This window comes from Stegodyphus dumicola, chromosome 4 (assembly GCF_044657685.1).
Source record: "Stegodyphus dumicola isolate Sdum_Otavi_A_Nest chromosome 4, ASM4465768v1".
Taxonomy (NCBI): domain Eukaryota; kingdom Metazoa; phylum Arthropoda; class Arachnida; order Araneae; family Eresidae; genus Stegodyphus; species Stegodyphus dumicola.
The window spans coordinates 193,546,499-193,616,410 of record NC_140771.1 but is presented as its reverse complement, the minus strand read 5'-3'; the positions used below and the strand labels follow the sequence as shown (position 1 = coordinate 193,616,410).

Genomic DNA, 69,912 nt, shown 5'->3' with positions numbered 1-69,912 from the left:
AGGAAGCTCTTCATCCCATGGTAATTTACGTAACCATAGCTTTTGTAGTAAAAGTTTTATTCTAACAGTGAATGGTGTGATGAGTCCAAGAGGATCATATATTTTTCCAGCTGTTTGGAGGATGAAGCGTTTGGTACTTTTCTTTCTCCTCGAAATTTTCGTCAAACAAGAAGTCTCTATACTCAAACTATCTTCCTGAATGTTCCATTGAATTCCTAATACCTTCAGTATCCTTTCATTTGAGCTTAGGGAATGAATATCTAAATTTTCTTCTTCCCATTTTTTAGCTAAATGATAATCATTCATCACCCATTTGCGTAGATTCATCCCAGCTCCACGCATAATTTCCTTTGCTTCACTTGAAGTTTTTAAGGCTTCTGATACATCATCTGCTCCTGTAACAAGATCATCAACATACATGCATGTATCAAGAATTTGAAAGGTATCGGGATAGAAATTTCTGTACTTCTGGATATGCAGCTTTATAGTTGCAGCTAACAAAAAAGGACTGGAATTAACACCAAAGAGCACACGCTTAAATCTATACACTTCTAGCTGATCGTCGGTATTCTGCAAAGGTGTATCAATATTCTTAACAAATAAAAATCTAACTGCATTTCGATCTTCCTCAGCTAACACGATCTGTAAAAATGCTTTTTCGATATCTCCTAAGATTGCAACTCTATTAAGTCTAAAATATATCAGCAAGTGAAATATATTTTGATTCAGATTAATACCTGGCCACAAACAATCATTCAGGGACAGACTGCCTATTTCATGTGAGCTCGCATCAAATACAATACGCATTTTTGTTGTAATGCTTTCTTCTCTATAAACTGCCTGATGCGGCATATAAAAAACTGGCTTGTTTACTGGTTTCGTAGAATCTAATACTCTTTCTATTATCCCTTGATTTAGGTACTCTTCTAAAGTTTCTCTATATTTCAGTTGTAATGTATTATCATGCTGCATTTTTCTCATCAGGATTTTATTCTTTTTTCTGCGACACCAAAATTGTCGCCTAAAAGTTCCCAACGTTTCTTCCAAGGCAGACTAACAATATAACGACCATCTTTGAAACTAACAGTTTTGTTGAATATCTCTAATGCTTTATCTTCATCGTAAGAATTGGAATCATCTCTGATACCAATTGATTCCAAATCAAAAAACTTCTTCAACTGTGCTTCGACATTGTCATAAATTAACCCACAATGCATTAATTGTTTCTCATGTGGTAAATCTTCAATGCTACGGCTTACCAAATACCCAAATGCTGAGTTTTGTAACACTAAATTTGTATTTGGTACATAAATTTGCCCGGATCTTATCAAATCGAAAAATATTTCAGATCCTAAAAGTAACTGAATTTTACCCGGTTTGTGAAAGTCTGGATCAGCTAACGTAACTCCTTGTGGAATCTCAATATTACAGACTTCAATTTGTCTAGAAGGCATCAAATGAGTAATTTTCGGAATTACGAAAAAATCTAGTTTACGACTGTATGTGTTTCCTCTATTTAAAATAACCGCACTTACTTTTGACTTCACCGTTGTTGAAATCCCAGATAAACATCCTACTGATACGTTTACATTTTCTCTTTGTAAATGAAGCTTCTCGGCTAATTCCGATGAACAAAGATGAATCATACTTCCACTGTCAAGCAAAGTTCTGGCTGGAAATATTTCTCTTTCATTTCCCTTAATATAAACAATCGCTGTCGATAGTAGGACTCTATTAACTGCATTACAATTTTTATTTACATTAGCTGTCATAAAACACTCGCTATCCTTATTTATAAATGGCTTTGCGAGAGCGTTCAGTTTCGCTACTTCCGCAGACGAACTGGCGTCTGACTTTTGATCCGACAGAGAGGCGATTTCGCAACTCTCTCTATTTTGGGAAATCGAAACTTTTTCTCGCTCATAACACAGTAACGAATTGTGCTTTTTTCTGCATAGCCTGCAAGAGTAATTTGAAGGGCAATTTCTCACTCCATGATTTCCAAAACAGCAGAAACATAAGTTGTGCTTTTTAACATACTCGACTCTATCCTTTAAGCTGAATTTTTGAAATTTAGGGCACTTAAATAATTTATGTTCCACATTACACAGTTTACAAATTAAAGCACGTTTTTCAGTCACACATGAAACCATTGAAGAAACCTTTGATTGACTTACTAAAGCTTTTGATTTAGACATTACTGGAATTCTAGAAGCGTTTAATGTCCTCGCGTGATCCTTTAGAAATTCTAATAACTCTGTAATGTTCAGTATTTTTTCTTTCTTTAAATTCCTTTCCCACCATAACTTAGTATTCTGATCAAGTTTCTGGCTAAGAATAAAGGCAAATATAGCGGATGAAACCCCATCTAACTTTTGCTCTAAACATTCTAACGATCTTACAACTTCACTTGTAACATCAATTAAATTTAGAATCGCAGAAGCTGACTCGTTTTGAATAACGGGAATACTCATAAATCTTTTAAGATGAGCATACACTTGTTCTCTAGGATTCGAGTATCTTTCTTCAAGAAGAGACCACGCTAACTTATAATTATTATCCGTTATAGCTATCGTTTGGATAATTCTAAAAGCATCTCCTTTCAGTGCTGATTTCAAATATTGCAATTTTACAGCATCTGATAAATTTGGGTTTTGATCAATACTCGCTTTAAAAATGTCCTTAAAGGAAAGCCAAGAATGCATTTCTCCTGAAAATATCGGTAACGAAATCTTAGGTAAACGCACAATAGTATTTTCAGAAATTACTGCATTTTCTACTTTATTTTCTTTAACAACGTTCGACAGTCTATTATTTATTTCAAATTCTATATCAATAATGCTACTATTGATTTCATCTTGCTCACTGAAGATTTTTTCGATATTTTCTTCACTACTTAAATTGATAATAGAATCAAAAATATTATCGAATTCATTTTGCAGATTGTTAAATTTAGTTTTTAACAATTCTAAATCACTAACACTTAAATCTGGCTCACAAAGTTTCTTTTGCAACTTCGATAAGATAGTTTTTTGAGTTCTCTTTTTAGTGAGAACATCTTTCAGTTTCGTAGCCATTTTCGCTACACTTATCAATAACAAATTATCACACAAATTTAATTCAGAATTTACTAAATGCAACAGTTAATTATGAATAGAGTTTCAAGGGTTTTTTACTTACCCCTTTCTTTCAGCAACTGGCTATAATCCACAAACACAAATTCCATTGAAACAAAATGGCAAACTCACTGTTTTACACTAGATTATTTATTTAGCTGATATCTCTCCGGCTCGACGGACACTCAAATGGTCCGGCGATTTTTAAGTGGACTGTAACTCTCAATTAAACTAATTTGCAAACTACTTTGTAACATATCTTTATCTTTATTATACTAATTTTTGAGAGACGCTCAGGCTCCTACAATCACTCTCTGCTTCGCCATTGAAGCCAACTCCAAAGTAATTAACATTCTTTTTGTAAACAGTAACGATGGCAGCGCCATCTGGCTTCAGAGGGACTTAACACCGACTCTGCTCGGTCGTTCTCGGAACTCTCCATGCTACAACTCGCGATGCCCTCGACGGCACACAGATCAAAGCTCCCAACTCTTCGGTTCAGTCGTTCTCGGAGCTCAACATTATCGTGGTTAGCGCTCTCTCGACGATGCACTAACCGTGATACACTACGAGACTCTTTCGGTGCACTCGAATACCCACTCGGCACTCGCTGCCTGGCTGTCAACTCGATCGACTCCGCAGGGATTGACTCGCTAGACGAGACACCAACTGGATACTGACTAACTCTCCGCGTACCAGCAGGGTTTACATAGCTTTTGGCTTGTGTTCGAGAACATTCTGGGCTAAACCGGTAAGAATTCGTTCCAGAAAGTTCTCCAACTGTCTATCGTATATCGCCAATTATGTCGCCAAATATCTCCAAATGAGCAATTTCTCGCCAAATGTGGCAACTTTGCCTTCCTTTGCTATTTTATGGCAATTCTAAAACTGCTTTGCGGGGAAGCTATCTCACCGCGCCTGGACATTTCGTAACAATATTTTCAAACACTACTAGTTCATTGTTTTTTTTTTTCAAATAGTGCTGTCAAGTATGTTGTTTGTTAGGTTATTATTTCATTTTAGATATGAATATGGGAAGTTTTTTTTGGTTATTAGATTTAGTTACATTTTTGAATGAAATATTTTTGGTCTTTTTTATTAACTACGTTACATGGTCTTTCATTTGCATATCTTTGAGATATAAAAGTTAATGGTTATATGTTTTACTGTGAAACGCGAACAAATTTATACTTCAGTTCAGGTAAGATACTGATTATGTTACCTTAAGAACCGCTTCCTAATTTTTATGGCAGTTTCGCGGACATCTGGGCGTCTTAAAGACGACACGTTGCAACGTTTTTGCAACATTACTCGCGCCCAGTTTGCACTACTTATCAGTTTGAAAAATCAACGGCTCACATTTGTTTTCGGACACTTGTATTTTTTAAATTTATTTGCATAAATCTTGAAATATTGAAATATAGTCTTTAATCATTTCTAATATAGTATTTTTCTCTATTTTAAACATTTTACAAATAAATATAATTAAATCTGCTGCTTGTTACAAAGTAAATATCATTAAAATACTCCTGGCAACAATAACACCTATTCAAAATGTGTTAGTAGGTAACTCACACAGTGATTTGGACACTCGAAATTTTTGTTGCGATGTCTGATAGATGAGACTTATCAATTTTTTTAAATGGAAATACATCACAAGAATTATCGTCTGCATATGTAAATTACTACTTGTTTAGCAAAATATATTAGTAGTTCTATATCTGGAACATGGCAGAACGCTAAAATCTAACGATAAGTTCTAATAGAACAAGGATGTCAAACTCGCGACCCGCGGGCCGCATGCGGCGCACAACAAATATTTTTGCGGCCCGGCCAATATATCGGCAAATAATAATATATAATAATAAAATAACATATCACGAAGGAAACAATGAAATGTTTACTGCTAAGTAATTAACGATAATTTATTCAGTGTTGTTAGATTACTCACAGCGAGCTGACACACACACTACTTAAATTACAAATGCGTGTGAGCAGCTTCAGCTTTTGGGGGACACGTGCACTCAGAACTTGTACGCATCCCCCGATAGCCGAATGTGGCCGAACTTATGGTCTCAGTTTTCCAGTCATAGTTTTGTACGATATATTGGTGCATTCAGGTGTAGGCATGTGCATGTACATATTGGTGCATGCAGGTGTATGCATGTGCATGCTTTATTATTAATTATTACTTAATTCATATTGTTACGGATTTCATACTTATTTATTTATTTAGTTTTTTTTTATTTAGAATTGTAATTAGATTTGCTTCATGTTGCCTTAGCAACGCAGACGATTTTTGAAAAGACAGCTGCGTTGGAATGTTAAAAATAGAACAGCGCGTGCATTTAATACCTAATAAATAAATATCTCGTAATTGCTGTTGCCATCCACAAAAATCCAGATATTTATAGATGTTTCCAGTATATTCGAAAAATTAATTATAAAGCTTATAAAAGCCGAGAACAAACAACTCATCTCAGTAGTAGCTATAGTTCTAGCGAACTGTTTGTTTACTTAATGCTGTGATTGATTTGTAGCGATTTCGCTGTGAGATAGAATTAGTTTCTCTGTTTTGAATTGATTTTTGCTAAACGTTTGACATTTTGTGATATTGTTAGAATATTTTTGAAGAAATATTTCAGCATTTTGATTTATCTCTTGTGGAAAGAATAAATTTTTGTTAACTTTTTAACGTTAACCGTGTTTATTCCAGCCCTTTGTATTCAGTATGTCTATATCAAAACCAAGTGGTAGTAAAATTAAACGAAAAATCTCTGACGAACATAGAATATTCCAAGTAAAATGGGAATTAGAATATTTTTGCTGTTAAATAAAAGATAAAATAATCTGCTTGATATGTGATAATACTATTAATGTACCAAAGTTATATAATATTAAACGTCATTACGAACAACACAAATCGAAATATAACAATTACGAAGCATTAATGAGAGAAGAAAAGTTGAAAGAGCTCAAGTTAGGAGTGAAAAAGCAATAGTCCATGTTTAGTAAAGTATTGCAAAAAAGTGAAGCGGCGGTACATGCAAGCTACGTCTTGTCCGAGTTGATAGCTAAACATTCGAAGCCTTTTACTGACGGTGATTTCATCAAGGAATGCCTAATGAAAGATGGAGAAATTGTTTGTCCTGGAAATATGAAGGCTTTTCAATCAATTTCATTGTCTCGAAATACAGTTGCGGAAAGAGTTACTGATTTAGCCGCGAATTTAAGTGATCATATCAAAGCAAAATCATCTAGTTTCGAAAGTTTCTCCATTGCCTGTGACGAGAGCACGGACATTAGTGGCAAAGCTCAATTAGCACTGTTTCTTCGTTCTTGTGACAAGAATTTTAACATTTTTGAGGAATTACTGGAACTAATACCGATGCCTGGTACTACCACAGGAGAAGATATATTTACTTGTGTTTTTGGACTTCTGCAGAAATGCAATCTGCCTTTGGCAAAATTAAATTCTGTAGCTACAGATGGCGCTCCATCAATGACCGGGAAAAACAAGGGCTTCGTAGCATTACTAAGAAAAACACTTAGTGAAATTCACGGTTCAAACATTCATCATATGCATTGTATTATACATCAAGAAGTTCTATGCACGAAAGTAATAAATATGGAGAATGTTTTGTCATATATAAAAAAAGTCATAAATTTTATAAGATATCGAGGTTTAAATCAGCTTTCTTGAGTGAGTTAGATAGTGAATATTCGGGTTTGTTTTACTATACCGAGGTACGTTGGTTATCTTGCTCCAAGATTCTCAAACAATTCTGGGATTTGAAAGAAGAAATATGTCAGTTTTTAAAAACGAAAAATCAAGACGTAAGTTTGTTTTAGGATCCAATATGGATACAAGATTTATCTTTCTTGGTTGATATAACCAAACACTTAACCGATTTAAATTTATCGTTACAAGGAAAAGATCATATCATTACGAACATGTTTGACATAATTAAAGCATTCAAATGTCGGCTAGTTCTTTGGGAAAAACAACTTTAAAATGAAGATTTGACGCACTTCCCGACGTGCAGCATGAACAAATCAAGTTTAGATGATACTTGTTCGTATCAAAAATACGCAGAAAAAATTGCAAATTTAACAACTGAATTTAAAACGAGGTTTAATGATTTTAGTTCCCTTGAAGACAATTTTTTTTTTTTTTTCTTCGATTTTCTCAATAAGTATTGGCTCAGTACCCAGCCATATGCAAATGGAGGTGATCGAGATTCAATGCAACTCAAATTTGAAAGCAAAATTCATTGAAGTGGGCGTGCCTGAATTTTACAAATATTTACCAGCCAGGTTTGAAAATACTCGAAAATTCGCATATGAAATTATTTCCATGTTTGGTAGCACTTCTCGGTGCGAGCAGTTATTTTCAGTCATGAAAGGTAATAAGTCTCCTATTAGAAACCGTATTAATGATGCTCACCTTGGGTCAGCGTTGAAAGTTATCACTGCAAACAAAATTTCTCCCGAAATAGGAAAGATAATAGCAGAGAAGAGATGCCAAGTATCAGGACGTAAACATTAAATTTTTCTTGTTCTTTTCTATATAAATATATATATATATGTTTATTATTGTATTATTCGAAATAAATCTACGTTTCTATAAATATTGATTTTTTTTTTTTTTTTTTTTTTTTTCGGCCCGCCTAAAGTTAAACCTTGTTTGTTTGGCCCAAGTGTACCTATGAGTTTGACATTCCTGTAATTAGAAGAATAACTACTTCACCATTTTAAAGATAGTAAAAGCATTGGAAATATTTTTTGAAAAAATGCTTGATATTATAAACTTATAATAAGCATTCGACTGTCTTTGATGTTATAAAACGATGAAAATTACCTCTAAAGTGTTGAAAATGAAGTGAAGTCTGAACCACATTCCAAGCTACTACGAAGGTATCGGGGATTTATTCTAATAATTATCAGATAAAACACAAATATTAATGCTACAAAAACTACAGAGAATTTATAATAATGTTTTTCAATAAAGATTAACTCACTAGAAGACTCACTACAGCATACGGATATAATCGGCGATCAGCAAGAAGCAGATTCTTCATTAACAAGAAAACAAAGAAAATATGCCAGACTTTCGCAAAATTAATGGCAAGCAAAGTTTTGTCATATTGGAACAACGTTATATTTGCAGAAAATTCAAAATTTAAAATATTTGATTCCGATAATCCAATTAGTATGTATAAAATCCGAATTAAGAATTGAATTCAGGAAACCTGTTACCTAATCCGGGTGCCCGGGATTAAAGCCATAATGTTTTGGAGAGGTTTCGTTGTCTTTGGAATAAAACGTTTAGAGTTTATCGAAAATAATATGGATTAGTAACAATTTATAAATATTCTTAATGAAAACCTGAAAGTATCTGTAGGATATCTTGGAGTGCACAATTTCTATCAGGATAAGGATCCTAAACGTATAGCCCTAAATGTTCTTGGATGGTTATTATACAACTGTCCTGAAATTATCAAAACCTTATCAGTTCATTTTCGATCATTTCCCGTAATTTTCATCGTTTTATTACATCAAAGACAGTTGAAAACATTACATCAAACATTTTTTTGGATATTTCCAATACTTTAAAAATAATTAATAGTTATACTTCTAATGAAACTTGTTAATTTTTAGCTTTCAGCCATGTCCATCTCAGATATAGAACTACTAATATATTTTGCTAAACAAGTAATAATTTCCAAATACCCTTTGGAATATGTATATAGAGTGAGTTGGCTCAAAGACTAAGGAAATTTGATATTTCTTCGAAGAATCTATTAAAAATATTTCTTACATAAGATTGGAACAAATGGAGCATTATTACACAAAAGCATTTGCTGAATCCATGCCAAAGCTCATGAAAAGTGTAATTTTAGTTAAAGGATATCCAACGAAATATTGAATATATAGTTATTTTTAGACTTTTATTAAATATAAAGTTGTTTACTCAAAGTTTCGGAATACTTATGTGAATTCATTTTCAAAACTTTTTTAATAAATTATTTTTTTTACCAAAAAGTTTTTCAACATTTCGTCAAAACAAGCAGATTTTAAAGCAAATGACTAATAGTATATGTGAAAAATATAAAATGATTTCGCTAATATTTAGTAACTGATACATGAAAATAAAACTTAAAAATACAAGGAGTCAAAAACAAATGTGATTCATTGTATCATATGCCAGAAATAAGCAATCGACGTAGTATCATCGAGCGGCAAAATTTGTATAATTTAGGAAGAAACCGGATGGCAGAACTGAGAGATTGCAGAATTCGAACCAGGAGGCAATATGCCTAGCGCGCCGGGTCTGTCGAAACGATTTTATATTTGCAAATGAGTCACAAATTTAATATATTTAGAACCGATGAACGAATTTCTGTGTTAAAAGCCAAATAAAAAAATAAGTCGGAAAAACTTATGTTATTATGACTAATCTCCTTTGTCTGACATGAGAAGGAGCCAACGAAATCGTGGCTAGGAGACAAGATTGCGCCTGTCGTTGCAAGAACCTTGGGCACCATCCAGGTGACAGTACGACTTTGCTCAGTTCCGCGCTCAAATCTGAAGGACAGCACCCCGTGGGGACAGGTCTGAGGGCTTCCTACCACCTCTTTCCTTACCACCAACCTCTAGAGAGGACTTTCGGCCCGCATCATATTTTGAGTACTCCCATGCCGCACAGACGCTCTACATTACGCTTCTCATAAGCATATGGGTGGAGGCATAATGGTTTGGGGGTGTTTTTCTGCTTCTGGGATAGGAAATATAAATGTTGCAGATAACACTATGGTGAGTTTAAATATATAAATATTCTTAATGAAAATTTGAAACATGAGCAAAAAACTGGAATGAAAAATAGATTCAAGTTCTATCACGTAACGATCTTAAACATATCGCCTTACATGTTCGCTTGCGGTTATTATTTAATTACTCTGATATTCTCAAGATTCTTCGATATTCTCTTTACTGAAATCATATTGTATATACATAGTATATAGGGACTGGTAGGAGAAAGAATATGGAAACGACATTTCTTCGAAAGCAAATTCCTACAGAGGAATAGTACAAAATAGAACATTCTTACACGAAAAAAAGTAGTTGAATGCATGCCAAAGTGCATGAAAAATGTAATTTTAGCTAATGGATAATCCATGTCAAAACGATTATAAGCGTAATTTTAGCTAAAGGACATACAGCGAAAAAATGTATGTCTAGTTATTTTCATGTTTTTATTACATATAACCTGTTTGATCAAAGTCTCCGAATAATTATGTGAGTTCGTTCTCAGAACTTTCGAATGAGTAATTTTTCTTTTTTAAATCCCAAACGCTTTGACTAGCGGGCTGATCTTTAGAATATGGTAACTGGTAGTTTGGCGACATGTTGGAGGCGATAAAGGTTACTACCTGGAACTTAAATAATATAAATAATAATGTGAGCAGTACTCAGTTCCGATTACGCATTATTTTGTGTGAGGGAAATGAGAGATCATGGGATATGTCATGTGATATTAATGGACGAATTACGGTTCTTTAGTCGGAAAAGGGGGGAATTTGGAAAATATCTGTAGCTGTATATTATTTTGTATTAAGCTTCATTGTGTGCTGTGTGAAGTAGGGTTGAATAATTTTGGGATTGTATGGCGCTGTCTAAAGTGAATTCTAGATTTTTAATGCGTTTGTGTGATAATTCAAAAGAATTGGTTGAATGTTGCATGAGTGTAGGTTTAATTGCGGATAAGTATGAATGTCCAAAATGTGGGAATGAAATGAGATTGTGTGAAAGGAAGGATATTACTGATAAGTTTGAATGGCGGTGCAAGAAATCTGGTGAAAATGGACATTTTGTGAAACGGAGTGTAAGGAAGGGTACGTGGTGTGCTGAAAGTCGTTTGAGTATGGGTGAGATTTTAATGATTTCTTATTATTGGGTGAATAGATTGCCAGCAAGATTCTGAAGAAGATTAGGTAAGTTAGTATTTTTAATTATTTGAGGATATTATTTTTATGCATTGTTCTAAATGTAAGGTCGAAGTAAAGTAATTTGGTATTATTGGGAAAATTGTTATTAGCAATGATTTAGTTTAAAGTAATTAGGATTGTAAGCTAATTTTTATTAATTTAATGTATGTGCTTATTTATATTTTAAGTAGTGTTTTTGAATTTAATTATATTTTAATTAAATGATAGTTATTTTGTGAATTTTATGTTTGTAGGAATTTGGTATACGTTTTAGTTGAAGTAAACGTGCATGGAAATAATTTAAATATTTGACACTAAGTATTTGTAATGCATGCGGTATGAATTCGTTGGTGACGTTTATAATATAATAGATGATTTAGAGGTAAAAGTTTTTGGATATTTTATTTATTTTATATGTGGAAATGTTCATATTTGGAAAGGGTATATACTTTTTCGCGATCAGGTAATTTCATATATGTTCTTTTTACCGGGTTTAAAGAATCAGAAAATTGTCATGTATTTATGAGAAAAAAGCAGTGTACATGGATATAGTGAAGAGTGTGCGCAATGCCATTTTTGTGTAATTCTGGGATGTTTTTTTAAGTAAAACTAAGATGATGTGACATGGTTTATTTGTGTTATTTTGAAAAACGCGTAAGGAGTATGGTATTGTGCACTTTTTCTCAATTTTGCAGTGAATATTTGTCATGATTAAGCACTTTTGTTAGATAAAATTTCTAGCATAAGTGTAATTCGGCTAGTTGATTGTTGGAAGAAGTGTTCAGTAGATAAAAAGAAAAGAAACATGGCTTTACTTCGTGAAGACAAAATGGCGGCGGGAAAAAAAATAGAGGGTTGCTGTAGGAGAGTTGGTCGCCAAATGTTCGCCAAAAATCGCCAAGTTACCATAATGTAAAGATCAACCGCAATTTCTTTCACTGCATCTGTTTATATATATATACAGTTTTATATATATATATATATTTAAAACCGATTTTCTGTGACGGTTTTAAATATATATATATATAAAACTGTATAAATATATTAACAGATGCAGTGAAAGAAACTGCGGTTGATTACCAATGATATATTGGTAATGACGCCCATGCGTCCAGCCCGTTCGCGGAATTCGAACTTCGGACCGCACTACCAGTTTCCGGAGATTTTACCGATCGGCCACTAGTGGAATCGACTTAAAAAGGGCATAAATAGGAATATGTACTGCAATTTCCTTTCACTGCATATATTAATATATTTGTAATACATTTATATATACATATAGTTATTTATTTAAAAGAGGTTTTGTATGGTCTTATTACTTTTTTATGTTTTTGGAACTTACGAGAAATATGTTGGTAATGACAGATATATTGGTTATCAGAGATATGTTGGTAATGCAACAAACCCGTTCGCAGTATTTGGACCTCGGACCGAACTACCAGTGTTCAGCGATTTTACCACATGGTCACTGGTGAGATCGATTTAAAAAGGGTATAAATAGGAATATGTATTGGAATTTCCTTTCACTGCATATGTTAAAATATACATGTATATGTATATATGTGTGTGTGTACAAGATAATATGTTTTATGATTTAACCTATAGTTATTTAATTTTTTTTTATTTTTCTTACTGTTACTTTTGTTAAATATTTGTTATATTTTTACTCACTGCTTATTAGTTTCTACGATACATAGTATATTTTTAGCTACGTGATAGGTATAATTCCTGAATAAATAAAATTATTGATATAATCATGGGCTGCTAAAAATTAAATTTTTTTTTTGATTCAAATTCATTAGGAACATTAAACACGCGTACGCGGTGCTATATTTCAATGATTTGACTTGTTATGACGTTGTTGCATAACCTTTTCAGACAAAATAATGTATTTTAATCATAAAATTCCTGTTAACAAATAGTTTACAAACATGTAACCTTTTAGAAAATTTCCATTTTGCAAAAGATCATACGTAAAATTATGTTTACGTTTCTTCACATACCTGAAGTTTTGAAAAGGCCATTTCTTTCTGCGTTTAAAATATTCATTAACGTTCCCCATTTCTTTTTTTCCATTCTCTTTACTAAATCCAACAGCGTATTTTTTCGAAAAAATTCACCATTTACGGGAACTCGATTTTTTTTCTACCGCCATCCTGAGTAATAAGCACGTGCGAAACAGCCCCTTTGACAACAAACTAGCCCCTTCCTCTGAGCCTGGAGCAATGTAGAGGTGAGATAGACTGGTTGCTATGCAATAAACGTCACTTCCGCACGGAATTTCCACTTCACTTTCCGCCGACGGAATTTGAAGGGGCGAGACTCGCTCTCCCTTCTGTGTCGAGTGGAAAGAGAATCCCGACTGGTTTTCCGATATCGATCTCGACCGGTGTCCAGACTAGACCCCTTTCTCTTATTAATGTTACTTAGTATCATAGAATATTTTATGCAGCTAAAACTTTATTAATTTCATCGGGATATGTTTTAATATTTTAACTGTTGTAATTCGTTTTTAATGAATATACATAAATATCGGAATGTTAAATTTTTTTATACCTTCCATTGTAGATATTAAGGATACCAACAGCTGTAATATTAGAAGCATCCATAATAGTGAAACATTTTGATATAAAAGGTTGCTTTTATAAGAATTTATACTTAATTCTAAATTTTCATGGGAGATTGCTGAGTTTTTTAGTTTAAATATTAAATTAGCATGTATATTTAGTCCTTGAAAATCAGTAGTTGTGTCAATTCATAGTTTCAGATAACATATGCATTAGAATTACACTTGTCTATTTCCTATGGTAGATCTCTTGAAAATCTATTTGAGCTACATGATTTTAAAATAAAAAATTCTGCACATAAATTATGTAACTTACAAGATTAAAATTAACTTCAAATTTATTTTTTGAATATTTAAAATTTATACAGATAATACTTTTTTATTATTTATTATTATAAAATGAAGAAAAATGTATTATGGAAAATTATTAGTTTCACAGCTAGTACTGCAGTGAACTCAGTTGCAAAAATCTATATTTTTCTTTTTGACATTTATATCATAGTATATATACAAAATATATACAATATTGCAGTTTATATCATCAATAGGATAAAAGTCACTTGCTAAAAACTATATATTAATTTTGAACCGCGCAGAACATTGGCATCGTTATCCTTACATGATTTAAAGGCCAACTGCATTTACAGTGCTCCGGAAATTTGAGTATTACAATTTTCAGAAACAAACTATTTATATTTACTGTTTTGCTTGTTCAGCTGATAAAATTATGACTTAAAAATATTCATAGTAACTTTCTTTTCAGTGTAGAAGAGGAATCTATGTAAACATGATTTTATGTACTCATTTTTACTTTTCTATAAATGAATTAATTATCAAATCTAGGAAAGAATTCATAAATAAATATTAACAATTAAAACATGATAAAGCAGCGAACAAAAAAGTATCATGAAGATGACAATAACATATAAGAGTTACCAAAATTATACTAACCAAATGAATGAACAGTTAATTAATGGATAAAATAATAATTAAAGATGAAATACAAATTTCATAATTAATTAAAAGTAAAGAAAGTTTCCGATTTTTCAACACATCCTACCGCAGCAGAAGCTTGGTTGTTCTTACATCACGTGACCTCCGACGTCACGGGAATGTATCCATGGACCTTATAAGAGATAGACTAACCTAAGGCTCCTCTAAACCAGGCTGAATCACGAACTTTTCTCTCTTGGCAAGGGAGTGAACGCACTGCCAATTTTGGCGCGTTTATCGCACACGCTGGCTGAATGTCTGCTGTTTTTTTAAAGATTTATTTTATAGACGTGCGGCATTCAGCGCATATAAACTTTTCGGATAATTTATTAATTCTCGAATAGTATATAGACGTTTTCACTTAAATTTCGCGTATATTTTGTAATTCAAAATAACTTATTCTTTAGATGTTTCAGTTTCGTTAGCAGACTAAAATAAATAAGATATGAATAAAAACTTTCAATAGTGTCAAATGGGGAAATAGTTAAAGCGTAGAGTGTGCAAATAAATTTATCTTAATGACATTTTAACAAAAATTTCCATAAAAACACTGTAAATTCATACTAAAAAAATAACTTAAGAATATGTTGTCATTTAAGTCTGAGGTATATGGAAATAATTGTGCAAGATTCTGAAGAAACACTTTCTTTTAAATGTGTGAAATATTTCATAACATATATGGAAGAAGAAAGTACAGCATTCTGTGTTTTGGATGCTTTTCATCAAATGTAATATAAGTACGAACTAGAAACCGTAATAAAAAGTCCTTCCTCTTCAATCAGATCACCTTTGTGTTGCGTTGTATTTGTAATACTTCTAAAAATCCAATTTTTACCTAAATTAAAAAACAGATAATAACTTTGAACATATATAGAATGAATTTTGTAATTTGAGTTATGTTACAAAATAATTCATAGTTTATATATTTTATACTAATAATTTAGATAAAACCTGTCCAATTTAAGAATGTGTGTTAACCACATTCTTAAATTGTAAAAGGACGACTTAACCACATGTAATTCATTTCAAAGCATAAAAGAAAGCTTATTTTTTATTTTACACAGCAACAGTATTTTCATGCAGTCAAGTTTTTTTAACTGCTAGTTATTATACATAATACTTAATTTTAAACCCATTCTTATTAGAAAGCATAACTAAGAAACTTCTTTTTAAAGCACCACAGTGATTGCAAAGAATGTCGTTAAATTTACAAAAGTATTGAAGATATATTGAACAGCATTATAACAAGAAAGTACTGTACAAAATATGTAAATGTAGTATAACTTCTTTTTTAGTATTTGCATAGTTTCCTCCAAATGAACCTTAATGGGAAGTTATCTTGCGAAAATTTAAAAGTATTAAAATGGCCTCTATTTAAGATGTAACTGCATTTATAATTATTTTGTAATTGCGAAAGATTATATTACTGCAATTAGATTATGCACTTACAACATAATTGCATAAAGTAATGAAATTAAGAGTTCACAGATACAATGTAATATAATTACAATGCAATTACCTAAATTGTAATTATAATCACTTATTTAATACCACAATATTATTACAATCACAATGTAATTTAAATTGGGTACTATATTTGCATACCCTCCACTCAAAAGGAGGTACTGATAAGCCTGGAAGTTATTATCAACAAAAAGCCTGTTCAGGACAGTTTGATGACAATTTTCACCGGGCGAAAAGTACATTCTTAAGCCCAGGCAAATCATGACAATAAAAATCATTTAGTCTTATGATTCACTATATTTTAAACCCTAAATTTGAATTCTTCACCAAATTATTTACCTATATTTTAACATACTTTATGAATTATTAGAAGCGATATGGCAAATATCTTCTAAAAATAACTTTAAAATATTTGTATCCATTAATTGATTCAGATACACACTTTTATTATTTAAGTATATCAAAATAACAGTTTCATGTTCCTGAAATACAAAAATTATGGAAAAAGTTAAAGTAATATTCTTAGAAGCATATGATATTAGTCACCAGATGCAAAATTATAGTTAATTTTTTTCCCTAAATACAATTTTATTACACAGTAGTCAAATGTGTAACTTAATAACATGTTATATAAAAAATTAATGATAATAAGTTTATCAGAAATGAATTAATTCTGCATAACTTTTTGCACTTGAAAATTTTCTACACCTGAGGGGAGGGAGAGATCTAGTAAAATTAGATTTATTATAACTTCAGTTGGACCAAACACCTTCTCTCTATATATATGCATCACTAAAGAAATAAATAAAATTATCATGCTTAAAAAACAGATATACCATAACAGTTTTTTTCCCCTTGTTACCCTTTACATTGAGAAATAACAAACAGTACAACACTGAAAAATACTATCCTTGAAATTTTGTTTAAATGAAGAAACACACACCATCTTTTCATTTAAGCATTACACTTCAAAAACAGATACACATACCAATTTATTTTCACTAGCCTTTGTACTGATAACATGCCATATAAAAATGAAAAGAATTATCCTTGAAATTTAGATAAAATGAAGTAACACAATGGGAAAATTTATGCCCACGGACATCTTTTTTCTATTGCATGTTGTCTGACATGATCCACAAGTGCCTAAAAATGTACCCAAAGAAACGCATTTCAATATTAACAAAAAATTGTTTACAGATTAAAATTCATTCATTTCATACCAGTATTATAAAGATCATGTATGAAACAAATCTGCTTTCCCATACTTTTAAGTAAAACGTTTATACTGGAAAATAGACTATATTTCTAGATATTAGAAACAGGAAAATACTAATTTGAATGTTCTGCATTCATTTCTAAATCTTTACTCCATTGCCAAATTGTATAATACTGTGATTATAAATAAACTTGCACAATCCTTGCAATTATTGAAGTCAGATTATATATATTTTGTCTCACACTATTCAATTTATTCCATTGACTTCAGATATCAATGTCAAAATTCTGGAAGTTATTTTAGCCAAGAAACAGTAGTGGGCACCGTGCATAAACAACTCATCTAACTGTTTAACAATAGTGATTATAAAATAAAGAAAAAAAATTATATATCATTCCAACGATATTGCAACTATAGTATAATGTTACATATATCTTTAGCAAACATTCAGATTTTATCTTGACTTTCCAAATTATTATTTATTTTTTAATAAATTTCAATATGCTAATGATTTTCATGTTACATTAGTATAAATTCCACAATTAGCACAGGAAAACAAAATCCGCGCTTTATATTAGAAGAGAAATTTCTTTTCCACATTCAAAACATCCACATTGGCGATGTTTGGCGACGGGTACATTAACCCTAGACTAATTTAATTATAGCTATTATTACAGAAATTAGCAGATACTCAGGTTATTGTACACAAGAATTTCACTTTACTTGCACATTATAAACATCAGAGAAGATATAAACTCTAAATGAAGGCGTAATTAACATTATACTTACTAAGCAAAGTTCAGCGCCTGGACCAGGTTTCCAATTGTCTCTTCGGCAATTATTTACCCATATTTTTCTTCATTTTTAGGAAATTTTACCAATGTATGACCTTTCCGTGAATGATTTGAACAATTAATAGCTGCACATCCGCCCATTTTACACAAAAAAACACAAAAAATTGTTGCACCGTAACTACACAGCCGCCATTAAATCTCCCACTTGGGATCGCGAATGCCTGATGATTCAGCCTGGTATATAGGAGCCTTAGACTAACCCAGTGGGCGGGACGCGCGTCATCGACATGTCGGCAAGAAAGAGTAGGGACGATCTGCTTTACTTTAACACTGAAACCTATGGCGTTTGTATCACATAACTCTTTTTAATTATTAAATGTGATACCTTGTATAGTGATAAGATTATAAAAGCCACAGTTTTTTCCAAATAGAATTTAATATATCTCATTAAAGCACTTTTTAGTGCATTTCGCCCAAATTTTTCACGCGTAATTCTTGTACAAACATCTTTACTTTGGTAAAACGGTAAGAACTCTAAGCACAAAACTTATGAACTTAATTTTGCGTAAAAATAAAGTAAAATTAAATAAGATTGATAGTACGCGATGCTTTGAAATAAATAAGGTAAAATTAAAAAAAAAATCTGATAATTTTTTTTTAATTTAAAGAACATTTTCAGGCAGTGATTTTCCAAACTATAATAACATTACAAAACGATCATATTTATTTGATTATATAATCATTAAATTATTAGCATTAAAGTGGATTATTTATTTTAATAATTCATAAAATTCGGAGCATAAAATTTTCTGAGAGTAATGAAGGAAAAGAAAGATAAAATAAAATCTAGAAGCACTCTTTTTTTAAAGTTTTGTGTGTTACCTATATTTATTGAATATCATGTTCTTCGCCCGTAAACCACATACATTTAAAAACCGCATATCTTTAGAATTCCCGCACTGGAGAAAAAACTGTTATTTTCCGTACAGTGCTCGCTCGGAACTCGTTGAGTTTGTTAATCAAAAATTCGTTAAAGTTTTACAAAATATGAAATAGATCAAAACAAATTCGAAATTCGGCCGTCCAGATGCCCATGTTCGGGTGGAGGATTACATTATTCAAATTTTATGGCTCTAAATGCTGTGGTTTTTCTCACAGTGCGAGAAACATACATGTATTCATGCAGATTCTTCATTATTTAATTTCTTTAAATATAATACAGGGCGATAATATTTGTTAACAACAATTTGCAAGGAGAGACGGACATTTATAATAAAACAGCGCAAAATGCCGCTTCGAAACTAACAGCCTTTCTAGGCTAACACCCCTTTGGGCTAATAAGTTAAATTAACAGTAAATAAAAAAATCTTATGGAGAACTAAAAATAAATAAAAAAATAATCACTATAAAATGCAAGCAAAATTAATTATTACGGTTAAATACAATTCTAATATTAGAATTAAATGTATAAAAATGTTTAAGGAATCAAAAGTGTTTATCACTAGATGTATTATTAAATATAATTGAAATAAAATTCCTTTATAGAAATTGTGTTGTAATGCTCATCTATAATTTTAAAAAAGCAGCACAATTTAGAATTTTAAACATAAATTTCCAAAATTCATTTTTAAATATTTTATTATTTTTTACTTATTTACACCAATAAAAAGCATAAAAGTTGCAAGAGAAAATTGCTTGTTTGAAATTTTCTATTAGTTCAGGTTTAAAATATTATTTTCTAAAAGAAGTAGTTACAAATTTCCTTACAGCATAGGAAAAGCTAAAAAAAATATCCAGTTCTGAAAGCATGCAATAACTTTATAATTATTTGGAACGTTAATTATGCTTGATAAATATGCTAAATTTTTAAAAATCAATCTCAATTTCAAAAATAAAAATATGTAGAAATTCTAATTTGTGAAATGAGACGCTACAACCAGCTTTTTCTTGACAATTATACACGTTGCAATAGGCAAGCAATGTAAAATTTCTGCAAGTCGTCCCTACTCCTCCGGATGTGATCAATGTGACAGCCGGCAACCCCCCCAGACGAGGGAGAAAACCCGTTTGGGTTAGTCTATTTCTTATAAGGTCCATTAATGTATCTCATTAAAAAGGGTAATAACATAGATTTAAATGTTAGAAAATGAGCAGCACAACTTTTATATTTTCACAAATCTAATATTCGTAATAGACAAGATGAAGGGAAAAGAATTTTTTTTAAAGAGTCGCTGATAATAAGACCTCTTGCTCAAGGTCATCCTGTTTTTCAATGATTTTCGGCTACTTTAGGGGAAAAATATCTGGCAACTTTGTATAATTAAGGAGCTGCTTGTGGCAACGTGGTGGCAACTCTTTATGTAGGTATTGAATTATTCGGGCTTTTGATGAAGATTTGAATTTGCAATCATGAAAGTAAGTACTTTTTGCAATAATGTATGATAAAAAATTGTTTATATCTAATAAAAACCATCTGTGTGTGTTATATGAATGGTTTTCATGTGTTCATATTTAAGAAATACGTGGATGAAGTAAGATCTTATCATGCGATATGTTAGGACCGCTCGTATGATTTGGTATGAAAATTCTTCGTATAAGCTGCAGTAAAACACTTACCGTGTTAATTTATTTCTTTGATGTTGTTCATGTATATTAATAACAAATTTATGTAACTATAATTTCATCCTGTACTATATCATATACTAACTGTAATTATTTTATCTTCGTAAGCCTAGCAAAAGTATTCTATAAAGATGTGCATTTCATCCTGTTCTAAATCATATACGAACTGTAATTATTTTATTATCTTCAAAAGTATTCTATAAAGATGTTCATTTATGTAATATTGTGTATACTTTTATGTTATAGCTAAATATATCTTATCCTGCTACTGGCTGCCAAAAACTTATTGAAATTGACGATGAAAAAAAGTTGCGTATGTTTTATGAAAAACGTATGGGTCATGAAGTTGAAGCTGATGGCTTAGGAGATGAATGGAAAGTAAGTGCTATATTAGATTACTCTTGCAATTTAATTAATGTATTGTTATTAAAAATTAAAAGTGAATTCTAAAATCTTATTAGCCATGTGGGCTAAAGTGCAGAATCGTCCACTTATTTGTTTGGTGCTCTTTACAAGAGTAAGGAGAATTGAATATTTGTCAATTTTCTTTGACTTTTTAAGTGAAAATGGAAAAAGTGGTCAATGTGTACATGGATTAAGTCGAGGGAATGCGCAGTGCCATTTTTGTGAATTCTGGGATGTTTTCTTAAGTGAAAATAGGTTGATGTGTACTTGAATACCAAGTATGTGCAATTTTTATAAACACTGCAAGCAGTGGGCGATTCTACACTTTCCCCGAAACGTGTTTTTGTTAAGAATTTTCTGAAGAATTGTTTTTCCTCTTCTAAACTGATGATTAAAAAATTTTTTTCCGATTTTGTAAATTAATGCTTTTCTTACACATATTAATGCCATATACAGTGAATGTAGAAAGTATTTGTCCAAGAAGTGTTAAGATCTAACACAATTAGTGTGATGTAAAAAAAGTATTTGTACATTATACATGATGTTGAATGATTAAATTGAAATAAGAAGTATTATTGATTATCTAAGATGACTGAAGCAAACCACTGCTGGTGTAAGGAATACATTTAACGGATCCTCTGCGGAAGTGCTTCCGTTTTCTGTGCTAACTGGAATTTAAGACTTTTCTTCATATATTATGTTTAGCCTGTTAGTTTTACATGTACATGCTTATTATCTGTGAATTTTTTACTACTATATGCTTAATGTATTGTTATGTCTGTTAAATTGAATTTACATGCACTACAAATCATGTTTTTGGCTCATTGTGGTGAGTAAAAACGGTGCCAATGGGTTCTCTGTGGATGAAAACCCTATATTTAAATTAATACCTTGTAGAATATTCTTTAGCGTGAATAACAAACAGCTTTGAGTCTCCTTGGCATTGATTCAGTTAAACTTGTTACTGAGCTGGGTATAGACCTTCATTCTTGTTTAAGCATAGTTAATAAGTCATTTTAGTTTTCGGTTGATCTTTACTGTACGGTACCTTGGTTTCTGTCTGTAAATTTTGATACCCTTTAGATTATAATTGCTCTTTATTTCATAAATTCTTCATATATTATGTTTAGCCTGTTAGTTTTACATGTACATGCTTATTATCTGTGAATTTGGTCATGGTATTATTGGGGTTTTCTTCCGGAGAGGATCCGTTGGCGGCGAAGCGTATTTACTCGCCAAGCTCGTCAACGGCTAATCGGCCATGAGTTTAGCGGTGTACAGTTACGTTGCAAGATATTTAAAAAGGTTAACCGTAATACAAATTAAAGAAACTTATAAAACGCATCTAAATTTGAGTTAGCCGCAGAAAAAAATTATCAAAATTTTAAACATGATATTTAAAGCATAGAAATTAAGTTATATTATTATATATATTAAACAAACATATTGCAAGATAATTAAACAGGTGATCTGTGATGTTTAAAGCATATAAATTAAAAAAACATATTAAACGCATCTAAATTTGTGTTAGCCGCAGAAAATATATCAAAAGGTTAAATATGATATTTAAAGCATAAAAATTATGAAGAAACATACTAAACACATATAAATTAGAGTTAGCTGGCAAAAAATAATATCAAACAGTGAAACATGATATTTAAAGGATAAAAATTAGACTTAGCAGGAATAGACATAATATTTAATGAGTTAAACATTATAAAGCATATAAATTAAAGTATATATAGCAATATGTCATATATCTTTTGTTAAATTTGTATAGCCCTGAAAAGGGCCTTTCCCCCCCCCAATCCTTTACACAATCCTAAACAAGTCTTTTAACTGAAGACTAACTTTATATCTCTGGTCAATGCAAAGTTTTGTATATGCCTATATTAGAAATATTTTCAATAACACATTAAAAACGCTTAAAAATAAATAGCAATGTCTCCGTAAAATAATGAAACAAACATGAATGCCAAAGTGAAGACTAGATGTCCTGCCATAGTCATTTGAAATAAATTGCATTGACACACATTTCACGTTGGAAAGAAGAAAGTCCATCTCTAAAAAGATGTTTGGAAACTTATAAGAAATGATCAGCAAATTTACCTTAAAATGGACATAAATCAATGCTGTATACATTACTGCATTTTAGAATATCCAAAATGAGAATGAAAAAAGCAATATTTTCATTGATTTTTAGGAAATAGCATATGCTGTTGACAAATTCATATGTAAACTAGGATAATTCTAGTTCCAGGATATCGCTGAAATTATTTCTCCTTATAACAGATGTGGGAAAAAACCAGCACTTGCAGCATTCTAGACCTTTCATCAGGCCTGATGAAATTTAAACGCAGCAACATCATTTTCTTCTGAATGATGCATTCAGGTGTATGAGAAAGGCAGATGAAACACTTCTCAGAATGCTGTATCATAAATGAGTCGTAAATGCTTTGCTTATATTATGCCAAGCAGTCATAGCTTTAGGGGCCATGACAGTGTGATGGCCCAAGATACTGAGTACTGAAGATTCAAACTAGGGTCAAACCATCAGTATACAGCAACTGTATTGCTGAACTGCTTGTGAACTTGAACAAAAGTATGAATATCTTGTTAGTGAAACCCATAACGTAAGAAAAACGGCACACTTGATAAAATGTTCAAGATTAATGGTCGATTTTGTTATGAATCCCATGGTTTTGACATGTTTTAAATATACTCCTTCCACACGGATAGAAGCTGAATGATCATTGTCCTGCTTACTACAGATATAACCTTTCAATGTATAATCTGAAGGAAAGTTTAGGTTATTCGAATATGGCAAAGCATACCGGCTGTTGACCTGAAGAAGGATGCCTTTATGAACATTCTAAGGGAAACTGGCTTGTATGTGCATTACATATGAGGAAAACTAGAAAAATCAACCATGCAGCCAGTCCTTTAACCATGATATGAACACAGATCAAACTACCAGTATTCAATGGTCTTAACCACTAGTAGGAAAAATCTTAAAAAAATGCTTGCAATATCATGCAATCAGAAATTCACTAAATGTTGCACAGCAGAATTACTTTTTCAAGTGTCGAGGATGAGAATACTTAATTTTGTTTTGTTTATATAGGTATTTGGTCATGGTATTATTCATTACATATATTCTCTGTTGTTCATACAGATACTAATATTTTAGTACATTTAAAAGTGTCTTTTTCATTAAGTGCTTTGCTCGTCAATATTCCCAAAATTGTGTTTCATATGTTAAGTGCTACTGTACGTATAATAATTAATGTATTCATTACAGAATAATACATTTCAAATATCCATTTTATGCAAGCAATTTTCAAAGTTATTTTTTGAATTTACTTGCTGATAGCTTAAAATATTTTATTTTGAAACAATTGCCTTTTTCACAATAAACTGGACATTGCCAAGAATCTTCAATAATATTCAAATCCTTTAGAGTAGCATTGTAAATAAAACTATAAGAAAATTATACATTTTGTTATCTTTCAAAAGTCAAACTTTGATTAATTACTCAAAGCAGTGGTTTACTAACTTTGATGACCAATAAAAAATCTTAAAAAAATTTTTTTTTAAATCTCATCTCAGAGAACCAATAATACTTTTTTATTCATTATTACTTCTTTATTTCATTCTAATCATCTATCATCATCAAACACCTAGCATCTTCTGAAAGGTAATTGCTAAGATACATTAAAAATATGTCAAATTTTTAAGCATGAAAAGTGATGTAATTCTTATTATTTTAGATAAAAATAAGAGTAATAAAAATAAAAACTTTAGTTAATTATTTAAACCTTATATTATTGCGGCCCACGTTAATCATGTTTTAGGACTCTGGTATCCTATGGTTCTGAGTGTTTAGTCTTTTAATTATTAAGAACACAGTCATACTACTCTAAACAGGCGTGTTACCAATTATCAATAAGCCCCCCATTCCGCCGTGATTTCACCTGCTCATCCGGTAGTGATGCACCACCAGCCAGCGGCAAAACGGAGCACGTACAGAACATACGAGAACAGATTCGTTGTCTAACAGCGTTCGTAGCGGTCCTTATAAGTTCTTATATTTGAAAATAAAATATTGTATTTATTATTTGGTTCCAAGCGAATACAATAAATATTCCTTATTATTATTTATTTTCTCTACTTTGAACTGAAATTTCACCATTAAATCTTGTAATATAGTTTAGTTCTGCATAGTTTTTTTTCTCTCTTTGTAAACTAGTTCTGTAAATTAGACTGTTATTTAAAATAAAAAAAAAAAGTAATTGTTTTCCATGGTTGTGGTAATGCTTATTCTCTCTTAATAAATACTCCATTTCTCATTATTTTAAATTACAAGTCTAATTTCTAAGGTTATGCAGTTGTGTATAATGTAATTAGACAAGTGCTTTTTTTTTTCTTAAAATGTGCTTGAAAAGTGCTTATAGGTGCTTATTTTTTTAACTAAAATGTGGCTATGAACCCTGTCTAAATGTTTGAAGAATCAGGTTGCTACCTACGACCACTGAATTCACCAGGTTACCAACTTTGCACTGTTATCGCCAATTTTGTCGATGTTTACATTTAATGGATCCTCTGCGGAAGTGCTTCCATTTTCTGTGCTAACTGGAATTTAAGACTTTTCTTCATATATTATGTTTAGCCTGTTAGTTTTACATGTACATGCTTATTATCTGTGAATTTTTTACTACTATATGCTTAATGTATTGTTATGTCTGTTAAATTGAATTTACATGCACTACAAATCATGTTTTTGGCTCATTGTGGTGAGTAAAAACGGTGCCAATGGGTTCTCTGTGGATGAAAACCCTATATTTAAATTAATACCTTGTAGAATATTCTTTAGCGTGAATAACAAACAGCTTTGAGTCTCCTTGGCATTGATTCAGTTAAACTTGTTACTGAGCTGGGTATAGACCTTCATTCTTGTTTAAGCATAGTTAATAAGTCATTTTAGTTTTCGGTTGATCTTTACTGTACGGTACCTTGGTTTCTGTCTGTAAATTTTGATACCCTTTAGATTATAATTGCTCTTTATTTCATAAATTACGGTTTCATAGTTTTAATTTTATAATTTCTGCATGCCATCTTACCAGATTTAAATTGATGATCTATAATTCAGAAAAACCCCTTATCCGGAATCGGCGAAGGCCCGACTAGTCTGGTTTAAAGACTTTGTACTGTACTCAAATATAGCAACTAATTTGGGACAGGGAGTATATGATTCATTCTGATTAATGTCATGTATCTCATTATTACACTCATGTCCATAAATTAAGGATGATTCGGAGTCATGCGGAAATTGAATAAATATATCACCTGTAAAATCAGTACACACATCTTCAAGAATCATATGCAAATTTCAGGAAGTAACCAAATGACACCGATGGTACGTCACAATGACGAGAATGTAAGAGAGTATATAAGGAATACAGGCAAAGATGTAAAATTGTTCGCAGGGGCTTTATAAGCATTTCAGTGCAATAACCGAATAGTTATGACACAAAGGACTCATTTGGATGATTTTTTACATGGTAGAATTATTGGCCGTCTGAAATGTGGGCGTATTCAACTGGAAGTATCAGATGAACTTGGAATTGCCCAGAGTGTAATCTCCAGGCTTTGGCAACGATTCCAAGATGATAGTAATGTGAGTAGACGTTACAGCACAGGTCGCCCCAGAGTTACAATGCCGAATGAGGACCGGTGTTTGGCAGTTACTGCCAAAAGAGCACAACCTCAGACCTGTCTCGTCAGCTCTGTTCAGCCACTGGTACAATTTCAAGGCAGACCATGCACAGACACTTAGGGCAGATTGGTCTATATGCTCATAGATCTGTCAGATGCGTTCCACTTACTGCAACTCACTGTCGCCTGCGGTGAGCCGTGGAGTAGAGAGCATGCATTGTGGACACCACAACAGTGGGCTTGTGTGATGTTTTCCAACGAGTCCAGGTTTAGCTTGCAGTCAGATTCTTGCCGGACTTTCATATGGGGAGAGCTCCAGGTACCCGTTACCACCAAGAAAACATCATTGAACGACACCATTACGGTGGTGCAGGAGTGCTCGTTTGGGGTGAATTATTCTGGGTTTCAGATCTGACCTGCATGTTCAAATTGGAACCATGACAAGCCAAATCTATCGGGACGTCATTCTGGAACAACATGTATGTTTGTTTCGGGGCGCCATGGGCGCACAATTTGTGTTTATGGATGACAACGCCCATCCTTCACCGTGCAAACATCGTAAGTGAATGCCTTAAATTGGAGGATATCACCCGTATGCACTGGCCAGCATTCTCACCGGACTTGAATCCAGTAAAGAAAAGTTTTTTTACATTAATTAAAAAATAGAAAACATTTTCAGTACCTAAAACCAAATTTCTTTTAGAAATACTTTTTCTCTTATGTATTAACAAATTAACTTTCATCATTTATTAATTTCTGAATTGCATACTTAATAGTGGCTCCAAATTATTTTGTTGCACAAGGACAACTGATATTAATATGATGAAAATTTTGCGCTGAATTAGTTTATGTTCTGAAGCTACCTGCTAACTTCGTACTATATAAAAAATTTAAAAGTAAAATACATGCTTTAAATTACCCTTAAATTAGAATAGGTTATTCTAATAAGTACAATTAAAACGAAGATGTATCTAGATGCAAGCAGGGATTAAAATCAGAATTGAGTAGCTGACGGTTATATATGAAAAAAGAAAAATGGGATAACTTGATATTTCATGTTTTCTTTCTAAAAAAATATTTTTATTAAAAAGAAATTTATAATTTCTGCAGCTAACATTGCGCTCATTGTAAACGTAGCAAAGCGTAGCGGAGTAGGAGTGCCATCTTGCGTTCAGTAGAAAATTCATGGTGGCCACCAAAAACACAAAAGAATATTTTCACATTGGTAGGCCTTGAGTATAAATTATCCTTGCTAAAACAAAATGTGAATATCGCCGAATCATCTTTAAATGTGCCAAGGTGGCAAACAGAAGTAAATCTTCAAGACACCCCTACAAATATTATAAGCAGGAACACGGCTGCAGACTGAATTTTTGGAATTTGCTTCATTCCATATAGTGTTATCAGGAGCTGTAAAAACAGTTTTGCAAATACCCTGATCTATTTTTGCCCGTTTATTTCTGTTGAGTTCTTCGTTTACTTCACTGTCCCCAGACTCACTAATAGTTTGTGTCTGGAATTCCTCTTCAGTTTCTACAGAAAAATTTCCAAACCTCCGTCAGACTCATTTTCAGATAGCTCCTGCAACATTTTTTAAATTTCTTTGTAAAATAAATTGTTTCTGAAAAGAAATGTAAGCATGAAAAACTGTGCATCTACCTTCCTTGCAGTATTTTCTTCAAACAAAGGACAAAAAAACAATTTTCTTTCTTTTAATTGCAAACAAAGGAACAACAGCTTATGTAGACATTACAAAGTAGTGAGACCACCCAGGTTTTTATCCCTGTGGGAGATAGTATGAATGCAATCAAAAAATCCTTATCAGTGAATGTTTTCCATAGTATGAATGCAATCAAAAAATCCTTATCAGTGAATGTTTTCCAAGGGTTATTTGACAATGCCTCCAGTAGAAAGAGGGATGAAAGTAAAAGAAGTCAAAATGACCCCTCCACTCCTGCTGATGACTCCAACCCGAAGTTTATCAGGAAACAAAAAAGGCGTTTAAATTTATGGTAGAACATGGAATTTGCTGACCCTATAACAGTAATGTTCATCACATCTACACGTAGTGCATAAAAAGCCGACTGGCATTAAACCAGTTGGAGATTACAGAGCACTTAACTCGGTTACAGTTTTTGATTCATATACTATTCCACATGTACGAGATTTCACTCAATATCTTTATGGCAAGACAGTGTTCTCTAAACTAGATGTTGCAAGGGCTTATCATCTTATACCCATCTATGAAAAGCATATACCTAAAACAGTGATAATTATCCCTTTTGGTCTTTTTGAATTTCCTTATTTAAACTGTAGACTCGGAAATGTTGCTCAAACATTCCAGCGTTTAATGCACATAGTATTACGAGGACTAGATTTGTGTTACACATACTTAGATGACAGTCTAATATTCTCAGAAAACAAAATACTTCATAAACAACATATTTTTAAAATTTTACATAAATTAAATGAATATGGACTTAAATACTTCAAAATGTGTTTTTCTGAAATAGAAATAAAATTTTCATGGTTTCTGAAATGTTCAGAAGATCAGGGTAAGAAATCATTGTTCTTAGGCCATTTAATAACCAAGGATGGCACTAAACCTTTCTCTGAACAGGTGAATGTAATCGTCAACTTCAAAAGACCGTGAAATGTGAAACTCTGAAGGAAGTTAAAGATTTACTAAATTTTTACTGTATGTGCTTGCTATATGCAGCACCTAATCAGGAACTACTCAGCGAATATTTAAAAGGTTAAAAAAAGAATGACAAGTGCAAAATTTCTTGGTCTCTTCAAACAAGTGAAGCTTTTGGAAATGCTAAACAAGAGTTAGCAAATGCTACATTATTAGCACGTCCTTCATCGAATGCATGCATTGTTCTTTAAGTTGATTCATCTAAGTACGCTATTGGTGGATCTCTGAATCATGTTACTAAACAAGGACTCGAATTCCTAGCAATTTTTTTTCCTAGAAAGCTAAACACCATAGAGACAAAATACAGTGCCTGTGATAGAGAATCGGAGTTGCCAACTCTCCCGATTTAGGCGGGAGACTCCCGATTTTCGACCGCTCACCCGCCAACCCGATTTACAATATATTTCTCCCGACTTTTTCTTATTCTTCACTGCAGTAAATACCTGAGTTGCTTTATTCCCAACAAAGAACCCTCCCTTACAATATGGAAATAGTAGAAAATTCCTAAAAAATTTGGCTATATCTCTTATACAGTGCCTTACACAGAGATTACAAAAAATACGTCAATGTTTCCTAAAGTGGTTCGTGAAAGCATCGATAATGCGACTTTTAGTGTATCAGAAGAACGCCCATCAAAGAAACCAAAACTCGACAAAGGCCGACGTGCTATGTTTCCAAGATCCAAAGACAATAAAACTACAATTTCTTGCAAAATATGTGATAATTTTTCATGTAAAATTCATTCTTCCTATGTTTGCCAGAAGTGTATGTTAGCTTCTGACTCCTGATTAGGTATATAATTATTTTGAATGGATTTTTTTCCTTAAATATTGAAATAAGTTTTTTAAATAAAGAAGTATAGTTTCTAAATGAAATATTGCAATTATTGTTTATAATCAAATGATTTCTATAAAATATATAACACATTTTCCTAATGAAACTGCTTGGGGTGACGCTGTCACCCTGCGCGATCTCCAACGTCAGTGTTGGGTGCGGGCCTTCTGCCGGGTTAAACGATGCAAGTAATAAAAATGTTTTTTATGTCTAAGGTATTTTTGTATTGCTTGCATTTAAGACTTAGAAACTATTTAAAGTTAATTCATTATTAAAAACTATATTTTTATCATTTAAAAAGTCTTTTTAACATTGTGAAAAGTCTCCTGATTTTTTAGTGTCATAGGTTAACAAGTATGAGAGAATTATTAGCAGTATACTCATCCATTTGCAAATTTACATACGTGCTAGAGGGACACAAATTTACAGTATTTACTGACCACAAACCATTATTTGCTTTCAAAGAAAAACTTGAAAAATGCCTCTTAAGTCAAACTCGTTAACTAGATTTTATTTCTCAATTCACAACTGATATTCAGTACATTAAAAGAACTGATGATATTGTTGCTGACTTATTATCTTGCATTCACAAAATTAAAATTATTGGTCCTATTGATTATGAAGAAATTGCTGAAGCACAATCAAGAGATGACGAGTTAAAATACATACTTAACATTAACAATTCTTACAATTGAAAAAAACTTAAGCTTCCAAATTCCGAAATAGAATTATACAGTCAAATGTCGTTAATCTGGTCTCGTCGGGACTTCGGCGATTCCGGATTATAGATCATCAGTTTAAATCTGTTAAGATGGCATGCATAAATTATAAAATTAAAAATATGAAACCGTAATTTATGAAATAAAGAACAATTATGATCTAAAGGGTATCAAAATTTACAAAAAGAAAAAGCTTAATATTTATTTGTTTACTTTATTAAACATTTCTTTCAATGTAAGTTGCTTCCTTTCATGTGATAATACTTTCTCTTTAATTCTATTAAACAGACATAATTTCTTGTTTAGTTACAAAGTTCCGCTGTTCAAGTCCTATAATTTGCTGTGTTGAGAATACCGACTAATTTGTCAATCGAAATGTTTTCGTTTTCAATAACCTCTGGGTCACTTTCTTCACTATCGGAAGCGAAAACAGATTTCGGATTTCAAAACATACTTTTGCTTTGTAGATACAAATTACATATTAGTAAATATATATTGGAAATTCTATTTGACATAATCAAAAGTTCAAGCTTACTTTTATGAAATTGCTCTAACAGTCTGCAAAAAATAATAAGCCGGATCCAATTCGAAGATTAAGGAACAACGCAATCTGCAACATTAACTGAATTAGATAATTTTAGCTTAGCTTACATCTCCATTACACATTAAACGCGCATGCGCACAAACATATTCGCAGCCGTAAAAGTCTTACGCCGCGGTCTTAAACGCATGCGCAGAAAGTTTGTAGCTTTGAGGTCCGGATTATGGGTGTCCGAATTAACGACTTTTGACTGTATTTGTTATCTATTTAGGAAAAGTAAAAAAATTCCAAACAATTTCTTTCAATAAAACAAAAGTGATGAGTGGTCAAAAGTGTTCAGTGCGAGATCTGAAAGCCTTCAAGTTTGTGGTTATTATAAAGCTTAGTTACTGTCTGCTTATACACTAATGTTGTATCATGAGATTAGTGACAAAGATGTATGTAGCTAACTTTGTCTTGTTTCTATTGCATGTTGACAAAGTTAAGACTGGATTTTATGAGTTATCTGTTATAGTTTACATCCATTTCTTGCACATGCTTAAAACTTATCCGAGCTCCGAATAAACAAACTCTCACATGCCCTGGCTCAGCAGGCTGGCACTAAACATTTTCCTTCGTATTGCTATTATGCATTGTTTTTAAATACTATTATTTTCATTACATATTATAAATTAGCATGCATTTAATATTTATGTGTTTTACTTTTTTTTTTTTTTAAATTCTTGTTTCCGATTTTTAGGGTTATGTAGTGCGTATTAGTGGTGGAAATGACAAGCAAGGATTTCCAATGAAACAAGGTGTGTTAACAGCTGGTCGTGTAAGGCTTCTGCTGTCCAAAGGCCACTCGTGTTACAGACCACGAAGAACTGGTGAAAGAAAAAGAAAGTCTGTAAGGGGATGTATTGTTGATTCTAATTTGAGTGTTCTTTGCTTAGTAATTATTAAGAAAGGTAAATATTATTAATATTATTTTTGAAATTGGTATTTTATATTAAATGCTTTGTTTTTTCTGATTCCTAAATTATATACAGGAAAGAGCAGAACTACGTAAAAAAACATGCGAGGTATCTGGTAAACAGATATCAGTCATCCAAAATATATGTATTTGTATTGTAGCATGTAATATTTTAGTTCATTAGATTCTGCGAGTTGCAAACTTCAATAGAATTTACATTTTTTTTGTTTGGATTTAAATGTATCTAGAGAATTTAGCGTATACTGTTTCTTGTTGTCATTTCTGAAAATGAGTATTAGAATGCAATTAAAATGAATGTTAAACAGAAATTTACTGCGTACTCAGATATTTGGAAAACGTGGAAGATTAGGTTTTGCTTTGTTAATTGTATTTTGTTGATCTTGAAACAGTGGTTCTCAACCTTTTTTGAACATGCATCCCTTTCACCATTGCTAGACGATCATTCTCACTTTTCCAAAATACAAAAAATAGTTCTACATTTATTTAAATTTTATTTTTAATGTGTTTAATAAATTAAACTGTAGAAAATGGTGATGCACTGAAACTTGAATGAAAGTAGTTTTTCGTATTCATAAATTATAAACTAAAACAATCATATCCTATGTCTTATTCATACAGTTATTAACCTACTTTTCAGTGCAATCCTGTATTATTTGTTGAAAGTATACTCTGAAGAATCAGATATTCTGACATAGTGGTATTTGAGTTCAGAGCTGTTGTGCCATGACATCCCAGATGTGTTGTTTTGGGTTAAGTTCTGGTGAATTAGGTGGCAACATTAATTAGAATTCATCATTATGCTCCTTGAATACAATTCAAGCCTTGTGATATTGAGTGTTGTCCTGCTGGAATATTCCTTTTCCAGTTGGGAAGACAGACACCATGTAAGGGTGCAAGTTATCGGCAGTTATGTTCAGATAGTCTGCAGCTTTCGTGGTCTATTCCAGTGGTGCACAAACTTTTTTCGACTGCGAACCCCCTAGAGATAAATGTTCACAAATACAATATATATTTCGCGCATTTCTTTCATTTCATCGAATAAAAACATCATCATATCTGACTCATATTAATTTTATTTATAATTTTAAGAAAATAACTTTTGTATAACACAAAAATCAGTAAATTGCCCTTAATGAGATGTATGTGGCTGCAAGTTTCTAATTATCTCATCAATGTTTGTATGTATGATCAACTAGCCAAACTTCATTGATATAATAACATGTACACTTCATTTCTCAAATCAAATATACTTCGGTGTGTAACAGTAATCTGTCATACGTTGAGCCCATCTCATTGCAAAGTATTGAAAAGTGACGGCTGTTGTGGGTGTTGCATTTAATGTAGTTAATTGAACGAACAGCATCTTGTAATATGTTGTGCAACTCTTCATCGATATCTTTTGTAACAAGAGCTTGTCGATGAATCATACAATAATTAAATACCAATGAGGCGACACCTTCTGAATTAAGCCTCTGAGCCCTTTATTCGAACCTGTTAGTGCTGCAGCACCATCAGTACAAACCGCAACACAGTTTGCCCAGGTAAGGGACTTTTTTTCAAAATATACATTTATTACTTCGAATATTTTTTATCCAGTTGTTTTTCCTTCCAAACTTTTTCAACATAAAAACATTTCTGTTATATCTTCATTAAAAATAAACCTAACGTAAATAATTGGTTGTGACATTTTAGTAATATCGTTAGTCTTGTCCAGTTGTAAAGCAAATACAGATGAATTTTATATGTGTTTTATGACTTCTGACTCGACATTTCGGAAATCCGCTGAGACACTGTATCTCTTGATAATGGTATTGTTTTTAGTTCATTTCCATATTTATCACCATACATAATTGATGTCATCTTAGTTGCTGCAGGAAGGAAGCTTGTAATGCTTTCTGAGGTATTGTAACTTTCTCTAAATGTGAATTTTCAGATTTTCAGCTCGTTTTTGAAAAAATCATCATGTTTATTTTAAAGTTCTTTATGTTTAGTTTCCTGGTGCCTTTTTAATTTAGCTGGTTTCGTGCTCTCATTTGCTAATTTTTCATTGCAAATGACGCATATCGGACGTTCTTCATCATCAACAACAAAAAATGTAAAACCATACTTAAAAATTCCTCATTGTATTTTCTTATTTTTTAGATTGGGCATTTAGTTCAGTATTTTGCAACTCCTCATTAGTATTTGTTCATTTGTTAGCTGAAGATGTACCTGGTGTACATATTACCCATTTATCCATTATGAAGATAGGGTTTAAATTATTTAAACTAAAACAAATAATATATAAAATTTTATCATTTTTTTTCGAGAAATTCAATAAAATTAACAAAGATCTTTCTCTAATGATAGTACATACCTGATAACAAAGAGTAGCAAAGCCCGATAAAAATATAAAAAATCATATTTACACAACATCACATGATAAACGTCGAGGATAAACTAAAACAATTGCAGGCCAACTGCTACATGCTACAACTTCATCCGAACCCTTATGTCTTCACTCTGACTATCAGATAAGATACACCGCGTACCTCGCCATCTGATTGGCTGATCACAGAAGTGAATTTTCCCCCTTTCCCTGCGGTTAACGTCTAGTCAGATAGGCGCTTTTCAGTAAAACTGGCAAATTACCGCGAAGAGGGCACTATCTACCAGAGTGAAAAACTTGCGTCTTCACACTTTACATACATTACGCATTATGGTCAAAGAAAGAGCGGACAGCATGAAATTGCAATTAAACAGTGAGTGACGGCGCTTCACTTTTATATGTACACTGTATGGTATGCAGGCATATACAACTATATCCAACTGCATAATACCTTTCTAAATTCTGCTTCCAATGCCTGCTCTAAATTATAAAAGTTCTGCCATTTCTAGATTTTGTTGTTTGGTGTGTCATTAAATTCTAAAAATTCTGCCACACCAGCTTTACCATATATATTTCATATTTCTTCTGAATTTCATATTACTAAAGAAATAAAAGTAGCCGCTTTTTCTGTACATTGTAAATGCATTTAGTGTTTTTTAGAATAACAGAAATCCTTAATTAAATCCAAAAATTCTAAAATTAAAAGGAAACGTGTTGAAGAAAGAAACCGAATACATAAAGAAAATTATTCTTTAAAGATATGTGCAGTTATTATTATGTAAATTACCGAATTGTTTATGATTTCAACCTTTACTATAATTTTCCATTTCTGTTTCCTAATATGATAGGGTTACTGAGCCAGATTAAATTAAATTGTATAATCTTTGACCACCAGTCCACATTTAATTTGAATTACGTCACCATTATTGACTTTGTTAGCATCAGAACATGCCTTTATGTTTGTTCTAATCTAAGTTCTTTTTAAATAAGAGGCTTATTTAAACTTTTGTCTGATATTGTAGTTACTTTCAGACATAGTGATAATTTGCTTCACATCTATTGGGGGTTTTGGACTATTTAACTTTTACCAGATCAAGTAAAACCTCATACGTACATTGTGGAGTGTTTGACAGGTTAGGAGATAAAGCATGCAGAAACTAGTGACAGTATTTGTTTGCATATTGAGGCAAATCTCTAATTATTGTTAGAAAATTTGCTTAAAGAGAAGGCAATCAATATAAACCAGCAAAAATGTTTGAGAAGGCTTCAAATTAAAATGACGAATAAATATTTTGTTGAGTATTGTTGTTACAAACATACATGTTTTGTAGCTTTTAATGTGTAATTGTTCTAATATTGTTTAAGAATCAGTGTCATAAATTACATGTATTTTAAACTGTGAAATTTTATTAGATTTTAATAGGGCTTATTTAACAAATATTGTTGAAAAAAATTTAATAGTAGCCATATAAATCCATAATGATTAAGGTTACCTATTTACCTAATTTAATTATATATAACTGCTTGCTCGTAAAAATTATCTCCATATATTAAAGTGAGTTATTGCCTTTCATTAACCACTTGCGCTAAAAAGACGTGCCGAGCACGTCGAGATGCTTTTGTCTCAAACCGTGCGCAAAAATTAAAATAACGTGGTGCACAGGTCGCCTAACGATATTGTTTATTTCTTGAGTTACAGCTCTGGGTTGTACTTGCAGATGCGGAGCGACGTAAATGAGACACTTTACCACTTGTTATATTGTAGCGCACGGCACCGCAACCGTGAAGTTTAGTCGTAGCGCAAGTGTTTAATACTCACTGGTTTAATACTCACTGGTATTTCCTTTTGTGTATTTTCTCTCATTTATTTAATGTCTTCTAGGTGATCAAGATATTCCTGGCTTAACAGATACTACCATCCCTCGTAGACTTGGACCAAAGAGAGCCAGCAAAATAAGGAAACTATTCAACTTAGCTAAAGATGATGATGTTCGTCAGTTTGTTGTCAAAAGACCTCTTCCTCAAAAAGAAGGTACTTATATTAATGAATATTTTAAGGCTTATTGTAGTTAAATGTGTGTGCCCTCAAAGAATGCCATAGTGTGATTAATAATTTTTACATTTATAAATGCAGTACTTTAAAATGCAATAAATGCAAGAGCTGGTTTTTCTGTAGATAAAAAAGAATTGTTTTTCTAAGTTAGACTCTTGCAACTTATAAGGCCAGAAATAGTGGTCATTTTATTATGGAGTCACATAACAGGCGGGCATTCTTACCTCCTATGAGGGGACAGGTAGTTACAACCATGCCTTCTGTGATTCAAACCCAGGCACTTAACCACTATACTGTCTGGGCGACTGAATTTAATAAATAGGAAAGGTGCTTTCTGACTATCCATGTCCCCACATAAGTCTCAGATGGGGCTCAACTTTGGAGTAAATTTGAGAATTCAGTGGTGACTTAAAAGAGAAGCATTTGTTTGGGTATCTTTATGGCTCACAGGTATTGTTCTATTCATTAAAAAAGGAAAGCATTTTATAAAAAATACATGGGAAAGCAGAAAATATGTATGGATGATATTTTCATTTTTACGGCTGTTTGGTGCTGTTAGCTATTTCCTTTAGAATTTCTTAAAACAGGCTTTTTCTTAATGAGTGAATGTTCTGTCAGATAAATTCAGCAAGATCATTTGGAAGGTATTGTCTTGCAGTTCTTTCTGCTCATTTCTCTAAAGTCATTAAATATGTTGTGTATGGATGCTACTTGGTGGGTTCATAAAATTATTTTTGTGGTTCACTTTCCAGCTCTTAGTGCTGGTTGTTGCAGTCACCAGAAGCTCTTTCTTTCTCACACTGCAAATTTCTATTAATTATTATTGATAGTATTTTTGGGGACAGTCCCACTTTCTCACAGAATTTTTGCTGACATGTATGTCCAATAATAAATATTTTATCTTCAGACTAGTTTCCAACATGCATTCTAACACTTTGCTTGCAATTTTAGAAACAAAAAATGTCATAGAACAAGTTTTTTTGCAATGCAGTGCTTTCTTTTTTATCAACTGATAAAATTCATAGTCCCATTACAGTTTGTTATAACAAAAATACATGGTCAAAAGTGGGAAAAGAAATACTATCAAAAATTAGGAAAATGACAATTGAATTTAAAATTGCAAATTTCTTAAGTTTTCTAACATGTGTGATATGTGGGTTGCAATCTAAAACTTTTTGGCAACAGCGTGTCACTGGGGATGTGGAAAATCAGAAAGTTTCATTGTATTCAATTTTTATATGTATTCATTCTAAAAATTTATTTAAATGGATAAGTTCAGATAATGAAAAATGCTTTTCCAGTATATTGTTACAAAAATATGTGCTTAAAATTAATCTTTAAGAAAATCAATAAGAAAGTATAAAAATGGTTTCTCTCAAGTGCATAAAAAGATATAAGCTGTGTCTTATTGAAGTTTGCAACCCAGAAGACGATCAGTCGCAGTTTGTCCTACATACTAGAAGTAAATTTCTCACGAGCTATTACCTTATATATGTGATTGATATTGGGGAAGTTATATTTTAGAAAAATTTAGGTAGGTGATAAATAGAAGTATGATCTGCGAGTCCTTCAAAAAGGCATTCATTCCTTTAGGCAGATAACCCTCTTGTGCTTTGCCATATTCAAGTAATTTAACTTAACTAACCACTAATAAGAAAAGTTGCAAATGATTGTGAAGTAAAATAAAGTCATGCTGATTTCATCTCATAGAATAAGCCCAGAAGTTTAAAATGTCATTGTTTTAAGATAACCATTTAAATATTTATAATTGCGTATAATGCGTCTTCGTAAGTAGCAAAGCTTGCGTTCTGCTGGAGTCTCCAGCTCTGCAATTTTTATTTAACATTTTTAATGTTACTGACTCGTATGCTGAGTACATTTTGGGAATCATCCCAAGTTTTTCCTTTTGTTTCAAGTTAAATTCAAAAGTTCATTTTTTATACATATTTTTTCATTTAATTTTGTTCCTAATTTAATGCAAACCATTTTTATTTCAAGAAAAATTATTATTGCAGATTTAATTAACATTTATTATTTTTCCTTCTGAAAAAGTGAGTTTTTATGTTATCTTCATTTGAACAGTTTTTGTTATATGTAATAAAATTTGTGTATGTCTAGTATACTACTAGCTGTATAGATTAATATTTTTTCTTTCATGCTTATGTATGAAATAAATTATATAAGTCCAAGCTATGAAATTATTAAAACTAAAACATAATCATTGCATAAGTCAATTGCATAGTAAATTACATCTTAAATCAATTCTGTTAAGATAAACAATTAAATATTGCATGAATATGCTACAGTTCTTATCTTTAAAATATGCTCCTCTATTTTCCTTTATTTTTAGGCAAAAGGCCTCAAACTAAAGCTCCAAAAATTCAGAGACTTGTAACTCCTGTCATGCTTCAGCGTAAGCGTCATCGTTTAGCTTTAAAACGCAAAAGGGCTCAGAAACGAAAAGATGAAGCAGCAGAATATGCCAGACTTTTGGCACAAAGGGCTAAGGAAGCTAAAGAAAAACGTGCAGAAGAAGTTCGTCGTAGGCGGTCTGCTTCTCAGAGGGAATCCCAGTCGTCTGCTGGTGGAAAAATCAGTGTCAGCAAATGAATAAATAAAATAGAATAAATTTGACTGTGCTGAGAAGTTTTGTTTCCTTTTTTTTCGTCAAACCTTCGTTTTTGCTTCATGTAAAAGCTATGCCTTTCATCATATGTATATGTGGAATTTATTTTTGCATTAATAGCTTAGGGATTTAAATTCGTGATCTTTAGTGACGCACAGCCTAGGATTAAGATATAAATCATATTTGAGTAATATTTGATTTTATTTACAAGATTCTAAAGTATTAACATATTGATAATTTTTTATCACTAACATCAAATGAGTTCCAAAATAAGAACTATATTTTTTGAAAAAGTAAAATTTCATAGTCTTATAAACAGGTATTTTGATAAGTAAATTGCAGAAACGCAAAAAGGAATTAACAACATAGAGTAATTACAGTGATTGAAATCAAAGTTAATCACTTAAGTAATTATATATATATATATACAAGGTGTGTTCGAAAAGTTCAGTCATTGGTCTCATAATTAAAAAACTGCACCGCTTAGGATCTTGCACTCACGCAGACACAGTGAGAGAAATGCCATCTAACGGCCATTTTACAACAGATAAGAGGAAGCGCATGCTATGAGCAGTTTAAAACAGTCAGTGTGACATGGAGCAACACATAAACATAAAGTTTTGCTTCAAGTTAGGCAAAACGGAGACACATGACATGTGAAAGTTTACGGTCACAGGGTTCGTAGCGGTCCTTATATTTGAAAATAAAATATAAAGGGCCTTATTTTTTTTCTTTTAGTGCTTTATTTTAAATGAACGCACACTTTTTCCCCGTACCAAAGCTGAAACTAAATAAACAACTTTTCTTCCTAATATGGAATGTCAGATGGTGAATCATACTCCCGGAAATAGCTTTTCCCTCTATCTCTGCATTAATATAACCTTTGGTGTGCACGAAGAGTACAGACAGGTGCCTGTCGTTCTATTGGGCTAAGAATTGCGAATGCAGTAAAAAATTCCGGTACATTAGGCATTCTTTTCCTCCCACCCAAATACTACACACGTTTGAATTTCTATCAAGATCTTAATAATTTGCATTCTCGTTATGCTTGGTCAGTTCATATTCGTGTTTATTATGATCATTATGCTTATATTATGAGCATATGTATGAATGTTTATAACATAGTTGCAGTAACTGCTGAAGTATAGTAAACTTCCAAAAATGGTTCTGTTTTAACACAGATTAGCTTTCTAATTAATAATATTCGGAATGGCTTAAATAAAGGGAAAGTAATCGAATGGTCAAAATAATTTCATTTTTTTGGCCAATACATTATACAGTACGAAGGTTGAGATGGGAGGTTCTCCTCTTTCTCTGCAAAATCTCGAATATTGAAACTGTTACAATTCGCTGCAAAACAAGCAAAAGACCCCACCCTTTTTTTTTTTTTTTTTTTTGTCATTTTCCAATCTGGACTGAATAGGACTAAAAGTTCTGCAGTCTACCAACCAAAGCGAAGAATTATTCTGTTCCGGAAATTTAACGCCGTCTGTTGAAAATTAGAATGAAAAACACCCCAGTTATTTAGTTCTTTATTCTCCCAATACCAGCAGCTGTTGAATCCAATTGCGTAATATCATGCAGGGAAGAATTACGGTGCACGTTTTGTGCAATAACATTTGCTTTGCAGAGATAATTAATTTTGATGTTCGGTCTGAGTTTACTGTGCTTGCTAAGAATATTTTTCTGTTCCGTTGGTTTGTTTTTATATGATGCACATATAGAAATGTCAAAAGCATATATTTAGTGGAAAAATCTAAAGAACGGCTACAGTCTATCCTTCCCCTCCGCTCCTCTTTTATAAGTTACGCTCGACTGTCCGAATATTCGCCAACTTTCAGTTATGCGGGTAGTTGAGCTTTTACTGTTAAAGATGACTGCATGAAGCAAATTTCTGTCTTGTGATTTCAGAAATGTTCCTTTTTTTTTACTTAAATTACTTTGCTTGCAATATCTGTTAAGGAAAAACTGATATATGATGAAAATTTAGAAAGTGTTCAGAATTTAGATTTAAATTAGCTAAATATCAATATGAGTGGAAGAATAAATTGTATTTATTATTAAGTTCCAAGCGAATAGAATAAATATGCCTTATTATTATTTATTTCCTCTATTTAGAACTGAAATTTCATCATTAATCTTGTAATAGTGTAGTTCTGCATGGTTTTTTTTTTCTCTCATTGTAAACTAGTTCTGTAAATTGAACTGTTATTTAAAATTAAAAAAAAAAGTAATTATTTTCCATGGTTGAGGTAATGCTTATTCTCTCTTAATAAATACTGCATTTCTCATATTTTAAATTACAAGTCTAATTTTTGAAGTTATGCAGATGTGTATAATGTAATTAGACAGGTGCTTATTTTTTTTTCTTAAAATGTGCTTGAAAAGTGCTTATAGGTGCTTATTTTTTTAACTGAAATGTGGCTATGAACCCTGGGTCAGGAAGCAGCGAGTAAAATGTTGTTTAAACGCTTTAAAGACGGAAAGGAGGACGTCAAAGATAAGCCGCAGTCGGGGCGCCCTACTACAAGCACAACTCCAGACAATGTGGAACGAGTTCGATGGATGCTTGCAGCAGATCGACGACTATCTTTAAGAAAGATAGCTGCTGAATTGCAGATAAGCCTAGACAGTGTGAGCATCATTGTGCACAAACATTTGCATAAATGTAAGATATGCGAAGCACAACTCCAGACAATGTGGAACGAGTTCGATGGATGCTTGCAGCAGATCGACGACTATCTTTAAGAATGATAGCAGGTGAATTGCAGATAAGCCTAGACAGCATGAGCAACATTGTGCACAAACATTTGCATAAATGTAAGATATGTGCACGGTTTGTACCACACTCACTGTCAGATAAGCAAAAGCAATACCGGATGGAAACCTGGAGATTTTATTGACATGTGTGACCGGAATCCACAATTCTTGGAAACAATAATTACAGGGGACGAGTCGTGGTGCTGTCGATACGGTCCGGAGACCAAGCGGCAATCCATGGCATGGTGTTCAGCATTGTCATCCCCTCCCAAAAACTTCGTTTGACACAATCCAGGACCAAGACACTGTTGATCGTCTTTTTCGACAGCAAGGGTTTGATCCATCGTGACTTTGTACTCGCAGCTACAACCGTCAATGCAAAACACTACGGGGGATTTGAAACGGCTGCTGTTACGCATACGCCGAATTCGGCCACAGTACCGGAATGGACAGTGGAATCATCTCCATGACAACGCCCGGCCACACATTGCGATCCATGTAACGACAGACCAGGTTCCAGTTTTGAATCACCCTCCATATTCTCCAGATCTGGCTCCCGCGGACTTCTTCCTGTTTCCCCGCCTCAAAGCAGTTCTGAAAGGCCAACACTTTTCCGACATTACTGAGATCCAACGTCTGATAACGGTGCTTCGAGCCATAACGAAAGAAGAGTTTGCAGACAGTTTCCAACAATTGTACGCCCGATGTCAAAAGTGTATTGTTGCTAATGGTGAATACTTTAAAGCTATTTTGCATGTTTCTCTTGTTTCCTTTTTTTTTATGGTAAAATTCACTGGACTTTTCAAACACACCTTGTATAAGGGTAGCCCAAATGAAAAGTGGACACGTGCGATAATGTTAGAATGAATGCATCAATAGCAGATTAAATTGTGCGTAAGGAAGTCGCGCTATCCATGGATGCATCCAGATTAGAACAACGCACGGTAGTGCAGTTTCTGGTTGTGGAAGGTGAGCATAATGTGGACATTATCAAAGAATGGTGGCCGCTGATTAGGTCGTACGGCTGTAAACAATTGGTTTAAAAGTTTCCGTGAAGGGCGGCGAACGACATCGGATCTGCCGATACCTGGCCAAGCAAACAAAGTGATCACCAATGATTTCATTGTCTCCATGAAATAATCCAAACTAATCGAAGGGTTACGATCCGTGAAATCAATCACGAACTCAACCTGAGTAAAGGAACGGTTAACACCATTATCCACAAACATCTGGGGTACAGCAAAGTGTCTGCGGCATGGGTACCAAAACACCTGACCCTTGATCATCGAGAACAACGAATGAGCTGTCTCCAGCATTTGATCAATTAGGAGGAGAATCCCACATTTCTGGATTGTACTGTTGCGGGCTTGGTGCCACCACTACACACCCAAATTCCGTTGGTAGGTTTTGGAGCCCCCCCCCCCAATACAGCCCGGACATGTCATCCTGTGACTTTCGCATCTTTGGGCTACTTAACCCTTTAAAGGGCACCCGTATGTAACAAAAAATTGTTTGTCAGTTTTGAAACCTCCGAAAAATGCTAGTTTCTCTACTCCAAAAGCTACAATCGTAAGTTTGTAGTGTTTCCTCTCGATTCTAAATGGTAGCACCACCCTGTGAATGCTCAATATTTTGCAGTTGTGAAACTAATATACCTCGTTCCAAGGTATGTTTGAAGATTGATAAGTTCTATTGGAGGGAAAGAAAACATTAAAAATCTGTAAATATATGACGTACATATGCTGAACCTTTTATATTTACTGCATTTCAATCAAAACATAATTAAAAGCAGATTGTATACACCCCTACTGAGGTTATGTTGCCAATAGATGGCAGCACCAGGCTTCTCTACCTCTGTGAGATGACAATATTTCTTTACATTATTTAATTTGTTTACGATTAACTTGCAAGTTCTTTAGAAGTCAGTATTATGTTCATGAAGGGATGGGGAGTTTACTGACCCTGCAATTAGAACTGAATACAAGTATATTTGTTTCTTTTTATTACTCCACTTAAGTTTCATTCGTCTCTATTTTCCGAAGAGAAAGACTCATCGAATTCAAAATTGCTATCTGGGGTCAAAATTTTACACAATTGTAGGGGTTAAATGTGGCATGTTAGTCGTGTTTTCTAAAATCCTAGAATCCAACGAAAATGAAAGGTGATTGACAACTGATTTGTCATTCGGGAGTCACGCCTTCTCCCTTTGTGTGGTGTGATAAGATCACACAAAGAGAAAGCTTACTTAAAAATACGGGAAATGGAAGTGCACTTAATTCTTCTGTGCACATTCATCTCTTAGTGTAATCACAAAAACTGGCGATTTGATAGCATGCTTTTATTCTTATTGTCTGTTAATTTAAGATGAAAGACTAGGGAACACAAGAGAAATTTAGGGTTAGGATACAAATAGGTTGTTTTTGAAATAAATTTCACAGTTGGTGAAATGAAGGAAAATATTTCTAAGTCCTGTTTTAGATGCAAACTAGAATTTATCCAAAAGTTGAATAGGAGGCCAAGGGGGTTGAAAATCGAAATAAGAGCTTTGAGGTGTATAAAATAATAAAGTTGTTTAACGGTGTTTCTTCCTGAACAAAAAGGTATATTACAACCTATATTTACAAAAAATAAAAAATCTGATGTGTACACCACATGACTTCCTTGTACGGAATATTAAATTATACGCATTTTTTCTTGCATTTCATTTAACTTATTAGATTGAATTAAACCTACTTCGCCGACAGCGCATAAACCACAATAGAATAAATGCATTTTTTAAAATTCACTTTGTTTACCATAGCGACACTCTAGCGCTAGGTTTACTTAACAGTATTATATTTCGTTCGTATAACTCAGAATGCACAAAATTTATATCATTTAAAGAATTATCTAATCGTTGCCACATGTTCTATTCAAATATTATAACAAAGCTAGAACGATGTATAAAAGAAATTAAGCAAATGAAACGAAAAAGAAACAGTTTTTCACAGACGATTAAGTATTTCTCATTCAATTAATTCAGTTTTCACTTCGCGCAAGGCAAAAATACAGAAAAACTCAAAATATCTGTATTAAAAATTACGAAGTAAATCTTAAATACTTATTTCCTCGAAAAAATTCCAGAAAGGATTAAGCATGATTTAATTCGCAATAATAAATAAAGGCGTTATTTTTGTGTTGCGAAGCTTAGTCTCTCTAGATTGGCAACAAATCTACAATTCTGCTGTTTCAAATGTAAACAAATATGTCCGCCATGTTATTTAAAACTTAACCGCACTTAAACAGCTTTTAAATTGTTGATAATTGTACAAATATTGCTTCCAGAATTACGAAAGGCATAAAAACTTTAACCAGAAGATAAAAACAACATAATTCAATCATTTTTAAAGCAAAAAATTTACAATTTACAAACATATAGGAGTAAAGAAACTGAGATCACTGAGCCGGGTAACAGATTGGATATATTTATAAACGTTTGGCTTCGCCAATTGAAACCAAAATACAAGGTGCACATCTACATGTTATAGTAGTCTTATATACAAAATTTCAACGTTCTGAAGCTACTCGTTTTTGAGTTATGCGAGATAGCGAGATACGCACGTACGTACATACGTTCGTACAGACGCCACGAAAAATTCTTTTCAGTTAGTTTTTTTTTTTTGGAGGAAAAGAGTTTTATTCTGTCCTTACGTATAAATATCACGCAAAAACATCGTTAAATTGCATTCGAAAGCGGTCAAAATGGATATTTTCGTTGAAATATGCTGCCTGAAGCTTTTCGCGATTACAATACTTCCTTTTTACTTCGTACAAGGAAGTAAAAAGGGGCCCTCTGTCTTAACCAGCGTCTACGGCAGGTCTACGGAGAGAAGGCAACTTTTGGGATCGTGATCTGATCCTCCCGTGCGCATCTCAATTTGCGCATATGCTGCCGTGCACTTCGTGAAATTTTGTTTATTTACGTGAAGTACTTTGTGGTTTTGAAATTTGCGTCATGTGTTGAGAATGGATGAAATTGTATTACATCTGTATTTGATCTACGGTGAAATACAGTTCAATTAATAAATCGGTGTTTGTTAAAAAACACCAACTTATCACATAGCTGATGCAACAGAATGTGCTCATATGTGTCGTAAATAAGCTTTTTAATACACTTTAACGCATAAGCTTAGTATAAGCAATAAAGAAATTTCAGGAACAAATAATAGACACTCTCTATCATGGTCCTGTGATTACCTGCTAAGAAATAAACTAGCATAACGTATATTTCCTCATTATTTGCACATGTTTTAGCAATAATTTACAGAAGATAGGCATGCTTAATTAACAACAATCATAGGTAATATTTCATTATTATTTAATGTATCTAATTAATTTAATGTATAAAAAGAAATAAACTTTTTTAATGAAAAGTGCACTACTTAATAACTTTCATTAGCAAAAATTTTATTTTTTTATCTTCAAGCATAAATTAATTTACAATTAATTTATACATTAAACATTAAATTAATTATATACATTAAATAATAATGAAATATTACCTATGATTGTTGTTAATTAAGCATGCCTATCTTCTGTAAATTATTGCTAAAACATGTGCAAATAATGAGGAAATATATGTTATGCTAGTTTATTTCTTAGCAGGTAATCACAGGACCATGATAGAGAGTGTCTATTATTTGTTCCTGAAATTTCTTTATTGCTTATACTAAGCTTATGCGTTAAAGTGTATTAAAAAGCTTATTTACGACACATATGAGCACATTCTGTTGCATCAGCTATGTGATAAATTGGTGTTACAACTGGCATTTCAACTATGAATTAAATTATTGACATTTCATCATCTGTACAAGAGCAATGAAGTGCACTGTTTTTCCATATATCCTGACTGTACTGTATTTTAATTATATCATTAAGTCGTGCATGTGAGACTAATGCATTAAATTGTTATTACAATAGTGTGAAAACAAGAAAATTAAAGTCAATTTCTTTGAAAAAACTGTTATTTTTTGGAAAAAATAAATACTTTAGACATTCATATTCATCATGTTATTCTCAATATATTTATGATAATTTATCATTTTAAAAGAGGTATATTATATGTCAAGGACAAGGTTGACAAAGAAAGTATAAGAATTCTTTCTGTAACTAAACATGATTCACTACTCAGTACTAAAATAAAGAGGTTTATCAATCCATGAATAACGTGTTTTTATGTACATCATCTTACTGGATGGTTGCTGCCAATGAAGCGACTGTCTGTGTAACAGCTGGAGAACAAGGTGCTCAGAATTATCATTGAAGCTCTGTGTTTTGTCTTAAAAAACATACATCAACCTGGATTTTAAAATGAAATTAATAGACATGAAGCTTAAATAGAAGTATGTAATTTTAAAATAACTGTAAGAGCCACAGCTGCAGTTTACTTAATAATTCAGATATTTGTGATTTTATCATTGAGGAGCCTTTCAATGGCTAAGGATTATGTAACATAACAGTATAGTAGTAGACTACAGTTAGTAAATTTGCAACATTTTTATTGCTAGTTCATAGTTGAGATATTAGTAAAGACCATTTCAGGTTGAATGTTAGCTATAACATTCTACCTGAACTGCCTACAGTACTTCGATCTTGCATGTATTTTCACTTACTGTCTCCAGAGGCAGTATTTTTTGTTTTTACATCCAGAGCTCTTTGATAGTGTTTTTTCCACACATGACAGTTCAACACAAATCGAAAACGGGGGACACTTCTACATAAAAGAAACATTCAATTGTTGGATGGATAATAGTACTTTGTACAGTTTGGTGGCATTTATGTAAAAATTATGTGTTGGTTATTTTTCAATAACTTGCAACAGTGATTTTGATTATAAATTTGTTTTAGGAAATTCTAAGCTACTGGATAACAAAAATATAGATTTTAGCAAAATGTTCATGTTATGCGTAAAGAATGAAAAATACCTTAAGATACATTTAAAATGTCAAAATTTCGGAAAAATATAACACTCTTTAAACCTCAGTTTCCTTACATCTAAATAGTATTAAGTGTCAAATTTGTATAATTTATATATTTTTAATTACTTGTATAATGTATGCATTTGTGAATTCAGATCAATTAGTTGTTTCAACTGTTTTAAAAAATGAAGCAATATTATGCAGAGTAAGGAAATCAAGATTGTGATCCGATGACAATGAGATTAATGTTTAAATGTGAAATGGAAAGTTGTTATTTATTATATTATCAGAGAATTATTAAACTGGGCATAATCGCCAAGGAAGGTATTGAATGCTACGCGAAAATATGTTTACTAAAAAATTTGAATTTCATAATGAATGTATCCAAACACATGTTTTGAGTCAAAAGTTTGAAACTTAATGGCTGAGTGTAAATATAAAATTATGGATGTTTAAATACTTTGTAATTAGGCACATAGGTCAGGTTAATCTTTTTAAATAAGGTAAGGAATGCAAGAGCTATATGCCTAAAGGAAAATATGCCTTCATGGAGGAATTTCAAGGCAAAACTGAAGTTTGAGTGCATATTAAAAAATAATACATCTAATTTTCATTCAATTTATACATATTTCATATGTAAAAAATTCTGATATATGCTACATTACTGTTAATTACTTTACTTGAAAAATATAATAAATACACAGAAATTTAAGATTTGCACATTTCGAAAAATATTAAATATATGAGTATACATTATCCTTGTAAAAAGCATAAAATACATAAATATTTATTAAATTATTATAAATGTATTTGGAAATGAAGGATTTATTCTTTCATAAACTCCTGTTAATGTTATTGTGAAGAAATCTAGTTATTAAATATATCTAAATTTATAATGATTATAAATATTATTTAAATATATAATAACCTTAACATTTAATTGTAAACATAAATTGAAATTTTTGAGCAGGAATTTTTTATTTGCTATTTCAGCAAGAATTATTCATACTGGAAAGCAATCTGTTAAAAAGTGCTGTAAAGCACAGTCTACAAGATGTGTACTTAATTTTATCTATCAAATGCCTGGCTATTGACCATTAAAGTGCAGAGCACATGTCCAGATGAGCAGTGTCCATGACTTGTCCAGAAACACACAAAGTACATAAAAGTGAGGTAGACAGATGTGTACTTAAGGAATTAGTAAAAAATAATTTTTAGAATATGCATTGTTGAAATTAAGGATATAAAAAAATATAATACAGTTAAAAGTCTTTAATCCGGACTCGTCGGGACTTCAGTGATTCCGGATTAGAGGTTTTTCCAGGTTATAGATCATAAATTTAAATCTGGTAAGATGGCATGCAGAAATTATACAATTAAAAATATGAAACCATAATTTCTGTGTTGACACATGCGCAGAAAGTTTGTAGCTTTGAGGTCTGGATTATAGATCATTCCGGATTATGGACGTCCATATTAAAGACTTTTGACTGTAAGTATCAAAAGAATTCTTTCCTTACATTTTGTAATAAATCAGTTACAAGTTTTAAACAATATTAAAAATAAACTTTTTTAATCCATTTCAAAAATACTCATAGAAAGTTAAGTACATGGAAATCAGTAGCAATATTTAACGTATTTTACTATGGAAATAACAGCTGCTCTAATTTGAAATTAACCGAACTGAGCATTAATTATAAAGTAACTCTGATTTTTAAAGGATGCCTCAGAAGCTAAAAAATCATTCTGCATTTGAGAAGGTATTTCAGGAAGAAGCTCTGTAAATAGGAAAGAAATAATGCATAATTTTGATTTTAGTATTATAATAAACTTTGATCTTAATTTTTGTAATCATTAACCAAATAAAATCAAATTAACTTAAAATTTCTTTGTAATGTAATTAACAAGAACTTGTGAAAATATTTCATTCAAATTAAACTTTTCTGGGAAAGTATAGCATTTAATTCCGCTCAGAATAAAACATTGTTTTAAAATATTTTCTTTTTACATACTTATGACTTTGAAGTATTATGGAAAAAGAAAATATATATATTTATATGTATATTTACGATGTAATTACAAAATGTTTACCGCCAATTATGTTAAAACCTATTGATCTTAATGGATAGTCACTGAATAGTTTGGTTTCCACGAGAGGTGCACTACTGCTTCAGGGCAGTACACGAGGAAAACCAGTTAAGACCTCTCCTCTTATTTCTACCTCCATTATTTAAATTGAGGATTTTGGATCTTTAGAGAGTGTTTCTGGCATCTGTGTTGGATGGTCAGATTCTTCCAGCTCTAGTATAATTAAAAGTATCAGCTTTGTGTTCTCATGCCACCGATACTTTAATCTGATGTGCCAGTAAATTAGTGGCTAGCTTAATAATTAACTATGTAGTCTTAGACTACTGATCAACATTTTTCATTTATTTGATTGTTCGCATTTATTTGCATCGCCACTAGCCGTGGTTATGCTCTAAGTTCAGGCCATGCTCTGTTTTGTTAAAAGTTCAGTTTAAATAAAAAGGTTGTTTTAAAATCTTTCATAAAGCTTTGTCATAATATCTCAAGTGATAATTATATTAGGGTTATAAGACTAAAATTCCATTATTAGACCAAGAATAACCTTATAACTTAATGGAAGTTTAAGATATTCATAATGACTAAATGTGTAAGTTTTCTAAAAAGTTAATAGAGACAGAGCTTAAATTGCACCGGAGCCTGGCTCCGGTACTTCTTAGTTTTTGGAATAAATCATAAATATAGCCGGAGGCCTAAATAAAAAGGCTCCGGCACTTCTTTTATGCAACTGAACAAAAATTTGATCTCAAAAATTTTATTTTTTGCAGTAAAACTGTATTACAAATCGCTTAGTAAATTTTAATTTATCTTTTTACATTTTACTTAATTTTAATTACTTTAATAATTTAGTTTTTTAATAATAATTTATTTAATTAAATAACAATCATTAATTAAAAATAATTGATAATTATTAATATTAATTAAATAATAATGAATTAATTTGGTATTAATTAACTATTTAATTTTTAAATTATTAATGATTGTAACAGTCATTTTATTTATTTATTTACTTTTCTTCCCCTTTGCTGACAGTTTAGCATAGGGTTCTGGCACTTCTAAGTTTAGAAATTTCTGGCACTTCTAAGTTTAGAAATTAAGTCCTGAATAAGGATATTTATTAATTATAGGAACTTGATAAGTAACCTTCACCAGCAATTTAATAGCCAGTTGATTGTGTTGTTGCCAAAGTAATTTTGTCATGATTTGAACATGGTTATCTTCCACTGTCGGGGCCGTTCCTAGCGCGGTGCAGCTGTAAAATTATGCAACAGCTGAACACTCGCGATACCACGACTAAATATTTTTAATTCATTGTACTTGTCACATGTAAATACTTTTTATACAATTTGTTACATATAAGTACTTAGTGAGTATGAAATAAAAATTCAACTAATCATTAAGAATTTTTTTTTTAAAATTTGGGCACTGTATTCTTAGGAAAGTACACAGGCAGCCAATGGCCTAGGGACGGCCCTGTCCACTGGTGTAAATCTGTGGTGTTAGTCCAGCTGACAAGTATTTCATATTTCTGGTATATAACTCTCAAGCTATGTTCTGCAGTAGAATTGCTTAAAAGTAAGAATGAAACAGGGATAACACATATGTCATTTATTTGCTATACAAAGTATAACTCAAGATATTTGAAAGCTCAGTTATATTCACTGCATTGCAACATGTCGAGAGAAAGGCAATTTTTATCCTTACCGTCCTACACCAGGGATGGCCAACACACGGCTTTTACTTTTTATGCAGCAACTACTGAAAAGTATATCATTTTTAATAAAATTCCCAGCAAGTCTGTAAATTACTTCCAGAGAACAGGCTCTAAACAATAATGATATTGCTAATATGAGCTCTAATCAATCATGCATACTGCTTTATTTCAAGCCTTTCACATTAACTATTACAGACTTTGATTTAATATTGAAGCAAATAGACATAGAAGATATGCAAATTCTAGTGATCTGTTTGCTCTAATGCGTACCAATGATGGTGATATGTTACTTAGGGTTATCATGTTTTAGGTTTGAAAATGCTAGACTGTAGGAATCTGCAGGAAATGGAAAAATGAACACTTGCCCCCTCCTCCAGAATTGAGTAAAAAATATATTTTTGCATCAATATAATATTGTATATTTCATAATCTGCTATAAAATCTTCAAAATGTGTGCATGTGATTATGGCAAAGCCTCGAGGGCTATCTGCCTAAGAGGAGGGATGCCTTCGTGGAGGACTTTCTATGGAAAACTGGCTCCTATACACGTTACACGTGGGGAAAACCACGAAAACGCCCATGCAGCCAGCCCGTTCACGGGATTCGAACTACTAGTGTTCAGCAACTTTATCGCTCGCTTGGCCGCTGGTGGGCCCAAAAATCTTCAAATTAAGTAGTTAAATAACAATGTGTTGATTTGATTGTTAGAACTGGAATATGGCAAAGATCATGTGGGGGAAGAAATACCTTCATGGAAGACTTTTTAATCAAAACTGGTTTGTTGGTTTGGTTTATTTTATTATGGTGTTGGTGTGGTGTATTTAATTATGGCAAAGCACACGAGGGCTATCTGCCTAAAGGGAGGGATGCCTTTCGTGGAGGACTTTCTAAGGGAAACTGGCTCGTATACACGTTACACATGGGAAAAACCACGAAAACGCCCATGCAGCCAGCCCGTTCGCGGGATTCGAACCTCGGACCAAACTACCAGCGTTCAGTGACTTTACCGTTCAGCCGCTGGTGAGCCAAAACTAGCTTGTATTCATATTCATAAATACTTCGGGTGTTAACTGACATACTTTATCTTTCAGATGTGCAAAGAAAACAGACAAAACTTCCTGCTCAGTTCTGTTTGTAATAATAAATGCACAGGGAAAGCCGTGAAGCAAAGCATCAAGTAAAAGCAGTGTGATTAATTCAATTCTGTAACCGTTCAACCTATGTGTACCATTTATACATATATAGTCTGATCCCAACTTCTGAAGAAAGTGCCTCTGGGAGTCATTCATTTTCATTAATGTGAAATCATCATTTTAAAATTCAGGATAACTTTCTAAAATTCCATTTTAAGGCTTATAAAATAAAATAGAGTTGTTATCCTCACTAGTAATTTCATTAACCCCAGGCATTTCATTAACATTTATACAATCATTTTTATGCCTTACAGCATTTGATTGTGGATTATAAGAATTTTCGGCACACTTCTGTTACTGGGACCAGATTCAGAAATGTATACATTCATATGTACACATATATATGCATACATGAACACATCCATCCAGCCATACATGCATACATTTCTGATTCTGGTTCTGATAATGGAAGAGTACCGAATTTTCAATATTCCATAAATCATTCTTTGTCAAAAGATGCAGTATCATATACAGAATCTTGAATTTTATCTAAAATTTCATCAAAAGATACTTTTCCAGCAATTTAAGTTACATAAATTAACATTAGAATGGTATAACTGCCGTTCTAATTTTGTAAGAGACAGATGCCCTATACCCTTTCTATGACTTACAATGGGTTTTTCTATATAAGCAGTACATTTTCCATTATTAAACTGGCTTACTGGGCAATAAGCATTAATTTTGTTACTCCCTTGTATTTTTAAATGTCCCATGCCTTGCACTTTAGATATAAAATAATGTCCTGAATGATGGCATACAAAATAAATATCTTTTACATGTAATGGGACATGTTTCTTTGTAAATTAAAAAAATTTAGATTATGTTTCCATTTCAAAATTCTCCTTTCACAACATGAAATCATTAAACACAGAGAAATCTCTCTCTTCTTTTTCAATGACTATTTCATGTTCCATTTGCAAATGTAATGAAAAGTTTTCCTTTGGAAAACCTTCATTACATAATGTGCATTTATATAATTTTTTAATGATGAACACTCAAGCACAGTAAATGCACTATCTGATTGTGAAAATAATAAATTTTTATTATTGTTGAACTGACGACTATATAAACTGCATTTAAATTATAAAACTTTATTTTTACTTGCTTTGAGTAATGTTGTTTGTTGTGATATATGCAATTTCATGCAGTGACATTTTAGATTGCTGTTACTTGAGAAACATTTTTTTGGAATCAGGGCAGCTAAAACTTTTTTGACGTTATACTGGATTTTGAAGCAAAAGTATATGAAATCGAATTACCATTGACGACTTTATAAAATGCATGATCTGAATTGGAATTAAATATTTCAGCAGTAGAAATATGCTTTTTATTGGAACGTATGTTCTTCAAATGATGCTATAAATTGCTGGCATTTGAAAAACACTTTTTGCAAATAGAACAGTTGTAAGATTTTGAAATTACAGTTTTCTGAAAGTAATCGTAATCAATCGTAATCAAAGCGGAAATGTGAATTTCAGATCTATTGTCTTGAATGATCATTGATATCACCAACCAGCTCATTTAAATTGGTGCTATATATTCTAATATTCTGAAGCAGAATCCTCACAATATTCCGTATTTGGCCGTGAGAAGGGTCTTTTATTGAGAGATTCTTCAGTTCATTATAAATATGTGAAAGCAAAATTCACATACTAACGAAGCATAAAACGCACGAAGTCAAATGCAAAATGTAAACAGACACATTTTTGACGTATCTGTTAACGTCACATGATGCGCAAACTGAGATGCGCGTAAGACGGGAGGATCAGATTCATGATCCCAAAAGTTGCCTTCTCTCCGTAGACGCTTGTTCTGTCTTACGGTCCTCGATAATCTAAAGTGTGTGTGTGCGGGGGGGGGGCAATTCTTGGTATCATAGCATGAACCATGGTTTTTTAACATATCTAAAGCATAAAATATGAATTAAAAAATGCAACATACTTTCTCATTTGAGTAATAGTGTTTCATTTTAAAAATTGTTTTGGCTGTTATCTCCTTTTAATATTGTACTAGTAAAAATTTTTTTGGCTGTTATCTCCTTTTAATATTGTACTGGTTCAGTTACAGCATGATACAATTTACACATGCAGTCATATTTGTTAATTTTTTTTATAAAATAATATTGAATTTAAATCAAGTTCAAAAGCTTTTTACCCATATTTTATATGTTCAACTGGCTTGCATCATCAAAGTGCATAAAAACAAATTTTATTTTTAAAATTTTAAATTTCAACCGAAAGTTTTTGTCTTCAGACTTAAATAACTATTCTCAAGCACCCATCTATAAGATGCACATCAAAAGTATGCAAAATTTAAAAAACAAAAATTAACAACTGGCAGCTACCTGGAAAAAAATGTCTTACAGGGTTATAAAATATATACCAGCTCTCAAAATTTGTGATTTCGCTCTAAATTTTTTTTAGTCTTAATTTTGTGTCCTTGGTTGTTATATAAGTTGTAGTTCATGCAAAATGTTACCACAATTTAAATTATTTTATATACTGCCCTGAAAGGATTTAGAGAGCCTTACAAGGAAAATGTTTCCATTCAGACGATGGAATGAAGGAAGCCATGTAGGACTTCCTCAGGAATCTGCCCCAATTTTTCTACAGCAAAGCTTCGAGCTGCTGCCGCAACGTTGGGACCTATGTTTTAACACCCATGGCGATTTCTTTTGATTTACAGTAAAAGTATTATTTTTCTTCAACTTGCCCACTTTTCATTCGGGCAACACTTATATAAACTGCATAACTGCTGAATACAATAGCTATGTCTACCTTAGCTAACATTAAAAATATATCTAACTTTTCTTTCTATAACATTGTAAAATATTTGTGTTTAATTAGGTAACTTGACTTTCATTCTAATTTGAACCTGAGTACATTAAATAATCACCTATATTTATCTATTAATTTTATCCTGAAATGTAAGAAGTGTTTTTGTTACAGTGCAAAGAACACTACCCAACTACATTTTAAACATAACTATTTTGAAAGGTTGGTTGTTAGTTCTGAGAAGGTACACTTACCAATCTACGAGGGCTATCCAGAAAGTAGATTACGTTTTGGAATAAAAAAATAAACAAAGTATAGGAAACAAATTTTATTATATACAGATGAAAGCCACACTCAAATACTACTTTTCTACATAGTCACCATACAAATTAAGGCATTTATCGTAGCGATGTACGAGCTTGGAAATTCCTTCGTCGAAAAATTCGGCCGCCTGCGCCTTCAACCACTTCGTTACCTCTTCTTGCAGCTGTGCGTCGTCATCAAAACGCTGCATAGCCAGCCACTTCTTCATTGCTGGGAATAGGTGGAAGTCGCTAGGTGCCAGGTCGGGACTGTACGGCGGATGAGGAAACAACTCCCACTTAAAAGATTCAAGAAATTTACGAGTGACATTTGCCGTGTGGGGCCGGGCGTTGTCGTGAATCAACAAGATCTTAGAGCTCAACATTCCTCTGCGCTTGTTTTGAATTGCTCTTCTGAGTTTTTGGAGAGTTTGGCAATACCTTTGAGAGTTTATTGTAGTGCCTCTTTCCAGGAAGTCCACCAAAATTACACCTTTTCTGTCCCAAAAAACAGTCGCCATCATCTTCCTTGCCGACATTGTTTGCATGCATTTCTTGGGTTTTTGGGGAGAACTTGTGTGCCCCCACTGCATTGATTGCAATTTCGTTTCACAGTTCACATGTTTCACCCATGTTTCGTCACCAGTAACGATGCGATCGAGTAAAGAGTCACCATCCTTATGGTAAGCGTCCAAAAAGTTCAACGCTGCAGCCATTCGCTGATTTTTGTGGTCCTCTGTCAAGATTTTTGGAATCCATCTTGCACAAAACTTGTGGTAACCAAGCTTTTCGCTGATGATTTCGTGCAACAAACTTCGCGAAATTTGTGGAAAACTCAAAGAAAGTTCCGTTATTGTGAAATTTCGATTTTCACGGACTTTAGCATCGACTTTTTCGAGAAGTTCGGCGGTCACTATGCTGGGTCTCCCACTTCGATCTTCGTCGTGAACATTGGTTCGGCCATTTTGAAATCTTATGACCCACTGACGCACTCCACCTTCAGTGATAATGTTGTCCCCATACACTTCACGAAGCTGCCGATAGATTTCTATCGGTTTATAGTTTTTTGCAGTCAGAAACCTTATTACTGAGCGCACCTCGCAGCTCGCGGGATTTTCAATTAACGCAGACATTTCAAACCGTCACAGTATCTGAACGGAGTACAGCACGAACCTCTCACTAGCACGGCTAGATGCAGACTGAGCTGCGCAACGCTCTGACCCCAAGATGGCCGCGCTAGCCCCGCCCCTAGCGGACACAGACGGAAACGTAATCTACTTCCTGGATGGCCCTCGTATATGCAAATGTAAGAGAGATGATGCTTGTGTGCTTGTAGTTAAAAAAATTCATTAGTGAGCATGAATTTGGGCCCACGTTATACATTTTTATGATGACTGAGTGATTTTTTTTTTTTTTTGTCCATGGTAACTCTTGCATCCAACTCCCAAAACGTTTTTTTCCATATTTAAACCTTTTGTGTTCAAATAAAAAGATTGCATATAATTGGACAACTGGAAGTGGTATCTTACTTGGAGCCCTTAAGACCTGTTTACACAAGCAGGACTTTGAGCCCAAGAAACATACATGAACTTGATGGTTTGAAGAGGCGAAGAATACACTATTTTTATCTCCGGTTACAAACATGGATTAGGGATATAATGTTTTTGAATCGGTGATGATCTAAAAAATTGACAGTTTTTAGTGTATAGATGTAAGGGTCACCACATGTTTTTACAATTGTGTTTTTGCTTTTTCTGTAACAATTTTTTTTACCATATTAATTCTTATGAAACTTCAAAAAATTTCTATTTTCCATACTTAGCTTTTTGCATTCATATAAAGAGGTGATTAGGTTTTGGGCGAAATTAGACAATTAGAAGTAGTACTTTACTTTAAAAGCTCATAACAGTTTTTAATGAAAAACTAAATTAAAATATAATCCAAACCTATAAATTTGAGCTAATATTGAACTGGAAGTAATGCTATACTTGAAGCTTTCAACATACTTTATTAAAAAATATATTATGATATAATCCGAAACTTTTCATATTTAGTATTTAAATCGGGTATGCCATAGAAAACATATTACATTTATAGGCATTAAATGTATTAGAATTATGGTAAATGCAACAAGAATAAACTCATTATGAAGACGAGCTTTTGTTTTGAAACAATGAACTGCCTTGGCCTCACTTTAATGTCCTCACTTTTCAAACAAAAGGATGCTGCCACCAAATTTATTGCTATGTATTTTTAAAGTAATTTAATGAATATAAAAAATTTACACTTCGTGGGAATTCTAAAGATATGTTGAATTTTGTATGGTATTAAGTGAATGATTATTAAGTCATTAGGATATGGCCAGAGGATACAGAGTAAATGGTTGCAGTATGCGATTTGCTATCTTGTCTCCAGTGGGAGAATTTCAGTTATATGCTGTTCCCTACCAAGCATCAGCCATGTTGCGATCAGCCTCTTTAATTAGCTTTGTAAAAATTCATTCATTAAGGAAGTCAAACACTGCTAGAACAGCAAAACCTAACCTTTAATTTTCTAATTCTCGATAATGCTTGAAGACGCTACTGAAGCCTCACAAATTGCATTCAAATAGAGAGGCTTTATTTCTTCTGCTGATCACTGCTTTTCTTAAACCAACCAAAGGATCAAGGAATCAAAAACATTCAAGCATGATTACATATCTGCAAATAGAACAGAAGAAAAGCCCAACACACTAACTAGAAGCAAGAGATTGTATAGAAATGATTCAACTTGTATGGGAACAAGTGACTTCATCCAACAATTTTAAAGGAATTAGTTGAATACTAGGCCAAGGAAATCATACAAATGGCACAGGCAGAGAAACCAAAGAATTAGCAAAAAACGAAAAATGAAGAATTGGAAGATATAACACTAGTAGATGGTCAAAGAAAATAAACAGCAGTTAATGTAAAGTTAAACGAATTGTTAAACGAGGTAGAGGAACTCTTGATTTTGTAATGGAGCTGACCCAAAGGAAGGTGGTGTGTGGTGTATTTAATTATGGCAAAGCACACTTGGGCTATCTGCCTAAGGGGAGGGATGCCTTCGAGGAGGACTTTCTAAGGGAAACTGGCTCATATACACGTTACACATGGGGAAAACCACGAAAACGCCCATGCAGCCAGCCCATTCGCGGGATTCGAACATCGGACCGAACTACCAGTGTTCAGTGACTTTACCGCTCAGCAGCTGGTGGGCAACCCCCCTCCAAAGGAAGGAAAGATCTTTATGAGAGGTACTGAAAAACTATACACCCTACTATGAGTTGCATCAGTCATTAAATTTAATTAAAGGTTAGGATGTAGTTTCTAATGCAAATAAAAGCACAAAAAGTAGAAAGAAAATTCTGATGTCATAATAAAATTTTGAAAGACAGCAAAAGCACTTATGGGTAATTTTTATATGTAGTGAGCCCCATGAAATTTTATTTGGTGGCTGTTTTAAAACATTTTTCACTTTAAAGTAGCTTACAGTTATATGTTAGAAAATGCATAAGCAATTTTAATTAGATACAGTATAAAATGTTAAGGAAATCATATATAGAAAGATTTTAGGTTTTGAAAATTACTGGACTGTTATTTGCCTTATACTTGTATCAATTGTAAACTTATCACATATTTTCTGTATGAATGAATCGTCTCTTCCTCAATGAAAAATTTATTTCTAATATTTAAGTGCTTTCAAACATTCATACAAATTCCTGAAGAAATGAATATTAACATGATACCTGGAATCTCTGTGATCACACTACCCCTCTCGTATCGTACGAGGAAGTAAGGGAATTAAAGTCCTACAGCACTTCAGTTTTATACTTAATGTATAATCGTTACAATGACACGTACTGGATACTTGTTTAGCTTAGCAGTGACACCGTATATTCTGTTATTACATAATAAATAATCTATGTATGTTCTTTGTGCTATAGGAAAATGGTGGCACGTATCACTACCAAATATCTCCTACTATTATACTGGGCCAACTGACAAAATTCAACTTGCGTTTTTCATGTCTCGAAAGCACGACTTAGGATCTGTATTAGATTCGTATTATAGCATTATTCTAACATAGGTATTTTGGCACAAAATGGAACTTTTTCTGAAATGACATACATTTTTTTCTACAACTCAAATTATGTCAAACTGCCAAGTTTTGTAAAAATTTTACAAGTAGTTTTTAAATAATTAGCTCCTTAATGTTATTTGTCTCTTTATTAAACTTAATTCCTTCTCCCAGAATTCAAAATTTAGGCTTAATCCAAATATAATTTAGACATTTTTTATAATTTGTATTTTTAAATATTTTTTGAAAATTTTTTTGTATTTTAATAAAATTTTTAACATCATCTTAAAGTAGACGTATTTCTAGACACACCTGCAAAATATTAGTTTTTTTATTCAAAATTTTCTAAGATATACATGAATTTACATATTGGTGCATTTTGAAATTTGGCATATATGTTAAATGATAATACGGAATGTGGTTTATGCACTTTGTTAAAATTATTAGAAAGTATAAACGATGAATTTTTTCCACTCATGTACAATGGAAAAAAGGGAAAGGAAAATAGATTGCTATAAATTAAGAAGTTCAACTGAATTCATCCATGGCACAAACCATTCTTGGTATCATAGCATGAACCATGGTTTTTTAACATATCTAAAGCATAAAATATGAATTAAAAAATGCAACATACTTTCTCATTTGAGTCATAGTGTTTCATTTTAAAAATTGTTTTGGCTGTTATCTCCTTTTAATATTGTACTAGTAAAAATTTTTTTGGCTGTTATCTCCTTTTAATATTGTACTAGTTCAGTTACAGCATGATACAATTTACACATGCAGTCATATTTGTTAATTTTTTTTATAAAATAATATTGAATTTAAATCAAGTTCAAAAGCTTTTTACCCATATTTTATATGTTCAACTGGCTTGCATCATCAAAGTGCATAAAAACAAATTTTATTTTTAAAATTTTAAATTTCAACCGAAAGTTTTTGTCTTCAGACTTAAATAACTATTCTCAAGCACCCATCTATAAGATGCACATCAAAAGTATGCAAAATTTAAAAAACAAAAATTAACAACTGGCAGCTACCTGGAAAAAAATGTCTTACAGGGTTATAAAATATATACCAGCTCTCAAAATTTGTGATTTCGCTCTAAATTTTTTTTAGTCTTAATTTTGTGTCCTTGGTTGTTATATAAGTTGTAGTTCATGCAAAATGTTACCACAATTTAAATTATTTTATATACTGCCCTGAAAGGATTTAGAGAGCCTTACAAGGAAAATGTTTCCATTCAGACGATGGAATGAAGGAAGCCATGTAGGACTTCCTCAGGAATCTGCCCCAATTTTTCTACAGCAAAGCTTCGAGCTGCTGCCGCAACGTTGGGACCTATGTTTTAACACCCATGGCGATTTCTTTTGATTTACAGTAAAAGTATTATTTTTCTTCAACTTGCCCACTTTTCATTCGGGCAACACTTATATAAACTGCATAACTGCTGAATACAATAGCTATGTCTACCTTAGCTAACATTAAAAATATATCTAACTTTTCTTTCTATAACATTGTAAAATATTTGTGTTTAATTAGGTAACTTGACTTTCATTCTAATTTGAACCTGAGTACATTAAATAATCACCTATATTTATCTATTAATTTTATCCTGAAATGTAAGAAGTGTTTTTGTTACAGTGCAAAGAACACTACCCAACTACATTTTAAACATAACTATTTTGAAAGGTTGGTTGTTAGTTCTGAGAAGGTACACTTACCAATCTATATGCAAATGTAAGAGAGATGATGCTTGTGTGCTTGTAGTTAAAAAAATTCATTAGTGAGCATGAATTTGGGCCCACGTCATACATTTTTATGATGACTGAGTGATTTTTTTTTTTTTTTTGTCCATGGTAACTCTTGCATCCAACTCCCAAAACGTTTTTTTCCATATTTAAACCTTTTGTGTTCAAATAAAAAGATTGCATATAATTGGACAACTGGAAGTGGTATCTTACTTGGAGCCCTTAAGACCTGTTTACACAAGCAGGACTTTGAGCCCAAGAAACATACATGAACTTGATGGTTTGAAGAGGCGAAGAATACACTATTTTTATCTCCGGCTACAAACATGGATTAGGGATATAATGATTTTGAATCGGTGATGATCTAAAAAATTGACAGTTTTTAGTGTATAGATGTAAGGGTCACCACATGTTTTTACAATTGTGTTTTTGCTTTTTCTGTAACAATTTTTTTTACCATATTAATTCTTATGAAACTTCAAAAAATTTCTATTTTCCATACTTAGCTTTTTGCATTCATATAAAGAGGTGATTAGGTTTTGGGCGAAATTAGACAACTAGAAGTAGTACTTTACTTTAAAAGCTCATAACAGTTTTTAATGAAAAACTAAATTAAAATATAATCCAAACCTATAAATTTGAGCTAATATTGAACTGGAAGTAATGCTATACTTGAAGCTTTCAACATACTTTATTAAAAAATATATTATGATATAATCCGAAACTTTTCATATTTAGTATTTAAATCGGGTATGCCATAGAAAACATATTACATTTATAGGCATTAAATGTATTAGAATTATGGTAAATGCAACAAGAATAAACTCATTATGAAGACGAGCTTTTGTTTTGAAACAATGAACTGCCTTGGCCTCACTTTAATGTCCTCACTTTTCAAACAAAAGGATGCTGCCACCAAATTTATTGCTATGTATTTTTAAAGTAATTTAATGAATATAAAAAATTTACACTTCGTGGGAATTCTAAAGATATGTTGAATTTTGTATGGTATTAAGTGAATGATTATTAAGTCATTAGGATATGGCCAGAGGATACAGAGTAAATGGTTGCAGTATGCGATTTGCTATCTTGTCTCCAGTGGGAGAATTTCAGTTATATGCTGTTCCCTACCAAGCATCAGCCATGTTGCGATCAGCCTCTTTAATTAGCTTTGTAAAAATTCATTCATTAAGGAAGTCAAACACTGCTAGAACAGCAAAACCTAACCTTTAATTTTCTAATTCTCGATAATGCTTGAAGACGCTACTGAAGCCTCACAAATTGCATTCAAATAGAGAGGCTTTATTTCTTCTGCTGATCACTGCTTTTCTTAAACCAACCAAAGGATCAAGGAATCAAAAACATTCAAGCATGATTACATATCTGCAAATAGAACAGAAGAAAAGCCCAACACACTAACTAGAAGCAAGAGATTGTATAGAAATGATTCAACTTGTATGGGAACAAGTGACTTCATCCAACAATTTTAAAGGAATTAGTTGAATACTAGGCCAAGGAAATCATACAAATGGCACAGGCAGAGAAACCAAAGAATTAGCAAAAAACGAAAAATGAAGAATTGGAAGATATAACACTAGTAGATGGTCAAAGAAAATAAACAGCAGTTAATGTAAAGTTAAACGAATTGTTAAACGAGGTAGAGGAACTCTTGATTTTGTAATGGAGCTGACCCAAAGGAAGGTGGTGTGTGGTGTATTTAATTATGGCAAAGCACACTTGGGCTATCTGCCTAAGGGGAGGGATGCCTTCGAGGAGGACTTTCTAAGGGAAACTGGCTCATATACACGTTACACATGGGGAAAACCACGAAAACGCCCATGCAGCCAGCCCATTCGCGGGATTCGAACATCGGACCGAACTACCAGTGTTCAGTGACTTTACCGCTCAGCAGCTGGTGGGCAACCCCCCTCCAAAGGAAGGAAAGATCTTTATGAGAGGTACTGAAAAACTATACACCCTACTATGAGTTGCATCAGTCATTAAATTTAATTAAAGGTTAGGATGTAGTTTCTAATGCAAATAAAAGCACAAAAAGTAGAAAGAAAATTCTGATGTCATAATAAAATTTTGAAAGACAGCAAAAGCACTTATGGGTAATTTTTATATGTAGTGAGCCCCATGAAATTTTATTTGGTGGCTGTTTTAAAACATTTTTCACTTTAAAGTAGCTTACAGTTATATGTTAGAAAATGCATAAGCAATTTTAATTAGATACAGTATAAAATGTTAAGGAAATCATATATAGAAAGATTTTAGGTTTTGAAAATTACTGGACTGTTATTTGCCTTATACTTGTATCAATTGTAAACTTATCACATATTTTCTGTATGAATGAATCGTCTCTTCCTCAATGAAAAATTTATTTCTAATATTTAAGTGCTTTCAAACATTCATACAAATTCCTGAAGAAATGAATATTAACATGATACCTGGAATCTCTGTGATCACACTACCCCTCTCGTATCGTACGAGGAAGTAAGGGAATTAAAAGTCCTACAGCACTTCAGTTTTATACTTAATGTATAATCGTTACAATGACACGTACTGGATACTTGTTTAGCTTAGCAGTGACACCGTATATTCTGTTATTACATAATAAATAATCTATGTATGTTCTTTGTGCTATAGGAAAATGGTGGCACGTATCACTACCAAATATCTCCTACTATTATACTGGGCCAACTGACAAAATTCAACTTGCGTTTTTCATGTCTCGAAAGCACGACTTAGGATCTGTATTAGATTCGTATTATAGCATTATTCTAACATAGGTATTTTGGCACAAAATGGAACTTTTTCTGAAATGACATACATTTTTTTCTACAACTCAAATTATGTCAAACTGCCAAGTTTTGTAAAAATTTTACAAGTAGTTTTTAAATAATTAGCTCCTTAATGTTATTTGTCTCTTTATTAAACTTAATTCCTTCTCCCAGAATTCAAAATTTAGGCTTAATCCAAATATAATTTAGACATTTTTTTATAATTTGTATTTTTAAATATTTTTTGAAAATTTTTTTGTATTTTAATAAAATTTTTAACATCATCTTAAAGTAGACGTATTTCTAGACACACCTGCAAAATATTAGTTTTTTTATTCAAAATTTTCTAAGATATACATGAATTTACATATTGGTGCATTTTGAAATTTGGCATATATGTTAAATGATAATACGGAATGTGGTTTATGCACTTTGTTAAAATTATTAGAAAGTATAAACGATGAATTTTTTCCACTCATGTACAATGGAAAAAAGGGAAAGGAAAATAGATTGCTATAAATTAAGAAGTTCAACTGAATTCATCCATGGCACAAACTGAAAAAAATGGAACAAGATAAATTTTTGAGTTTCTCAACAAATTTTACACCAAAATTTAATATTTAGGCATAATTTGAGTTATAGAATAGAAAAAAGATTGATGTCATTTCAGAAAAACTCCAATTTTTTCTCGAAATACCTATTTTAAAACAATGCTATATATATATATATAAATCTAATACATATGCTAAGTCATGCTTTCAACTGGAAGAACTGTTCCATTGTTTTTGAGGTGTACCTGAATTTCTTCAAAAAATTTATGTTTTGTGTGAATTAATGAAAAGATTGATCATTTCATTAGTCTAAAAAGCAATGTGTTTTCAGGAAAGCATAAGATATTTACATTTCAAATTTACCCAGGGAACTCGCCAATTTGAAAAAAAAAAAAGTGTTCTGCCACACTAAATAACATAAAATATTTATTCTTTCAAATTGAATCCATTAAACTAAGAGATTTAAAAGCAATAAACTATTTTTATCTTTATCATTATTTACTACTGTCTCGATTCAATAAATCACTATGTATTTTTTATAACTACTTTAGGTGACTGAAAAAAATAACTATTGCTAGCAAAAATGAATTATGATTGAGAATTTAATGATACACACATCAACTGGCATTTGCAAAAGATTTGTTTAAATTTTGAATGTGCACAATTTTGCGACAACCAAAAACACTGCTTATGCACTCTAGTGTCATTTTATATTAAAACATCAGTTCACACTCTTTGTATGTAAGTTTTATTTTAAATGCTAATTTGGTGGATTCCATCTTTAAATTAATGAACTCTCAATCAATCTGATGTCAGTTTTTAAAGGGGTGATAGTTGAACTGTCAGGATTAAAATTAAACTATTATAAGGGCTAGAATTTTAATAATGGCCACTACAACTCCAATTATCTGAACTCTGACTTGCTTTCACAATTTATTGGAACCAAATGAATAAGAGAAGGAAAAAGAAGTTCAAGTGAAGGAAAGGGAAGAGGATGATGTGTCATCTTGAGGAATTAAGAACCATTCCTTTGAAAACGGCCTGAATGTTCAGAAGTTAGTGTTGAGGATACAGCAGGATGGATGGTGTGTGATTCATCAGAACCTGGGTTTCAAATTCTAAATGATGATGATATTATTGAAAGTGTCGAGGAAGAAGATAACCTTAATGTCGAAGTTGAAGCAGACACGGGACAATCAGCTAGTGAAGTGTTTGCCGGCCTTAAAGTGGATGGAGTGTCAGCCCAAGTGTGACCACATGTAACTTATTGTCAAGGGGATGCACAAATTGGCTGCCCCAAAACAAGATAGTCAAACAGTGTACTTTGAACAAGATATTCAGCAAGCAATGACTTTCAGCACTGCTGTGCAGTAAGCTATATAACATGTATGTAAAAGTGTTGTCTTTTCATTTTAATTAATTAAAACCTCTTTTTTCTTTAAAAATAGTTTTTTCTTCCATTTTCAACATACAGTAATTAAGTGTACATAGACTTTTTCTTCAGAAAAAATCTAGTTATCTGAATGGGGTCCCGTCCCAATTGATTCGGATAACTGGAGAACTACTGCATTTATTTAACCCATCTGCACAAAATAACAAGCGACTTATATTGCTGGATTCAAAATGTGCAATAAAGCTGGTATGGCTAAAGATTTAATGTGTAATAAGAAAATCTGAATACTATGCTTCTTTCAAACTACACATATTTTATAACAGCAACAAGGATGTTTGATTTAACATGCAAGCCAAACAATCAGAAGAAAGGTTTGTGGGACATACCTATAATTTCAAACTACAAACCTTAAATTTTAAAGTATATTCTTCATATAACATGAACCCTTTTCTTTACAAAGAAACCTGAAGTGTACATGGGCTATCTTCTGAAATCTTTTATTCGAAGATTTATCATACGCTTTCGAACAATGGTATACTGAACTAACAAGTGATAAGGGGAAAAATATGTATGTCGGGGAAATGAGGAGTAAATAATTCTGCAACCAAAATGGGTTGTATTCAATGCAGTTGTGTACAATTTTTAAAGAAAGGAGAATATAATTTCGGGTAAGGATAGACTTCCCACCTAAATAAATTTGCATTTGGGTGGGAAGAATTATGTGAATATCTACTTTTTAATTAATATTTAGATTTCTTGTCAGGTCTTACTTCACACAGTGATTGCTTCTTCATATACAGAATATAATAACACACATATGAATTTGTTGTGAAAAACTAAATTTCCTTGTATGGTCCAACCCATGGCCCTTTTATTCAATTTGTTGGTACTTGCCCTTCTTACACATTAAAAAAAAAAGGTTAAACATTTAGAAAAACAAAAGACTCTTCATACTGCTTTAAATTATAATAAACAGAACAGACAAGTAGTATAAAACAGTTGCTAGGATGCCAACAAGCTGGCGAACCTGCAGGGAATACAAAAAAGCAGATTTAGACTGCTGACATTGGCAAAGTTGTCCATCAGATGACAATTTCTTTCATTATTAAAGATGGCAGCACCTTATAATCTTCATTTCTCCTACTCGGCCACCTCAATAATAAGGCAGTAGTAATAATGAATTATATCTGGTTTATCGGGCAAGCACCGATCTTACCAGCTTTTATTTAATACTGCCTTTATTGTCACTTGACTTTGCTAGAATTGTGGCGTAGTGACAGTCGTGAAAACGGCAGCATGGAGGCAAAAAAGGAAGTAACCATTTGTTACCAAGAGGAACAAACCAGGTTTCTTAAATCTTAAATGATGGATCTTTGTAAGAGTCAGTTCAGAGTATGCAGGGTTACATGTCACGCGATTCAGTGTGCCAAGATCGAGTTGTTGGTGGTTTCTGAATCCCAGTGCAGTCTTGCGGGTAAAGTAGAGAATAGTCATGTAACTTTGATGATAAGCTTCACTCCAGAATCGTTATATTACATGCCATACATGCTTCCACTTTCACTTTCATTCAGTACTACCTAAAATGGTGGAGGTGTTGAAGATGAGAAACGACAATTTCAGTGGGAGGAAAGTTACTTTTCTGTTGAACATAATGGTAAATCACAGTGTGTTGTCTGTCCTCAAGTCTTAAGTGTTTCAAAGGAGTTTAATGTGAGTAGACATTATACCAACTTCCATAATTCAAAATACTACCAGTACCAGGTTCATTGTTTTATGATTTGAAGCTGAAACTAACTAGACAGAAGATTATCTTTCAGCAAAAGTCAAATAATGCTGGCTTGAAGGCATCTTATGAGGTATGCTTAGAACTAGTTGAAAGTAAAGAGTCTTTTAGAGATGTTGAGTTTATTAAAATATGTGCTATAAAAATGACATCTTCATTTGGACATAAAAGATAGCTAGAAATTTTGAAACAGTGTTCTTGTCTCATCAAGCAGTAAGTAGAAGAATTAATGATATGGGTAGTGAAGCAGATACTCTCAAGGGCATTTTGGGAAAATGCAAATTTTGCTCTCTAGGTCTAGAAGGCAACAGAAATATACTGACATCAGCCAGCTCCTTATCTTTGTCAAAACAATAAATGAAGAATTTGAAATTCATGAAGGCCTGTTGGAATTAAAATAATTAGAAGCAAGCATCAAAGGTACTGATATATTCAACGCCCTGGATAATGCCATTTCTAAATATGGAAGTTTCAGGAAGTGCTCTGGCATTGCAACAGATGGATCTAAAGCAATGGTTGTTCATAGAACTGGTTTAGTAGGACTATGTAAAGAAAAAGGAATACATTGTTTGTTTTTCCACTGCATTATCCACCAGAGGCTCTAAGGAGAAAAATTATAAGGCTCAGTGAGACAATGAAAACTGCTGTAAATGTTGTAAATTTAATAAGGGGAGGCAAAGCACAGAGACACAGAGCACTTATTGCTAATTTGGATGCTGAGTATGGTGACATTTCTTTGTACTGTCAAGTGCACTGGCTAAGTGCTGGACATTGCAACAGCTTTTTGGGTTGAGGAATGAAATTCTTGATTGCTTCAAAAGAAAACATTGGGCATGAGTATCAAGAAAAATTGGGGAAAAAAAAAAAAACAGTTTTTAAATGATCTTCCTTTTCTGATAGATTTAACATCCCATCTAAATGCTTTAAACTTGAAACTACAAGGCAGAAAACAAAATATATACCAGCTTTATGGATATACTGAAGGTTTTCGCAAAAACCTTAATGTAATGTAAATTTCACTGAAGGCAATACAGCAACTTCCCATTTTGTCAGTAGCTAAAAGAAGAAAATGAC

General features: G+C 32.4%; 1 protein-coding gene across 1 annotated transcript; it reads left to right on the top strand.

Annotated features, from left to right (window-relative positions):
• Positions 1 to 20,398: 20,398 nt before the first annotated feature.
• RpS6 (ribosomal protein S6) lies at positions 20,399 to 39,717 on the top strand. Its single transcript, XM_035375798.2, has 5 exons — positions 20,399 to 20,555; positions 21,009 to 21,140; positions 32,414 to 32,624; positions 36,901 to 37,050; positions 39,422 to 39,717. The coding sequence occupies exons 1-5, from the start codon at positions 20,550 to 20,552 to the stop codon at positions 39,679 to 39,681; spliced, it is 759 nt and encodes a 252-aa protein (XP_035231689.1). The 5' UTR covers positions 20,399 to 20,549; the 3' UTR covers positions 39,682 to 39,717.
• The last annotated feature ends 30,195 nt before the right edge of the window (positions 39,718 to 69,912 follow it).

Bases quoted from the DNA above. Each gene is read 5' to 3' on its own strand.
- RpS6 (XM_035375798.2), top strand. The intron at 21,141-32,413 runs GTAAGTGCTATA...TCCGATTTTTAG, and splicing joins GCTTAGGAGATGAATGGAAA to GGTTATGTAGTGCGTATTAG. The intron at 32,625-36,900 runs GTAAATATTATT...AATGTCTTCTAG, and splicing joins CTTAGTAATTATTAAGAAAG to GTGATCAAGATATTCCTGGC.